Source organism: Platalea leucorodia (genome assembly GCF_965183815.1).
Source record: "Platalea leucorodia genome assembly, chromosome: 1".
NCBI classification, from domain to species: domain Eukaryota; kingdom Metazoa; phylum Chordata; class Aves; order Pelecaniformes; family Threskiornithidae; genus Platalea; species Platalea leucorodia.
In genome coordinates this window covers 26,645,416-26,717,310 of record NC_138823.1, presented here as the reverse complement: position 1 = coordinate 26,717,310, position 71,895 = coordinate 26,645,416, and the positions used below count along the sequence as shown (strand labels likewise).

At 43.4% G+C, this 71,895-nt stretch overlaps 2 protein-coding genes across 7 annotated transcripts in view; both read right to left on the bottom strand.

Moving 5' to 3' along the window:
* Positions 1-21,126: 21,126 nt before the first annotated feature.
* CDH17 (cadherin 17) lies at positions 21,127-48,248 on the bottom strand. 4 transcript variants are annotated; one of them, XM_082306569.1, is made up of 18 exons: positions 48,177-48,248; positions 47,806-47,875; positions 44,943-45,041; positions 44,153-44,290; positions 42,502-42,640; positions 41,151-41,309; positions 40,280-40,479; positions 38,401-38,532; positions 37,384-37,534; positions 36,446-36,661; positions 34,346-34,422; positions 32,691-32,882; positions 31,220-31,464; positions 29,221-29,351; positions 27,840-28,076; positions 25,751-25,867; positions 25,528-25,644; positions 21,127-21,839 (listed from the first exon to the last, which is right to left on the bottom strand). In XM_082306569.1, exons 2-18 carry the CDS (start codon positions 47,848-47,850, stop codon positions 21,730-21,732), a joined length of 2,505 nt encoding a protein of 834 aa, XP_082162695.1. In that variant the 5' UTR covers positions 47,851-47,875; positions 48,177-48,248; the 3' UTR covers positions 21,127-21,729. The 4 variants fall into 4 exon arrangements, with proteins under 4 accessions (XP_082162695.1, XP_082162696.1, XP_082162694.1 ...); XM_082306570.1 differs by lacking the exon at positions 48,177-48,248 and adding an exon at positions 48,070-48,165; XM_082306568.1 differs by lacking the exon at positions 48,177-48,248 and having other exon boundaries at positions 47,806-48,165.
* Positions 48,249-71,032: 22,784 nt separating this feature from the next.
* The window catches only part of GEM (GTP binding protein overexpressed in skeletal muscle), a 9,004-nt gene continuing 8,141 nt past the window's right edge, over positions 71,033-71,895 (bottom strand). For all 3 annotated transcript variants that reach the window (XM_082321600.1, XM_082321602.1, XM_082321601.1), the window contains exon 5: positions 71,033-71,895. This exon is cut by the window's right edge and continues 354 nt beyond it. The gene's annotated coding sequence lies outside the window, so the exon portion shown is untranslated.

The following is a 71,895-nucleotide window of genomic DNA, read 5'->3' as shown; positions in this document are numbered from 1 at the left end:
CCTCCAGAGCAGCAAGCTGGCCACAGGGTTTTGCTATTAGAGATTATTTGCATTTAGAGATTTTCTTCCTATAGTTTTAGGCTTTGCAAGACTGCACAAACTGACTTATATTTCAGAGACTTGGGTGTTTGTCTCTGAGATGGAAGATAAAGTCCCTCACTAGCCTGACTGCCCTTCTGGTCTTTCTTTGGAGGCACACTGTGGTACGAAGTTCTGGAGAGCAGCAAAGGTAACTTGTACTGTCTGATGTTTCTAGCTTGCCTTGTGATTTCTTGCAACATGTGGTCAAGACTTCCCCTAAACAGCATGAAAGGTCTGGCACCCAGTTACGGGATCAGAGGATACACCACTTCCCAAGCTGAATGTCTTCTACTGGCTGAGGCACAGGAAAGGAGGAGCTCTCTGCTTCTTATGGCCCCACCATGGTCCTGGAGAGCCAAGGGAGAAAACTCCTTGTTCCTATTCCACCACAGTCTGGTGCAGGGATAGACGTGACTCTGGCTAATAATGATAAAGCAGTGTCTGCCTTGATTGCTCCTTCTGAAATGTATAGAATTATCAGTCATGTTGTTATAAAACACTTACACACAGCAGCATCCCCAGGCACAGCTGGGGCAGTGTCACAACAGGTACTGCACAAACATGCAGTTAGGCATAGCCTGACCCAGGAGCTCTTGCTTTAAGTAGACCTGCAGAGGTAGAAAGAAAAATAGAGATACACAGGTGACAAGATTTATTTTCCCTTGACCTGCAGTGACCTAAGGTTCAATGCCCTACTAACAGAGTCCCCTTTTTTAAATAATAACTTACATGAAGGAAGATGCTTCTCCCATGCTTTTTCAAGCAACAAAGCACAACAAATTACGCTTGACATTAGTATGTGCATGCAAAGCCTCAAGTAAAGTCCAAAACGCATTTTGTTTACAAAAGCCTTTACATACAACATTTTCTTGGAGTTTTGTTTTCTCTGTTAAAAATCAGCCACACTCAAATATTTTTTTTTCTTTAAGGGAAAATTGTGGAGTCCCAACCCTGGCTGAAGAACTTCTCTAAGCTGCCATGCCCTGTGAACAAAGGCCACAGTGCTGGCCAGTGAGTTGAACTGCTTTGCAGAGGTTTGTGCTAGCAGAAAGGTCTCTGCAACAGTCCCAAAGAAGTGCAGATCTGGTAGATGACACAGGACATTGCAGTCAATGGGGAAGCAGCTGGAATATACTTCTTTTCATGTGTATCTCACACTCACAGAAATCAGTACTCAAAGTGTAGAGCTTCAATGCTGCCCCAACAGTTAGGAGTTCTCCCTAAAACTTAGGACAGCTGGCACAGCACAGCTCACTGTGGTCCTTGCTGCCCTGTTATGCTGTTGCGAGAGCCCGGGGCATGGGTGAGAGGGAGGTGTGGATGGGAGGGAGATGTACTGCAATAACCTGCATGCATCGGCATAGCAGGAGCACATGCAACCATCTGTGTTAGCCCCTGGGAGCTCAGAGCAGGGGCACAAAATGCAGTCTTAGTCCCAATATTAATATGTATATTTCAGCATCAGTGAAGTTTTCTATCCCACTGGCTATTTTCTATTCAGCTTTACAACATTACAGTTCTGGTCAGGCCATCATTACCGCTGTTATTTTTTCACCAGCTGCATGTTACAGATTACTCCTTACTACTACACTGAGCCAAAGAAATTCACAGCTGATACAAGAAGATCCATGAATAAAAAAACAAACTAGAAAGACAGCAGAAATTGCAGTGCGATATCTTAGAAGACTCACACCAGAGGATGAGCTATTTTATGTTCATTTGGTTTATCCCAGCAACAGTTTCCCTTTGTTTGGAGCTCCTGCAGAGAATACTTTCCACTGTACACACTGCACACATGGTGGACGGGTGCAATTTCAGCCTCATTGCGAAGTCTGGGGAGGATCCCTGTTGATCTTGGTGGGCCTGAGGTTCTTTGCTCTTTTTGGGGTTGGTATGGTTAGACAATACAATGGATAACTACACATGCTTTTCATTTTAGTGCATCCTCTGGAGATTTTTGTACGGTGAACACTTAAAGCACCGCACCACTGAGACACAGTCATCTCCTGTTTTGAAGGCAGCTGCTGAGCTGCCTGAGCTGATGCACATTGCAGTGTAGTTTGGGTAGGGTGTACCCAGGTGAACTCACAAAAAAGGCCAGGGAAGCTTTAAACTTGACATTAGACAGACAGGATTGGGCTTAATAAACTTTCCAGAACTGTCTTGCTTTTGCAGAAGGATGAAACAGCAAGTTGGTGATGACAGCATGTGAACTGGATAACAAAGAGGGGTCTGTTTCAAAGGAGCCCATCTACAAAATGGGGCTGGTGCCCTGAAAGTGCTGTGCTGGGCACTGCCTATGGCCTGATGTTAGCTGGCCACAGGCACAGATCAGTATTTCTGTTTTTCCGTGGAAATCATATTCTAAATATCAAAAGGAATGTGAGGACAAGAAAAAGACAAATTAATGTACTCCACTCAAAGCTGGATTTTTGTAATGAAATGAGCAGGGTGTTATAAACCAGAAATGATTTGATGATGCACAGCAATGATTCATCTGCTCAGCAGAGATTACAAACAAAAGAGACCTCTGGCTTTGCTGCTGCTGCTGGCCAGTGCCAGGATGAACGGTGATGAACATTTCCATTGACTCAAGGGAAGAGGCACTTGTGTAAAGAGAAGGATTGGCAAGGCAGGCTTCTTCCCTCTCCTCTGCTGAATGTTCCTGCCAGCAGCTCTGAGTGCAAAGAAACCCCATAGGCTTTACCTCTGTGCTGTGCCACTGCTGCGTCATTGCGAGTGACAGGGACAGGCACGCGTGTTCAGACTTGAAATCAAGCTCGGGCGCTAAAGCCCAGTATTGTCTGCTGAGGGCTCCCTTGCAGTCTGTAGCACCTCGAGCTCTGCCTCCCTGGTGTTGATGTCCTTTTCATGGAGTATGTTTGTCGCCTATCAGGAGTTAGAGGAATACCAACTCTGAAGTAGCCACGTTTAAGTCCTAAAACCAACTCCTCTTTCCATGCCATGAGGATGGTTAAGGAAAACTACTGAGCCGTGTCCCACAGTGCAGATGCCCAACACTTCTTGGAGGAGGCCATCAGTGACAAAGGAAAATCACACTCACTCTCATTGGGTTGTAGCATCCCCGGGGTAGAGATCAAGGACACTCACAGGCCGTACGACCCTGGGAGCTCTGCAGAAATCAAAAACTCTGGTGGGAATGGTACCTCTGGTGCTTGGAGGAGAAACAGCACTGCCCTATCTGAGTGTCTGTGGTGTGGCACTGGTCCTTGAATGGTGGCATGGCTTGGCATGACATGGTGTTTTATGAAGCTTTGCTTTATTCAGATGTGTTTCTTAGATTTCCCTTCAAAACATGGACTCAAGGACAGATGCCACATAAAAGACTCAAATTATGAGGAATAAATATTATAAAGCCTTAAAGATTTCTTTTGCCAAAGATAGCACCTGCTAATTTTAAAATATTTGAGGGATAAGAGATCCTTCAGCTCATATTTTTAGATAGACCCACAAGTGGATTGCTGAACAGCTTTTTTCTTTTTAAGCAGCTACAGACCCATAAATATTTCTGCCAAGGCTTGTCATCTCCACAGCAGTCCCAGCCCCTGTTCAACCGTACCAGCAGTAGTTCCACGAAGGTTTGTGAGGGCAATGTTTACACCTTCCAGCCAAGCTCCAGTGAGGAGCTACACAACGGTGTTTGCTCTTTCCACTCAGTGAGATTTACAGCTTGCTGCTCCTTCCTGCCCCTGCAGAGCAGCCCTGTTGTTGGGGCGGTCACCCGCCATCCATCTCGTGCTGGAGGTGGGGCAGTTCGTGGGACGGCTCGCCAGGCTGAGCTGGGTACCGCGGCGAGACATCCCACCCCAGTCCTGACCCCCCTCTTAACGTCATCATAACCTGAAGCCAAATGGCAGCTGGGCTCCGAGTGATGTTTAGCTGTGTTTAACTTTTCCATAATAGATGTTTTAAAATAAGCACCTGTTTTTAATACAGAGCTGAAGATGGTTCAAGGGTCACATGGAGGCACTCAGCTGGCACGATCCCCCCTCCCTCGCTCATCTCCTCAGGACACACACGACTCGGTGCTATGGACGATTTTTTCACTGCATTTACCGGAACAGCCCCATCCTCGACCAGTGCCTAAGTGCTCTGTTAGCAAACTCGAGTAACAGCAATAAATCTTCCTCAGGCTCTGCACCAGCACTGGTGGAGCTGTGAACTCACCTGTCTTGGGATGATGTGGAAATAATGATGCACTCAGAGTGCTGGAAACCAAGACCTTCTGTGTGCAATACCTCTTTTCCTTGACATACCTGTGTGCAGAGCTTATACTCAACAGCCTTGGCTGTTCCTAGAAATCCTCCTCATGTGGTGCAGAAGCAGTTAAATCATAAATGCCAGCACCCGCCTCAGGCCTGCATTATCAGTGCTGCTTGCACGCAGAACTCCTTCAATTGTCAGTAATCAGCACTTATTCAATATTACTCAACTCTGAGGCAGCTGAGGGAACTGCAGAGCAAAAGTGCAGTGTAAAAAAACATACTGTGTTTATTGAGGACCAGAGCCTGCTGGCCCCATCTGGGGTACTCCCATTGCCCGCAGCGAGGTGTCTCCTCTGGTGGGGTGTTAGGTTGGGGTCTGTGGTTTGAGCCTGCCCCATCGTGCTAGTCCCATGGCGCAAATGCAGAGCAGGAGGCAGTGGTTGCCCTGAAAACCTGCAGCCTGCAGGGTCTCGATGGAGAAAGGGTTGATGTGAAAAAGCCCAGGGTACACACAGCAATGAGCAGAATAGCAGCAAACAAACACGTTTGCTCTGCTCCTTTTTCTAGCAGGCGGAGCTTTTTTCGGCAGGGGACTAGCTGATCAAGGCTGGAAAAAGATATTGAGGGGAAAGAAAAGGGTGTGGATGGCCACACAAGAACTACTCAAATTTTTTCCAGTGGAAGACTGTTTTTTTGGTCAAACAATGCCATTCATGTCAAAACTGAAACTTTCCGTGGAAACATGGGTATGTCAAGAGTGTTTTATTTTGGAAAAGGAAAACCTCCAGAAGCTTTTAAAGAGGATGGAATATTTCAGTCTGTTTTTTTTTTATTATTATTATTTTAAAATTTCAACAGTCAGTTTTAAAAATGCAATGTTTTTCTTTTACTTCAGGATAATATTTTACAAAATATTTGGGTTTTTTTCTTATTAGAAATGCAAAAGTCAACATAAGACATTCTTATGGATAGGAAATGGTGGGTTTTCACCAGTATCATTTGCTTTGTGAAAATTGCATGGTGCTCTGTTCCAATTACAAAAAGAAAGAAATTCCCCAAAACAGATATTCTGGTTCCCACGCTGCTCTAGGACCAGTACCAAAACACAGAGACTGGAAGGAAGGCGGAAATCACGAAATGCAGTAAAGGCATCAGCATGAATTGCATCCTCAGCACGTCTGAAGTGCCTGCGTACCCCCTGGACACCAGGCAGATCTGGGTGCCTTCTCCTGACACTGCTTTTTCCTTCTGAGCTCATGGAAAGGGAAAAGGTGGAGAACTGAGTAAATGAGCTCCCACTCTGAAGACATTTGCTGTTACAAACTCCATTGCAAACCAGGTGGTCATCTGTGTGTTCAAGGTGTAATACCCTTTCCCTGCCTTCTGTTCCAAGATGGCAATCATAAAAGAAATTACATTTGTGCTTAATTTTAACCTATTATCCTGAATGCGTCAAAGTGTGCTTTAAGTTTAGCACCTGCTTTGCACAGTTAGCAAACCACTTCTGAAAATTTCTGTAATTTTCTGCCTTTTGTTTCCCTTCCCATCCAGCTCCTGTGGGTGAGTGTTTTTCTCCTTGAATAACTACACCAGCTTCTCCTGTATTCACATGCCTTTCTCACTCCGCTTCCTCTGTTTCTTTTCCCTTCTTCTCTGTTTCTTCAGCTACTTTTCCTTTAGTTGCTATCCAAGCTTTCCCTGCTAGTTGCAATTCACCTGCTTCCTCTCGTGTCCTATATTCTCTGCCACAAACATTGATTTTCTCTTCTTTTTTTCCTAAATCCTGGGCCCAGTGAATCTCAAGTTATTCACACACTTGCAGTGAACATGAAACATGAACATTTGACTCTTGAGGTCCTATGATCTGGACTGGGCACTAGAGCAAAGCCAAGACTTTGGGGCACATCCATCACTGTGCAAGATGAGGGATATACAGCCACCCAGTTCCTTGCAGCCCAGCAGCCTATTTGCTTAAAAAGGCACAGACTCTAAGGGAGCTGAAATGGAAGAACAGTGACATACAAAGAAAGAAAAACGATTGCTTCCTGTGCAGATTAGCTTCATCCAAGATTAGACTTCAAAAAGATTTTGTAACTTTTAAACAAAGCAGTTCTCATAATCACGTCTATGATAAAATGATGGTAGCACTTAATCCGCTTTACACTTTGTTTCATTTAGACACTAATCGGAGGCTGTTTTTGTTATACTTCACTCACTGTACTACTGAAGACATTTACTGTTAAAAGGAAAATACGTGGTAAAACTATGCACAGTTTATAGCTTTATTATATAATGCATGGCCTGTGGAAATATGATTTTTCTGTAACTTAAAGAGAGATAACCTTCTATTGCAAGAAGTTGGTAGTGTATAGTCTATAAGGGAATACATGTTCCTGGCAGTCAAGAGAACTGGCAGTCCCAAAAAGGGAACACAGTATGTGTTCCTCCACTGTGGAATGGTGTCAGTGGTGCATGTCCGGCAGTGATATAGTATAATCACAGAATATGTACAATAACATATAAAGCTTAACAGCCAGATTGATGTAGAGAGCTTCTCGTTCAAATGGGAGGAATGAATTGTACTGCTAAAGCAGAACAGGAGTGAGAGGGACTGCTGGCTGCAGATGAGCGCTTTTAGATTTCCATGCATACAACGTCTAATTCAAGGACTAGGGAGAGCTGCAGAGCTCTAGCTAAACCAGGCTGACAGCTCAGATTCAGGAACCACGGGTGGTCATGCCACCAGGAACAGGGGCTTGCCTCCTCCAGGAGCACATGGGACCACCAAGTGCAGTCTCCTGCTTCTCAGGCAACCCTGTCAGGCGCAATCCTTCCATGGAGGGATCCTGCTGCATGTTGATACTAGGCAAATTTCTTGTTCCACTGCTTCTGCTGAGAGGATGTGCCACAGTCTTGCTCTTCTGAGTCATAAAAGCCAAATTCTATCATCATCTACACTAATGCTGTTTGTAACTAGTTGAGATTTCCATCTTATGTCACCTTCCCTTATATAGCTATTTTTATTCCCCTGGTGTTTACTCTTCCCTGATGTATTTCTAGAAACCCTTTGCATTCCTTTTTGCTTCCCTGCTAAGCAGGCTCTGGTCCCTCCTGTAGAACAGTGTCCATCAGTCTGATCGCAGTCTGCATCTGCTCCCATTTCAATTAATCCTTCTTGACAGGGGATCACCAGGACTGTCCACAGTGTTTCAGATGAGATCTCACAGTGTCTTGGAGACCAACATTCATAATTTGCTGTCTGCAGAGAAACTTATTTCCTCTGATACACACTACGCGCATATTTGCTCTTCTCATGGCTGTGTCACAACAGTGGTTCATGCTCGTCCGACACCACGCTAGTATACTATGCTTCTCCCCCAGCCGTTCCCTTCTGTTCAGATGTTTCAGATACAGCAGAAATTACTTTTGATCCCCAAGTGATAGTGCTCTTCATATTATTAACTTCAACCCATTTCTATTACTTATTTCTCAAGGTCACCTTTTATTCCTTTGTGATACTCTGGTTCTGCATCGTGTTGACCATTACAGACTACTTGTGTCTCTAGCAAATGTCATTGAAAAAATTAGATTTTTTCCTGACCTCCCAAAGGAAAATATTTAATTAGATGAAACCAAGACTGATCTTTGACAAACTCTAACAACATACTTCAGCCCAGTAGTTTCCTTTTCAACATGGTTTTGTTTTGCCTTCTCTTTGTGAAACCCTGGTATGATTTTTAATCCCACTTCTATCCTCTACCTTCCTCAGTTATATTAACTATTTCCCATTTGACAGTGTATCAAAATATCAGCTGACATTCAGTGGGATTAGATCTGTTGTATTTCTTTTTCAGGGGAAATTCATTCTTCTGTCAGTCTGGGATAATTAAACTTTGTAACCCCATGTGCCTTTTATCTCATTCAGCAATTATTTTCGTGTCTTTAATTATTCTTTCTTTTCAGTGACACTTGTTCTTTAAAGCCATCCTACTCCTGAAGTCAGAGCACCGGTCCTGGCCCAGAACATTATTTTTTCGTTCCTGAAACAGAGGCATCATATTTGCTATTCTCTACTCATAATTGCACCATTTTTAACTTGCTACCAAAACTCTGGCTACCAAAACTGTGGTTGCAGGTAACTAATTCTTCTAGAATTTAGGAGATGGAAGCCCATTATTAGAGTACCTGAGTTTTGTTTATGCCTCAAATGCAATAATTTCCTTTAGTTGTCTTGCTTATTTCCATGCTTTATTTCATTTTTCTTGTTGTAAACTAAGAAAAAGTATGAATTGAATCTTTCAGCTATTTAGTCCTTGCTCTGTTGTGGCTCCACTTCTTCTTTCCGTGTTGTTTGGTCCTCTATTATACTGCTGAAAAAATGTTTTGTTTTTAATTTCCATTGCAGCATCTAAATCTATTCTGATTTTTGGCTTATTCTAACTTCATCTCTGCACATCCTGATGCACAAAACATAGTTTTATTTGCTCATAAGAATTTGTTTGTATTCTTTAAGGACCATAGCTTTATATGCTTGTAAGAATTTGTTTGTATCCTTTAAGGACCATAGCTTTATATGCTTGTAAGAATTTGTTTGTATCCTTTAAGGACCATAGCTTTATATGCTTGTAAGAATTTGTTTGTATTCTTTAAGGACTATTCCTAACATCTTCTTTGAGAGGATACTCAGCCAATTAAGTCCGGAGTGCTTCTCTGTAAGTTCGTCTCTCCCTACAAGCAGTTTTTGTATCTTTGACTTAAAGAAGTACCAAGATTACTCCTCATTCAGTTCTCTGAGTTTTTTCAGTTCAGCCAGCTCATGTTTTAGGACTTGCAATTTTTGTTTACAGACCTATCTTTGGCAGTGTTTCCAGAAAATATAAACTTTTAATATTATTGCTAAAGTTATATTTTATAATCAGACATTCTATAATTTTCTCCCACTTACTGAAGTCAAGTCTAAAATAGCATTGCCTTTGTTTGTTCAGTAACTTTTTGAAAGCATCTTCTGGCTAGTACATCTAGGGACATCTGAGCTCCAGTAGAGTTTTTCCTTCAAACTGAACTTGGAAAGTTAGTGTATATTCACATGATTGCATCCATTTGAGTCACTATGTGTTAAACATTTAGGTTCTGCTTCAGTTTGATGACTAAGACATACACTGATGGTCTGTTACCAGTTCTCAGCTCAATTTCTTGAGATCGTATCTTTTCTATGCTACCTTTTTTTGGTGGAGATAGATAGTTGCTCTTCTATTCTTCGGTGCAACCACATCCTCTTTACTGCTTTATTTCCTCTTTGTACTCCTGTATAAACTTTTTCTTTTACTCTTTCCTCACTCCTTGTTTTCTTCTCTCAATAACATGCTTCTGCTCCTCTTCTCACACAGCACATGCCTTTGTGCGTCTTGTCCATCTTCAGTGCTACTGCTTGCCCTTGGGCGCTCTGTTCCATCAACCACATCAGGTGGGGCTTCATACAGAAATAGCTGCTGTCAGGCAACGCCTCTTGCAACTTCTGTCATCTTTGTCATCATATCCATTCCTGGAGATACCTCCACTCCTGCCTAAAGAACGAATTTAAATTGCCATCATTGAATTTCCTCGTCCTTGACATTTTTCTTCACAGTTGTTGCAGGGAACTCTAAGCTCCCTTTTTTAATTGGTTTCCTCTTTTTTCTGCTATGCCTCATCTAGTCAGCCAAGGAAAATCCTTTCCACTCCCAGTGTACTGCAGTTAAGTGGTGTGATCCTAGAGCTGTCCTCAGTGTCCTCACACGTCCTGCAGGTAGTGACAGATCCCAAAATGTGAGGAGTTTCATCCTTACAGCCTCTCTTGATACAGCTGCTGCTGTTATTGTTTACTGCCATACCATTGCCACAGTCAAGACACCTGATACTGTATCTGGGCTAGGATGCTCCTCGACCTGGATTTAGAAAGTTAGAAACACAAAACAAAACATTATTTTGGGAGGTGGGGAAGCATTGCAAGTATTCTGCCAGATCTCGGACTAGCTGATGCATTGCCACACATAGCATCATGTGGTTCTACTGAGTTGAGAACACTAAAGGCATTTTTTTTTCCCCTCTCTCTATGAACAAGCCCATAACACTTTGGTGGTGTATCCAGGGATGCTCTGGCACTTGATAGTGAACAGTGAAGTTCATACTAAGGGCAAATCCAGGCTTTTGCCATGTATGTAGACAACAGGATTCTGAATCAAGTCAAATCCGGAGATTTATGTCCCCCAGTCCTCAGAAATGAAGTATTTCAAAGACAGCAGGAAACACTGATCTTAAATTTAGGTTGGCTTTCAGGGAACACACCTGTGTCTATCAGAGCAGTGAATGGAAGACCGCATTCTACATCTGATAAGGATGGTTTGGTATCTTGAAATACCCAAATGTCTTTAAATGCTTCAGTGACGTTCCAGAATTTTATCCATAATGTTTTAGCATTAGATTGATGTATGGTGATGTGATAAAATAATCACCTCTTTTCTTGGAAAGCTAGAGTAATCTTTACATTTCCTTTGCCCTGGGACATCTTTGTCAAGGTAATCTGTCTGTCTAATCCAAACAAAGTGACAGTCATGGTATTTCTGCATAATGTCTTCCAAGAGACCATAGATGTTCCTCTTTTGGATCATTGTTTTGACGCTGGGAGCTTGGCTGCTGCTCCAACTAATTAAAAAATGCATGGTTCCTTGTTGGCGTATGTTACAGGTTCATCAAAGGCTTTTCAAGTGAGTGGCCCCTCTAGCTGTACTCTCCAAAATGGAGATTAAATGTTCCAGGGAGGTTCATTTTGCTTTGGAGCAGCCGAAGCAGATGATCACCTCATCCCTACACGTACACATTGAAACCCAGCAGAGCTCCTCTTTGTGGGGGCAGATGCCTCTAACTCTGCAGTTAAGGCTGTGCTATCAAAGCAACAGGCCGCATGGTCCTTGTTCTCCTCAGTGTTTAGATTTCTGTAACTTACTTATCAGCAAAAGTAATCAAAACAGCAAGGCAGACGCCCAGTAAAGGGCAAATGTAAGTTATGCTGTTCTGAGACCTCCCAGTTACAACAGTGAAAAAATGTGCAATTTATAGAGGTCGTTCTGCTGGAATTATCCTAGTAAGATAGTTCCAGTAAAAATCCTAGTACAGATCTGCCCTACCTTGACAGAAAAAAACAGCTGCCTTGGATTTAAATTAAGACTTGAAGGCTGCTCTGTCATAAAAGGTGAGATTTCACCCTGAAGGTACAAATTGGGTTGGAAATACTGGAACATGGACAATTTCTTGTGGCCAGACATATGAATGTGAGATCTGAATATCTATCGACTCATGTAGTACCTAAGATCACACCAATCCACAGAGGCCCACAGCACTTTGTTCCTTCCAGACGTCACTGACCCTGCCTTCAGAAATCATCTTTGAGCTGCCTTGCTCACAAGACTGTATCTGATGACCACCATGCTTGGAGATGGTTGGCTCCATGCAAGGATCCCCCACTGCCCACTGCCCTTTAGAGCATCTGGTTCCCTGCAGTGTCAGTCAGAGTAATTTCAGGCTGAGGCCCACACTCATTTCTTATACCTGGTGGTAAATCCTTAGTCTTCTAAACATCATTTTCAAATCCCTCTACATCACTCTGTCAATTAGTCCCCTGTAATGGAAATCAGTGTTAGGTAACACCACTGCCTTCTTAAACCTCATCAAAGTGATGTGGTGTACACCTAACCCTTGACCACACTTGCTCAGGACAATGCTCAGGATGCTTGCTCAGGAGAATGCCCTCCATGCCTTCACTTTCCAGGGCGCTTCTTTGTCAGCTTGAGGTTTCCTCCCTGCTTTCGCTCCGCACTTAGTGGCTCCACTTGAATCCCCAATGCAGCAAACCTGATCAACCAGCATGCCAAGAAAGGCTGGCAAGAATATCTGCATTGCTTCTCCTTGGAAGCCCTTAATTTTTCAGCTGACAGCTAAGTGTTGGGAGTCCTCAAACCACAGACCTACTTGCCACTGTTAGCTGAACCTGTTTTCAGCTGAAGCACTGAAGCACACTGTGTTTTCTTGCCCAACACTACAAGAGTCGAGGAAAGACTGTCATGTTTCACTGCTTAACCCTTTTCTGTTTGCTCACATCCTCCTCACTTTCCTCCCCCATTAGTCGTTATCCATGGTCATGTCATCAGTCATTATCCATGGTCATGATGCTTTTATAGTTAAACATATCTTGAACGCCAGAGGGTAATGCCACAAGCTCCATATTCATCTGGGCCTTGCAGATATGACCCAGGATCTGTGGGAGACCTGCACCCTCCTGGCCCAGAACCTGTAGGCCAGGCAGGATACCCAAGTGCTCCTCAGCAGCAGACTCGGACATAGGCTTAGAGCTCGTAGGTGTTGGTGACTGCTCCTGATCAGCCTGTTTACCCTGTTCCAGTCACTCTCTTCCCTACCATCCTTGCTTTTTAGGTTTCCTGAGATTTTTGTGGCTCCAGACTGCACCCCTGCATTCTCATTGGATGCACCATGCTCAAGGCTCATTGATGTTTTGAATCATGACCTGGCCCTCAACCATGGACCTGCCTTGTGCACATTTCCACCCTGGCTTTTGTCCCAGCCTGTTTTGACACAAACCCTACTGTCTACTTCCATTGCTTCTGCTTTCCTCCAGTTTCACCTGGTCCACTCTACATCCCTGGTAACACACACCAGTTGCAACATGTTTACCTGTCTTTTCATGTCACCACCTTCAGAAGGCATAGTGGTGCGCCCTGAGAAACAGTAATGCCGCTGGCAGGTTGATTATAGTCATTCATAGCTTAAGAGCATCTTCAGAATATATTTGAGTTGTACCTTATTTTATTCCTCCTGTCATGTGCTCTGGTGGCACCCTTTGATACCTCTTTTGGAGAGGGAAGCCCTGTTTTATACTATAGTGTTAGAAAGTGGGACTGCACAGTGGGTGTTGGCAATAACTCAATTTTCAGGCAAGTATTTTGGGCAGTTGCAGTGGTGATGGTGGGTAATTTCTGAAGAGAAGATGTAGGTCTTACTGTGGGAATTTAAAACTCCCTGGACCATGATAAAACACTGGTATGCAGTATAGCAGAAAACTAGCAGAGTTTGTTTAAGCCTCTCAGTGATATGAAAACTACTGACATTGTTTGAATAGCCACAGGCCTGCCTGAGGGGTCGAGAGGCTTCCTAGCAGCAAATGAAAACACTGCAAAAGGAAATGAATGTGCTTTGTACGTATGCAGGAATGCACATCAAAGGCAGACTGGGTGATAGGCCCTTGCAAACGAAACAGGCTCTGGAGATTGCTAGTATCAATAATATTTAAATGTCCAGGGTATCTTTCACTCCAAATGTTCTGGGAAAGTGGCTATCGTCACAGCTCTGCTGTGATAACACCTCCCTAAGCCCCTGGGAAAACAGCTGTTTCCACATCCCTGCAAACTGAATATCCTTTACATGGCACCCACTGAGTCATTCGGCGTCTCGGTGGCTCTGGCCAAGCTCCCTCCCTCCCCAGCTAAAATGCTTTCCCAGGCAGGGCTCCTCACTGCTCCAGGGTGCTCTGCTGGGGCGGCCACCCCACCTTGGTCCACCACAGTACCACTTTTGCTCGTTGCTGCCTATGTCAGACCTTCTCTTGGTCCGTACAGAGTTGTCTGTGTTGTCGCAGCTGGCTACGTCATCCACGCGAATCATCCACGCGAACAGCGGGAAAGGAGCCGCTTGGTGCCTTCAGCCCTGCAGGTGGGCAGGAGGCAGGGTCTGCCGGAGCCGGCAGCGTTGCAGCAGCACCGGCGCGAGCAAGCCAGCAGCGCAGCAAGGGCTCTCCTGGGGACGCCCACAGCCCTGTGAAGGTGATTAAATTCCACGAGTTGAGTTAAGAGGCATTCCTCAGCAGATCTGGCTTTTGCAGATGAGGTGTGCACCTCACAGAGAAGACATCTACTTCTGTAACTACAGCTTACAGCTTTCAGGAGCTAGGCCTTAAAAAAAAGAGACAAGCACGTGGGCTGATGTCAACAAAGCAAATAAGTGACCAGTGCAGAAGAGATGCAGGGAGGGGACATTGTAACCTGCCCTAACTCAGGGGCATTCAGAGTCCCCAGGGTCACTGTTAAGGGAGCAGCAGCCACCCGAGCATTCGCACACCATCCAGGGAGTCGCACACACACCATCCGAGACTTTAACTGCTCGGACCGGGGTCCCTTCGCAGCGGGCAGCTCCGCTGAGCTGACGGGTGCCCCTTTTCGACTCCTCGCTCACACACACACTCACCCTCGGGTGCTTTCTTTCCCCTCAGACTCAACCCTAGGTTTCCCCGAAGCAGAGTCTCCAACATGACGTACACCAGGCGAATTTATTGAGTGGTACAGCAGTGAAGAGCAGCTCAAGCTGGGTGCATCCGGAGATGGACCCCAAACAAAGCAATTCTTGGGCAATTATACCCTTACAGTCCATGTTCCCCTCCCCTCATGCGACAGTTCGGTCCAATAGTAATATTTGGGTCTGGAGTCTTCTTGTTCCTTATTGGATCCTTTCCCTGTCTCCAGGCAGGACATTCCTTTTCTTATCTTGAATAGCTGCAGCTTCTGCCGATGGTTTTGGCTACCTAATCTTCCTGGTTCGCACCGGTTTCAGGGCCTTCCTTCACGTGGCTAAGTACGAGTTCAGCACACGGTCAGCGTATCTAGGTGAAAATTCACAGCTTGCAGCCTAAGGCTTCATCAGGCCTTTGGATCCTTCTTTGAGCTAGAAAGTGACTTGTACAACGTCACCCTCTCCTGCACAATCACAGAGCTCTGGAAAGGTAAGAGATGTTAGCAGGTGACAAACCTGCAAGCCCAATATCCAGGATGCTCCTAAAATACAAGATATTTATAACTAAATGACTTGTTAGTAAAAAATGGTTTATTAATGCTTGAACCCACATAGCCAGAAGCATGAGCAAACACAGCCACCACCTAGGGCTTCCCAAGTGTCCCCTTCTTATTTCCTTCTTATCTTAACTAACTAGGCATCATTCAGCTTTCTTTTGGCCTCAGTTCCCCTGATGTAAGCATGTAGGAAGATGCCCTGTCTCTTATTCATTCACCCTGTCTGCTAGCCCACACTGACAGCCTAACTTACACAGAAATAACAAACCCCTCTTAGCTCTGCCTCACTTGAAAGAAGTGTACTGTGCATCATGGAAAAAAAAAGGAGCCCAGCAAAACACTTAATGACTGGGACCTAAAACAATAAACGTAAGGCTCTAAAAATTAGACTTGGCAAAAGGCATTGCAGATAAAATCAATAAGGAAAGGATAAGAATACATTAACGTGAAATATTTCCCGAGGAAATGGAAAAAGTTTCATAAGAGTAGATTTAACATCAGCAGAGTTATCCAAAGGGCAAGAAAAAAATCTGTAGCCTTTCAGATGTTGGCCAAAAATGAAAGAAAAACAGGCGCCTTCTCAGTCAGGTCTGGCAGCAGCAGCCACCAGCAAAAGGAGCTCAAGAACGGTGGCAGCTGGAAATCCTCCGGCTTCTGAAGCCACTGGCACTCGCTGCCTCTAACCCTTCTGCGGCCACCAGATCCAGAAGGATGTATGTGCATCCTGAAGTTCAGCGACCTCCTTCCAGGTAGGAAAAACAGTGGTGGTTCAGAGGAGCTGCACAGCCTTCAGGCATGGCCACTTATGCAGGTCTTCAACTGGGGCTCAGAGTACGCTTCTCTCATTTTTTGGCATGTCTTGCTTAGTGCTGCCTTCTTGTTCCTTCTGCCCTCTGATGCTCTCCCACCATCACCTCATCTGGTAACCCTTCACTGTCTAGACTGAATGTGTGAAAGCAGCACAGCACCTGCTATGCCAGTCCCTACCTCTTGTTCGTCTGCTCAGCTGGCTGGGACAAGTTGGTTTTGAAAGTTTTCTTGAGTTCTAACTCAAGTAAATCAAGTCAGTAAATCTTTACTGCCTCCACTCTAGTACTCCTAGTCCTCCACTGCCTTCCCACAATAGCCTTTCACTGCTGGGTGAGGACAGACAAGTCACTTTGCTGGGCAGGGACAAGCAGCCCGGGTGAGCTCGCTGCACTGTGCAGAGGGATGCAATAAACCCTCTGTGAGCCTCACCTGAGGAAATGTCCTGTAGGCTCAGCTATTGTGTCACTTTGGCTTTGCCAAGCAGAAGAAATAATTCAAAGGTAGGAAATGTCGTTCTGAAATGAAGACCTCAGGGTGTGAAATCTTCAAAGAGGCTGTTTCTGGCAGGTGGAGAAATGACAGAAGGTGTGCCTATGCTGACTGTTAGCAACTGGATGCCAAACCCACCTCTTCACCTGGCGATAGGATTATTGCACCAGAGAGCACCCCTAGTCTCTAGCTTCCAGCTTCTATTCTTCCTGCTCAGTTCTGAGAACCAGGAATGATGTGCTAGACCTACATGTCCCTAGAGGACTTGCAAGCTAAATGTTAGTCCTGAGCAGCAGTGCACTGGAAAAGGAGGTTGTGGAAACACATTTCTTGACCATATTCAGCATTAACATATGTGTTACGGAATGGTTCAGGAATGGCAAGATGAGTCCACTTATGATACTGATATCATAACCGGATGAACTTGATGTAAGTATGCATGCAGCTCATGGCGATAATAGTTGTCATCTTCTCAGCTGCAAACGCATGACACTTCTTCCCCTTGAACTCATCTGTGGCATAATATCCTTTTGCAATTGTACTCATCGCCTGTCTCTGGCCCCCAAGCTGTAAACAGAACAGACTCAAGTAGTTCATCTCCCTGCGCTGTACAATCTTTCACTATCATCAGTGAAGGAACATGCTGTTCAGCAACAAGTTCAAAGATTTGATGCTGGTTTGCTTTTAATCTTGTGTTTTCCTTTTGGAATACGCAATTAAAAAACTGGAAGTGTTTTTCCGGGCTTAGGATCCTTGACACAATGACACTGTCCATCTTTCTGAATGTTTCCATGGTATTTTACTGCACTAATGGGTGCTCATGCACATCGTTGTAACCCTTTGGTCACAGGCTGTGGTGTCTCCCTTCTCTAAGCTCCATCCATAGAGGACATTCACTTGCTGTTGCAGTGACCTGTAGCTTTAGGACTTTGTTTTGTAGTTTAAGCCGCAAATTTCTGGGTCCTCTGTTGAAGGCCCAAAGTCAGCCAACAGGGAAGGAGGACTTCTCTGAGGGGGTGAATACCATTGAAATAACGTTTAGAGACTCAGCACAAGATCTCTGGTGTCTTAGGAGTGGTAACTCTATGGATTATGTTGTTCCTTGCTCTAGTTTGCACAAGCAATTAGCTAACTTCAGCTTCCAGTTCTGGCAAATCTGTGGGAAATAACACTAGGAATAAATGTGTTGGGTTTTTTTTTTTTTAGGTAAAGTTTTCTCAGACTCCTAGCGAGGTGCATCTAGGATTAGCTGCTACACAGAGGAAATGAGACAGTATCCATCCTCTTTCAGCCAAAACCAGTTCCCTTTTACAGGTCAGCTTCCTAATCCCACCTAAGTGCCCTCTGTGCTCCTCCATATGATGCTCACCTACCCCAAGAGCACAGCCCCCTACAGAGCAGTTTTATGGGTGAAGACACACTTCTCCCTGCATTCCCCAAGTACAGATGTCTCACACTGTCTGGAGGGAGTCTGTCCCTCTGCTAGTGCCAGTGGCTCCAGCTGGCGGGGCGGCACCGCAGTCCCAGCTGCGCTGCTGGCACGCAGCCCTCCCCACCCATGGCCACGCCACTGGGGGCTGCCTTATCTTCATCCCCATTAACAGGCAAAGCAGTAGCTATGTGTGGTGGATACAGCCTTGTGCATTTGATCATGTGAGCAGAGCTGATGAACTATACTTCAAAACATGGATTAAGGACACATTTTTTCCCCCAAAAGCTGCCATTCTGTGGCATTCATTCTATAAACCCAGATAAAAATCTTGTTCGTACTTTTCAAGTTTGTATTCACAAAAGAGTTGAAAAATAGGCATAATGACAGCTTAATTAATGTATGTCATTAATCCTGGAGATAATCAAACCCCTGATAAGTCTCTAATCTTGTAAAAAAGAATTAGAAACCACTGAAACATCTTTTGCTATCTGTGAACCTTGTAATGAGATGTTGCGTGCTTGGAGGAGGAGCCATGGAAAGGAACAGCGCCAGAGGACATATTCTCAGTAGATTTCATCACTGGACTTCTCGTGTGATATTGCTCTTGGCAGAAAAGTTGTAACTGGAGTCCAAAACCATCAACACTGTTTTCAAAATTTGTCCCTCTGCTATCAATGTATAAAGTTGTTCTAATAATTTGTGGCTATAAAGTAGGAGAACTTTACCTTCTCTACCATTTTCTAAGTACCATGCACTTAAAGCACTAATTCGGTTTTAATGCTTGCAGACCTTACTAGTTTCTTGGTAGTGAATCATGTATGTGTGCAAATCATGCCGGTATGCCATACCTATTATTCAAGCAGAAAAAATGAATATAAGCCAATGTTTCAAAGTGGTTTAAAAAAAATAATGTGGCCAACTTCAGAGAACTATTTTTTGAAGGTTTGTGCTAAATTCTGTTTCAATGCTGTCTGCATCTTTACACTTTCACGTGTAAAGTGCAGTTTATTGTTGGTTCTTACCAAGAAGGGTCAGTGAAACTACTTTGGAGGATGCAGTGACTAACAGACTTGGACAGGAATTTGATGAGCTCAAAAAGAAGTGCTCATCCTTCAAAACTTGAATTCAGAGCAAAATGTAATGTACAAGGGCAAAACATCTTAGAGCAAAATGTAATGTACAAGGGCAAAACGTCCTAGTACCTGCCACTCCTGCGGGGACCTGGGAACAAGCTGAAGCTGGTGGGAAGCGTGGTGGGAAGGAACAATAATAAGTATTGCTTCTCTTCCTCTCCAGAGACCCAAAGAAAACTGAACTTGTCTGCTCAAAAGGAGGCCGGGGGCAGCAGTCTGCTGCGGGGGGAGGGTTAAGGCTGGGTGAGAGCTTTTGTCTGGCTCCCAAAAGAGACTGAACCACTGGAGGAGCCAGAGCAGGACTGGGTTAAATAAACCCCAGAGGGCTACGGGGGAATTCCTGGCAGGCAGGCAGGCAGGAGGAGGGTGAAGAAAATGAGACTATTTGTGGCAGGGTTGGAATTTTTTTTTTTTTTAGGGTAGGACTAATGCACAGTACAAGAAGCACTAAGAATTGCCTGGTGCCCCAGCCACAGGTGGGGGCTGCATTGCTTAGGTAATGCCCATGCAAGCATGAACATGACACATGTCTTGAGTGCAGGGGACTTTGGGCAAGTGGGGCGGGGAAGGGGATGCAGGTCAGCGGTGGGGTGAGGTGGTCAGGGTGCTGCAGGCCCTGGCTGTGCTGGGAGCGCGGGCTGTCAGGGGGTCATTGCAGCAGCAACGGAAAACGTGCTCAGCCTCTAGAGATGCTCGCCCAGGGCAGCCACCGGAGAGGGAGCACCCTGAAGCGGTTTCATTCAGACCTCTCCTACCACACACGAACCACTTTTTGTAGGTTAATGCCTGCAGGAGGCATGACCCTCGATGCACCAAGAATGAAATTCTTCAAGACTGAAGACATGGTCAAGACCCCGAGGAGGGGGGACTTTTTTGTTTGTCCTGGAAGCTCTGCTATCCACCAGTCTAAGGGCAGCTGGGCAGTGAATCACTCCATGAGAAACAAGAAATTGCAGCAATGCCTCTGTAGGCTGAGGAAAGGGATAAGGTCCTGCTATCAAACAAGCCATGAATGTACGTTAATAAGACAATAAATTTTTGACCCATCTCCAGAAAAGAAATTGTTGAAAACAGGAGATGCATTTGGGTAAAATCAGCAAACAGAACGACAGGTCAGGGAGATAAAGCACATTTTCCCCATCTTCAGATAAAGCTGTATTGGTACACACAAGTACAACTCCTGAACTTTGGCTCCTTTATTTATAAAACAATATACTAATCCCAATCCCTGGATACACTGACGTAACTGAATGTCATATTTTCCAAATATAATGGATTGCATTCCCATCATAAAATAAATACATTCCAGCAGTGAGCCCCACAGCAAATAACAGAGCTCCAACAGCTGGGGAAGCTGGGCTAAGAGGTACAACAATTGGGTTGTGTCGCTGAAGCCCAAAAGCGAAGTTTTTGCTGGCAGCATTCTAGGAAAACCTATTATAATGCAATGCTACCAAAAAAGTGCTCTTTTCTTTCTAGTTTTGCGCTGCATGCAAAAGCTATTAAAAAAATCCCACGTACTCTTTTCCATATGACCTTTTCTTCAGTGTTTTCAAAAGTATATTGTCTTTTCAGTTTAACACAATATTTGTCAGCTTTTATTTATAGCTTAAAAGAAAAGCCTCCCTCAAACTGTCACCAAAAATGCCCTTCTATAGGCATGCTGTCAGGAGAAAGGCTTTCCTTCTCTGAGTGTCATCCTGGGCTCAAATACATTTTACTGAAACCAAGATACAAATGCCTCCACCAATCATTCCATCTTGAATCAGCCGGCCATGTATTGCTCTGGCCTGGGAGCCATTTTTAATCTGTATTATGCAAAAGTAAGGGTTAAATACAATAAATAACCAGGCAGTAATGGTTTGCTCTCATGCACTCTCTTTTTTTTTTTTTTTTTTTTAAATAAACAGACACTAAAACCTTTAAAGAACATTTTTATTCTTATCTAATGTGTAGGGGGCAAGAACAATATTTGGAGCAGTATGATAAAACAGCACATTACCCAATTCCACATGACTCAGCATTTATTTTTTAATTTAAAAACTGTAATGAAAGGCCCTGCTGCTTCACAAACTGGTTATACTCTGTGGATATCAAAAATGAAAAACCAAAATGTCACATTGCTAGTGCGTATTGCTAGCACAAATGCAGCAGCATATGTAAGCAGGCATGACCCAGGGCAGGTTACACATTGCAATAAGTTTGAGAGGTCCTTTGCTGAGAGTTGGACTTCACAGGACATCTTCAAACGTAGCACAGGACTATATTCCCTATTCTGCTGTTCAGTATCTTATTGAGATGGAAAGAGCCAAAGACGTGCAGTTAGATAAAATGTAGTCTTCTGCAAAGACCATATTTACTTCAGCTGCAAAACAAAGACGACTGATCCCATGTATTGATCCTTGCAGGAGCTCAGCATTTGGTGTTGTCATGAGTTAATACTCCAGTCAAAGCTGAGATTCTTATTAATGGCTGCTGCTGAAGTGTACGTACATTTTTGGTTTCATGATTGAATTGTATTGCCTACAAAAGGGAGGACAAAACCCTGAGAGCCTGCTTTTGCATGTTTGTATCCTCAGTTTGTGAAAGTACACTTCTAGGCTTTGGGAGCTACAAAGCTCACTCCTTCCAAACCCAGAAGGCATTTTTGTCTCTTGATGAAACAGTCATTAAGCCAGTGTACTGAGTTCAGACTTATCCTTTACATCTTTCTGATGGCTCTTCTTTTCATTTTTCTGTTTGTATTTCATGTGAAAAAACACACCCCCTATAATGACACCTGAAAAACAGAGAGCATTTATCAGTAAAGGGAAGAGAAAACTTTCTGAAAAATTATTTCAGCAAAGGATCTGACACCTGCACTGTAATACCCATACTGCTTTACCTCTTGAACAGAACAAATGGCTTTGGGGAATGACCATGCGGTGTTGGACCAACAGCGTGTTCAGAGACCTGAGGCACTGGTGGGCAGGATCAGATGCCTCAGGGCTCAGGAGACTTCCCCCAAAGAAGAACTACTCCTCTAGGATCTGACCAGATGGCAAAGCAGGCTTTTTAGCCCCTCTTCCTTTGAGCAGCGATTTGTCATGTTTGTCTTAATTTGTAGTCCCTGGGGTTTTTTTCCCCCAATGGAATGGCAATGCTGTCACAGCAAAGCTGAGACTACTGAGAACAAAATTGTTCTTCAGGAGCTCCTTGGTATCTGTTAGGAATGATGGACCCCAGCGATTTGTGCACCAATGGCCGAGAGTGACTGAGATTTTCTTCTGGCCTGGATTAGAAGTGCTTATACCCTTTATCATCACTTGTCATATCCAGTCTAAGTTGTATAGATGTCTTCATATACATACATATATATATATATGTATATGTACACATCAAATATGCATATTATATGTGTGTGTGTATATATATATGTTTCATCTTTTTAAACCATCATGAGCTTGTTACACTGTACGTAAATTTATTTCCCCTTTATCAGTTTTAGATTATCTGTCACATTCAACATCTCTCTGTTGCTTTACTGAAGTATATAGCAGTGCTCAGCTACTTCCCTTCCTCCATTCGTTGCTCTGAATATCCAACATAATTTTCACTTAAATGTGGCACTATTCTAAGTGAGGGATCAGACTAAGGCACTGTGCAGAAATAAGTGATGTGAGAAGCTTGAACAGAGACAATAAAGATGCAGTTTGAGGGGTTTCTCTATCAATCACATGGTCTGAGTATGGTTTCTTCCATTTTAAGTTCTTTGATTTTTTTTTTTCTCTTTTTATCTTCAAAAGACAAACACATATGCATCACATATGCATCGACACTTTTTCTTGCTTTTGGGGTTTGTGTATTACAAAAGAAATTACAGAGCTTTGGTTCTGTCTTTTCAGGTACTGAACTTGTTCTTGGGGGCTCATTCTCTTTTCTTTTGGAATTCAAGTAATGGTAACTTACATAAGTTCTTGGGTTTTTTCACTTTTATCCTCTAATTTAATCCAACTCTTTTGAATATGAGGTCTGTAACGTATTTAATTCCTGTTCTTTGATTTTCTCCATGGGTCTTTCACACTCCCTCCCCTCTCTACAGCTGAGTCACAGTTTCCCAGTCTGGGTCTTGTGACCATCACATTCAAAAATCACACAGGACTGAGAACTGAATTCTTCTTGCTCTTCACTTCCTAGGGGACTGGATCCCATCAACAGTCGTCCTCATTACTTTTGCACTTACATTGATAAAAAGAATACTGAAGGAGCTCAAGGATGTTATGGTAGGACCCCTCTCAATCATCTACCAAAGGTCTTGGGAGTCTGGGGAGGTCCCTGCTGACTGGAAGCTAGCCAATGTTATTCCAATCTGCAAAAAGGGCGTGAGGGAAGACCCAGGAAACAACAGACCTGATAGTTTAACCTCAGTTCCTGGAAAAATTGTGGAGATCATACTGGGTACTACTGAAAGACATTTAAAGAATAATGCAATCATCAGGCACAGTCAACATGGGTTCACAAAGGGAAAGTCCCGTTTAACTCATTTGATATCCTTCTATGATAAGGTCACCCACCTAGTGGATGAAGGGAAGACAGTGGATGTAGTTTTTCTGGATTTTAGTAAGGCTTTTGATACTCTCCCTCACAGCATGCTTCTGGACAAGTTGTCCAACCATGGGATGAGCGGGTGCACTGGGTGAAGAACTGGCTGAAGGGCAGAGCTCAAAGGGTTGTAGTGAATGAGGCTACGTCTGGCTAGTGACTGGTCACCAGTCGTGTTCCTCAAGGTTCAATTCTAGGGCCAGTTCTGTTCAAGATACTTATCAATGATCTGGATGCAGGAATTGAATGCACCATTGGCAAGTTTGCTGATGATACCAAACTGAGAGGTGCTGTTGACTCTCTTGAGGGACAAGAGGCCTTGCAGAGGGATCTAGATAGATTGGAGCATTAGGCTATGATTAATAGGATGAAATTTAACAAGTCCAAATGCCAGATTCTGCACCTAGGGTGGAGTAACACTGGCCACAAGTATAAATTGGGAGAGGAGTGGCTGGAGAGCAGCCCTGCAGAAAGGGATCTGGGGGTGCTGGTCGACAGCAGGCTCAGTATGAGACAGCAGTGTGCCCTGGCAGCCAAGAGGGCAAACCGCATCCTGGGGTGCATCAAACACAGCATAACCAGCCTGTCAGAAGAGGTGATTATCCTGCTGTATTCAGCATTGGTGTGGTCTCACCTTGAGCACTGTGTGCAGTTCTGGGCCTCACAATTTAAGAAGGATGTGAAGGTCCTTGAATGTGTCCAGAGGAGGGCAACAAAGCTGGTGAAAGGGCTGGAAGGCATGTCCTGTGAGGAGTGGCTAAGGACTTTGGGTTTGTCTAGTTTGGAGAAAAGGAGGCTGAGGGGCGACCTCATTGCTCTCTGCAGCTTCCTGAGGAGGGGAAGCAGAGAGGAAGGTGCTGAGCTCTTTTCCCTGGGATCCAGCAACAGGATGCGTGGGAACTGTTCAAAGCTGCACCAGGGGAGGTTTAGACTGGACAGTAGGAAGCCTTTCTTTACCAAGAGGGTGGTTGAACACTGGAACAGGCTTCCTAGAGAGGTGATTGATGCCCCAAACCTGTCAGTGTTTGAGAGGCATTTGGACAATGCCCTTAACAACATGCTTTAACTTTTGGTGAGCCCTGAAGTGGTCAGGCAGTTGGACTAGATGATTGTTATAGGTCACTTCCAACTGAAATATTCTATTCTATTCTATTCTATTCTATTCTGTTCTGTTCTGTTCTGTTCTGTTCTGTTCTGTTCTATCCTATCCTATCCTATCCTATCCTATCCTATCCTATCCTATCCTATCCTATTCTAATACGAAAAATGATTTTGTCTTGTTTTGGAAAAAGTTTTAAGCTACTTGTTGAAGTTGCATCAGCTTATGCTTATAAGAACATAATACTGTTCACTACCCCTTAACAATATAACTGTACTTTGTTCATGTAAAAGCCAGTTTCCCACAGCTCAAAGCAATTCTCCATATGAAAAATGGAAACCTATGAAGCTGAAATACGTGAATAAAATCATAACTGTAAGCTACGGGTACAGACATTGTAAGCATGACATCCCTGGATGCTTCACAATTTTCACTATAATCTGGAAGCCAAAGATGAGGCTCCAATCCCTTCCCTGACAGGAAAAGGGCAGTAGGTAGCAATGAAGTGACAACATGCTACAAGCACAGCATTTTCTTCTGTCATAGCTGCTTGCTGTGCCATTGTATGTGCATGCAGAAGCACAGGCCAAAGGAAGCTATTCCTATGACCAAAAACTTACAAGTTTGCAGCAATCATGATACACAATCATGAGATCTCTCCTCTTTTGCTCATTCTGCAACATTCATGACATCTCTTCACCCAACAAATGAATCAGTGTCAGAAATGCAGCAGCACTATCATATCTTGGAGACCTGGCTTCATATCAACCAAGAAAAAGTGACCTACCAATGATAAGCAGGACCCCAATAAGAATCCCAATTGCCTGGCCGGCGCTTGGCCAGGAGTGCTCACGCTGTACTTCGATAAAACACGACTTTTCACTTGAACATTGGCAGATGTTTACTGCAAAAAGAGATGCCATGAGGTTAATGAGAAGTTTAGTAGTCCAGTTTGATGATTCATAAATGTAACTGTTGTCTTGAAATTAATAGTTCTGTGCATAGCATACCTTCAAGATTCACTTTTCTTTCCAAAGGTGGTTCTCCATTGTCATTAATTATTACTGGAACATTATACACCTTCTCTTCAAAGTTAGCATGTTTCGGAGAGAGGTAAGCATGAGTAGCTGTAAGTAGGAAATGGGACATTCATGTCAGCACGAGAAAGAAATTTAGCTCAACATTCATACCAGCTGCAAATGTTCTTTTTTAAGGCTGCTTTGCACATGATGGTAGTTCCTGTTTTCCCCCATGTCTTCCTAGGTTTCACTGGTTTGCAGACATAAAGTCAAAAGGGACCTTCTGAATGCCTAGTCTGGCTTTCAGCATAATATGGTCAGAGATTTTCCTTCCTAATTTCTACAGCAGGCCAAATCTGATCTGAGGTAGTGCTACACTGATAGCATCACATCTAAACTAAGAATATCCCTTCATACTGAGAGAAGCCGTAACCAACTTAAATTGTTCCCAAGATAACTTAGTTAGTACGACAGACCATACTTCTAGCGCACCTACACTGTCACATCTAAGACTCCTTAAAACTTGGAAAAGTAAGACTATAACAGCCATTGGGATCAGATCAAAGGTCTATCGATATCAGTGTCTTGTCTCTAGAATAAGTGGAGATTTCAATAAAAAAGCAAGCATGTATTTTATTTTCTTGTAATGCTCTCCCAGCCTTCAACCTTTTTCGGCTCAGGGACTTCTTGAGTGAGATGTAATTTCTTGCTTTGAACTTGTAGAAACTTTCTACATACACAACACCCTGCGGCAGCAAGTTCCACAGCCAACTACCTCCTCCTTCTCTCTGCACTGGAAATAACTCCCATAAGCTTCATTTGAGGCTCCCAGGTCTGTGTACTGGAAGAGAGGACAAATGATGAACCTCTGGCCACCCTGACCCTAGCATTCATGATTTTATAGAACTCTATTGTATTTTTTTTTCCCTACTCTCTTCCAAGCTAAAAAGTAGTAGCTTACTTTGCTGCTTCCATACACTTCCTTGTATCGGGCTACTCCGTAACTCTGGTTATCCTTGTCGCCCTGTCTGAACCTGTTTCCAGTTCTACTGCATCTTTTTGGAGATGGAGAGACTGGAGTTCAAGATTTGAACATATCATGGATTTATACAGGGGCGTAATGATGGTCTCTGACTTCTTCTCTGGTCCTTTCCTAGTAACTCCCAATATTTGATCTGCTTTTCTGAACACTACTGATAATTTGATCTCGCATTTTCATGGAACTGCTTACGGGTCTCACTCCTGACTCGTAATAGCCATCTCAGCACCCGTGATTTCAAATGTGAATTTGGGAGTCTGGGGTTCATTTGAATCTGCCATTTTATTGTTCAACCAACTTGGTCTTGCAAGGTTGTTCTGCAATTCTTCACACTTGGTTCCTACTCAAATAACTTCATATAATGAATAAACTTTGCCTCCACATTGCGCACCAATATTTATTGACCTACACAGGTCCTAGCAAAAACCCCTTTGGAAAACCACACATGAACTCCCTTCAGTGCAAGAGCTGACCATTTACTCCAGCTCCTGAATTTTAAATTATTATTTATCCTTTCAAAACTTGTCCCTTTCACATCATGGCAACCCAACTTTCTCTACCGGGACATTTCATCAAACATCTTCTAGGAATTCAGACAGGCTCTATCAGCCAAGCAATTATCCATGTGCTTACTGATCCCCTTCAAAGAACTCCAGTTGGTTTGTGAGGCATGACTTCCCTTTGCACACGAAATGTCAGAAATAGACAGTTTGTGAACTGCTCTGTTTCTTTAGCAGAAGTGATTTGTATTCATTTAAGCACATAGTTCATTTTATTCTTACATGTTTCTTCTCTCGTAAGCCTAGTGAAATTTTAGCTTGCAACATACTAGATGTAATCTCTTGAAAAAAATTATTAATGACTTAGGTGTTCAAATAAATACATGCCAAAATGCATGCAATTTCTCAACAACCTAGTTTTTTTCTACATGGAATACTGGATATGCAATAGTAGGACCGAAAAGGAATTCAATATTTCTTTATATTTTCCAGAGTACTTAGACAGTCCCATATCATTATAAGAATAGCTTTATTAACTTACCATTAACTTTTGAGATTTCCCAATTATTTCTTACATTCATATCATCCGCGAGAGAAAAAGTAAATGCTGAAAAATACCGCTGTTCATCAGCATCAGTAGCTTGAATTAAAGCTCGCTCTCCTCCATTGAGTGGGTGGCAGAAGAAAGGAGGATAATCCATAGCTAACTGTGGAGGGTTGTCATTCACATCATGTAAATGTAGCGTCAAGGTTGCTTTGGATTTCTGAGCTGCATTATCTGTAGAGTTTAACAGAATGCAAAGTTACGTGCACATCTTGGACTTACACGCCGGGTTGTTGCATTTGCAGCTATTGTATAGGTACACCATCAGGCAGGCAGTGGGAGGTGGTATGCTGTCTGCAGGTTGCAGAGGCAAGGTCTCAGGAGGTCCTGAGGGACTTGCGGTAGCTGCCACCACTTTTTAAAAAGTATGGTTTATTTACCCCCAGCTCTTGCTAACTACAGAACACTAGCAAGTGAAAGGAGGCAGATAGACCGTTGTATCTAGGAAGCAGTCACATCCATCGTATCTGATAAGCAGTCACATTCAAGGTGACCAAGGTGACTTGGGGCCAAGACAAGGGACCCAAGAAGAGCTTTCAGAGCCCTGTCATTTCTCCAGCCTGTTCCTGCAGGAACAGCCCCACTCCGTCTTGGTGCTTGAGGAAGCACTCCTTTTTCCTGACATACAGGAGCTGCATCTTTACCCACATGCCCCAAAACAGTGGCCAGCATTATTATTTATCTGTGTTTAATAAGGGAAATCTAGATTTATACCTCATTCAATCAGATAAAGACCAGAGTTTCTAACCCCTATTCAGTGTAAATCATGTAATGAAATCTCCCCAGATGGACTATCTGAAAGATTCTCATGGCTGGAACTAGTAGCCCTAATATATTTCAGACTAACTAGTATAATAGTTTTATTCGTAATAAAATGAAATCCTGTACAAGGTTGCAAGTTACTCTCCAGTTATGTTTTCAGGAAGCCTAAACATACCTACAGGGAAGAATAAAATCTTTATAGCTATAGAGGAAAAAAGTGGCAGAAAATGTTAATGATTCAAATACTGAAGAAATTCTAACCTTCTTAGAATTTCTTCAGTATTTGAATCATTAACATTAACATATGCCATGTGGCTCACACAAATATAACAGGATATGATAGCTAACTTCATGAAAGCTATTTTAATCCTCATTATCTACAATATCAAGATTTTTTTTAAGAAAGTTAAATTCTTAAGAAATATATACTTCTAAGGATACATCACATGCCCCTGTACTTTTCATGGGTTTAGTCATGGGAATTATGATAATTCCTCATAAAGCAGTAAGGGCAGGCGATTCCGCTGTGTGTATATGTAGTTGTTTCATTGCTTACTTAGCTCTGATGCGACAACATCAACTGTGTATATTTCTTGCTGTTCTCGATCCAAAGTGGAAGTAGTGTATATCTGCCCAGTGGTTGAATCAATCCTCAGCCATTTCCTTATGTCACCTTCTAAGGAGTATCTTTGGAAAGAAATAAGAAAAAGTCACATATGCTATTTCAAATCAGGAAAAATTGCTGACAAAGCAAATACTTCTTTATTGATTTTAGGCTAGCAGCTTGATTACAATTGTACTCGAAAAGAGGGTTCTTGGAAGAGTCCCAGTACTACAGCCAACCAGGAGAGGCACACAGAGGAAGGCAGGCCAAAATCATTGAGAATAAAGAGAGCAGAGCCGTGGGAACGCCACTGCTCCTCCAGCCTATGTACCGCAACTCCACCTTCCTCCTAACTGGGAAACCTGGGGTGTTCCTGAGCTTTTGTCCAGGAGTGTGCTCTGTCCCAACCCCATGTCCCTCTCTCCCCATCACATCTCCAATGCCTTGGTTTTGATGGGGGCACAAGCCAAAGGCTGGGGGGCAGAGGGAGCAGTGCAGCCAGGCACCCTTTTTGGATCAGCAAGGGGCCAGGACCCTGAGGCAGACTGCAGTGGTCATCTACTGCCAGTCTGGGGCAACCTGTAATTACCATTGGGGCAGCCTTGGAACAGAGAGTGCTTTAAACATCACCACATAATTGCCTTTATATTATTGTTTTAAATAAACCCAAGGTCTCTGGGTATTTACTTTTACAAATTTAACCATGAACATATGACCCAGTTAAAGCACAGGCATTTGCTTGAGTAGATGTGACCTGACCTTCTCATTCAATGCTTTTGTTCTTTCAGTACCCATTGCATTAAAAACAGCATGCTGACATGCTTGTACATCTTTTACTTTTTATACTTTTTATTTTCTATCCTTTAACTTATTTTTTAGCAGAAATATGGTTTATGTAAATATGAATTCCGGTCATCTGTCTCTGTCATCATCCCCCAGAGCTTCTGGACTATGTGGCTCACTTTCAAACCAGTTTGACAGAAGGCCAAACATGCTAAGTTCCCAAAAGTTAGGGGAAAGTAGAAAGCCAGATGAGACACCTCTGGGAATAAAAATCCACAGGAGGCCTAGCAGTCATATTCTGCAGCTCCATTAACTACTTGATGTTTTGCTGAATTTTAGTTAAATTTCAAGGTTGGTTTGTTTTGGATTGATCCGTTCAGCATCCCAGCTGGGAATTGTACAGCAAGAGCCACAAATAATTCTTCTATCCAACTCTACTGTGTAAGGTACATTTACACCATGCAACACAGCACTGTGCATAGGTCTATGAGCTGGCAGAGACTCAAGGTGACTTGACCATATGACCATACAACATGGCATTGGGCTACCAAATGAGCCAATTTTGAGGTTTTGCATCCCACTCACAAGCATAGGAGCTGTGATGCACAGACTTTTGCATCCGCAGTGGAAGCAGGCATATCGTCTTTGGCAGTTGGAAAATGAAATGAATTAATTGTCAATTATAGACTTGAGCTTCACTACAGGTTGTGTGTTTTGGTGGAGAAAAAGCTCTTTGCAGTTTCCTGTGTGACACGAAAAGCAGCTACTGTCCTACTGGTTCCCTAGGGGTACGCAGTATATGCTTCATCCATTTGTTAAAGGCATTATGGATATGGAAACGCTGTCATTCTCAGACCGTCTCTGCCTTTTTCCTGGAGACATATATCGGCCTTCTTCCTTTTTAGTTTCCTGGTTCAAAGGCCCCACTGCCTGCTGCTTGTCACAGCACAGAGGGAAAGCTGGTTAGAAAAGCACTGCTCAGCAGTCTGTTGCAGGTGAGTCACCGGCCACCACCCCACCACACCTCCACCTTCTACTAGGAGATGAGACTTTTGTAAAAATGTCTTTTCCTGCATGCAAAATATGGGACGTGTTTTCTTTGTACCTCTTTTAGAACAATTTTCTAAATCCTAAATTCAATAAATAAATCATGGTCACTCTTTTTTACCGTACAGAATCCCCCTCAGGATCATAGGCCTTCACTGTCATGACCAGGGTATTGACAGAAATGCCTTCAGACACTTCTTCTTTGTAAACTGTCTTGTGGAAAACAGGTGGCTCGTCCACATTTGTTACAAAAACTTTAAACAAGGTCAGGGAGCTTGAGTTGTACTGCACGCCTTGCACCAACGGTTCGGGGTTTGTGGCACTGATCACCAGGTTGTACACTGGAGCTGCTTCAAAATCAAGAGCCTGGATAAATTAGAAAAAAAAGGTGCTTTAAGCAATGGCCCCACTGCTGCAGGGAGCTCCCATGGGAAACCACAAAGTGCCCCTCTTCTCATGGAAGAGTTTGCATCCCAGATACCAGCAAAATAAGGGAGAGCTGTCAGGAGCAAAACGACACTGGGAACAGTCCATTTAAATGAAACCGTATGCCTGTTTGGAGGCCCCCTCAGCAATTGCATTTCCTAATAATGTTGCCACCTGCCTGACTAAGTTTAATAACTGTATCCTGTTTACAGCAATAGTATTTATAGCTCTGTACGAGAAGGCCTTGAGTGACCTTCGGGTGACAAAAGCCTTACGAGGGCTGTTACACCACGGAGTTTCTCACAATTGCCTCCTCGGGAAAAAATGACGCTCAGATTGAGCCTGAAGATGATCCACCAAATGCTGCATCTGCCTGCCCTTGGCCTGGCCAGTGGCAGTTGTACTGGATGCAAACAACATGTCACCCCTTGAAAAATGAGTAATATGTTTTCTGGACCTAGGCTAATTTCAGAGGGAGAGCACTTTTGCTATTGAAATTCATGGATGCAGCAGAAAGTGTTCCTTACATTCCTGTCTCCAGCATTCAACATATGGGATGTGTCACCCACTGCGGCATGTGCTGACCTTGGCTTTGTCGTGGTTAATGTTTGCCTCAGCAGGAACAAGTTGCCTCTTCAATCTGACATTGAGACATGCTGGTCTCACTTTTTGCACCTTCCATTGCAAAAGCCACCAATGGTCCAGAGCACCAGCAAGGAGGAGGATCTGCCCCGTGACAGCCCACCATGATGACCACAGCCCATGGAAGCATTTAGCTGGCTTTCTCTTTTCCAGGAACACTGCTGCAAAGTCATTCAAAAAATGCCATTTTTTTTCTTTATGGTGTATAAAGACCGACTTCATCAGCCAGAGCCTGCTCTGCTGGAGAAGGGGCCAGCAGCAGAGCCAGCGGAGGGAGCTGCTGGTGCCAGTGGGTGGGTAGGAGACAGCAAAGGCAGGAGGATAGGTGTGCCTGAGCACTGCACAAGCACAGCACCTGAGCCCAAGAGTGGGGCCTGCTGCAGTCTGCACCATGCCTAGGGTGTCCTCACCCCACCACCAGCCAACCCTCCCGCTCTGCAAATCATCACCAGGGCAGTTACTGTTTATGACAAATATATATACATATATATATATAAAGGAGAAGAATAAACCCATCTATTCACCTTGTTAATCTTGACAAACCCTCGGTTTGTTTCAGGATCTGTGTCTATGATGAATGTGTTGTTTGGATCCCCTTCCTTCACTTGGTAAATGATGTAGGAGCTCCCTGTGGCAGGCTCATCTCCATCAGTAGCTTGAATTTCTAATATCACTGTTCCTAGTGGGAGACTTTCTGCAACAGTCACATTGTGATACTGAGGAGAGAGAGATCGTTGAAACATGACACACTGAGCACCATCTGCGGATAAAAACTTGAGCGCTACAACAAGCTTGTGACCTACAAGTATGGATGTATTTTAACCCACAGCATCCATCTGAGGGAGGGAAGCGGTGGGTGCACTTTACAGCAACGGCATAATGAGGTTAGAGATGTACAAAAGCATTAGTGAGGTGCCTTGCAGCAGTACAGGTGAGCTACCTCGCTGCCCAGGGGAACCCAGAGCTGCAAGACGGCCACTAGAGCCTCTGCAAAGTTGCTATATCCCCCATTTTTAGCCATACATTTATCAAAGGTGACGGGATCTCTGTCAGTGGGTAAGCTACTAGTATAGCAACAGTCCCAAACCTCTGCCTTCTCTGTTGAAACCACTCCATGTTCATGCAATGCTCACAGCAGTAGGTACTGTACAGCTCCTCTGTACCCAGTAAGCACCCTAGCCACTGACTTAAATATTTAGTTGCTCCATGCACCATAAGCTGTTGCCACATTAGCAGCCCAGCTCCATTTACTCTGTTTGATGTGTGTCCTGACCCAGCAGTCATATCTTGAGACCAGGTCCTGGGCTGAGACCTTGAGGTGAGAAAGTCAACAGCTTGGTATGTAGGAACCTAGTCTTCATGTATCTAAGTTGCCTTTATCATCAACAGAGAGCTGGACAATGCAGTCAGCAAAGCCCAAAAACCAACACAGCTTCCCCAAGAGGAGACCTACACTTGATGGGCCAGACAGCTCTCCTGAGCCCACCGCCTACATTGCCTACAAGTATGGTGGGAGCTTAGACACCTAGATGTAGACACTCCAGCCACTGCAGTGTCTGCAGGGAGGCTTGGGCCAGCAGGCAGAAGTCATGGAAGATCTGCAGGTTTCTCTGCCAGATGCCAGCAACTCCACCAGAGCAAGAGGCAAGAGCCTGACGCCCGTTCTGGAACGAAGGGCCAGCAAGTATGCATTTGGGCATGGGTCACTGGACCACTGTTTCTGGTTAAAGCAAATAGAGCCTTTGATTTCCATTCACCTTCTGGCTTTTCTGGATACATTAATATTGTGCATGGAGAGGAACTTGGGAGATGTTAGCTTTTTTCCATTTAGCTATTTTAATTAATTTTAAAGCCTTTTCTTCCCCCTTTCTCTCCAGAACTTACATTTCTGAATAAACTGCTTTAATAGAATCATTTCTTTCTGTACACATAGTTTTCCACTAGCAAATTACCTTATATTTCAGAATTAACTATGAGTCAGTCCCACTGTTCACTGTCTAGACAGAGCCTATATGCAGGCTTTGCAGCAATACCTTGCCTCTATTTTCACTAGTGGATTGCTCTGTTACTTGTGCTGTAAATGGTTAGTTTCCTATTGACATTCTATAGGCATTGAACCTATGCTCAAACATTTGTCAAAAGTTATTGGGACATCAAAAATGGTGTTAAAAATACTCACATCTGATTTTTCAAAGATGGGAATCCGATCATTGATGTCGATGACATGTATCTGCACGTCACAGATTGTTTGGAATACTGCATGGAAAGAGAACAAACTGTTACGGCAGCTCTTCTGCCGAAAATAACTTTCCTCCAAAAGGGATCACTGTGAGCAAAAGTGAGCGCTGCCAAATTGCCCAATCCAAGCAAAGTCCTGCTGTTGTAAGAAGCACTTGATCTCCAATATCTCTTAGTCAGTGACAACCTCACTCTCTATCTTACTATTCACCTTCCCAATTTCTTCAGCATTGTCTCATCTTGTTTCATTTAATTTCCCTCACTTTTTTTAACCATATCCCTTTACCAGGAAGATGATAGCTATGAATTGTACTAGCTTTCTCAATATCACTTTTGCATGTCAAAAAGTAAGCGCCAGGTTGTTATGCTACCTTGCCCTTTTGGTGGGCCATCAGGCAGCACCCTCATTTTCATTACAGCCAGACTTAAACTTCAGATCTACATAAATCCAAGCGCTACCTGAGCAGGGGCACCCATAGGGACGGGGGCTTCTGATTTTAAAGTCATACTCTGCCTGATCATGTGCTATTCATATGTAGCTGGATTTCAGTGTTTTATGGATGTGCTTCATGAGCTGAAAGTTAAGGAATATTCTAAACAAAATTGTTTGGATGGAGTTCAAATAAGCATGCCAAAAAAATCACCAGCTTCTCCCTCTGCAAGTTTTTCATATTATCTGCCTAAATGATGCTATTTCATTTACAGACATGTCACACTGCTTTCTTTACATGCCAGTTCCTCCATCCACAAGTTTTGCCTGACTGTAAAGACTCCAGGACAAAGCTTTAGTAGAGAGTTTGATTCCCTTTCCATTCAGTGTACCACAAAGGACTCCTGGGAACTTACATAATGGACAAGATTCTTTTTGAAGACTAATTTCAGCTCTTGATCTTTTAAAATACATTATCTGGACTCTCTGAGCAGCTGTGTTTTATTTCTTGACTTTTTTTCAATGAGTCTGTTTGAAAGATTTTGGGGGAAAGCCACAATCATGATCCCTTCATTTTTTTTTTCCCCTGTGGAAGGAAATCTCTTACTGGAGTACTTGTTAACAAGCTTCTCAGTTTATCCGTCCTCTGCCCTAGAGCTGGTTTACTTCCATACTTGCATTATCATCGAGTCCAACTGTTAACCTAACACTTCCAAGTCCACCACTAAACCATGTCCTCAAGCACCACGTTTACCCTTCTTTTAAATACCTCCAGGGATGGAGACTCAACCACTTCCCTGGGCAGCCTGTTCCAGTGCCTGAATACCCTTTTGGTGAAGAAGTTTTTCCTAATATCCAACCTAAACCTCCCCTGGCACAGCTTGAGGCCGTTCCCTCTCGTCCTATTACTTGTTACTTGGGAGAAGAGACCAACCCCCACCTCTCTACAACCTCCTTTCAGGCAGCTGTAGAGAGCAATCAGGTCTCCCCTCAGCCTCCTCTTCTCCAAACTAAACAACCCCAGCTCCCTCAATCGCTCCTCTCACCAACCTCGTTGCCCTCCTCTGGACACGCTCCAGCACCTCGATGTCTTTCTTGTAGTGAGGGGCCCAAAACTGAACACAGTACTCAAGGTGTGGCCTCACCAGTGCCGAGTACAGGGGCACGATCACCTCCCCGGTCCTGCTGGCCACACTATTCCTGATACAAGCCAGGATGCCATTGGCCCTCTTGGCCACCTGAGCACACTGCTGGCTCATGTTCAGGTGGCTGTCGACCAACACCCCCAGGTCCTTTTCTGCCAGGCAGCTCTCCAGCCACTCTTCCCCAAGCCTGTAGCGTTGCATGGGGTTGTTGTGACCCAAGTGCAGGACTCAGCACTTAAGGGTCTTTTCCAATCTTAATGATTCTATGATTCTATGATTCTATGAATCATGATTAACCTCCCTGCATCTCGAGAACAAGCCAGTAGCACACCAGAGCAAGCCAGGTCTCAGTGCTGCTGCCTGTCCAGTGAATCCTCCAGGTCTCCTCTCATCCCTTGGACATTGAGCACAGGGGATGCCAGTGTGAACAAAATTATTCAGATATATAACAGCAGGAGTTACATACCTGCATCTGTCACCACCACCTTCAAGGAATAGTTGGCTGCAATGCGCTTGTTTAAAGAACGGCTAGTTAACTGCAAAACTCCAGTGTCTTGCTGAATAAAGAACAGATTACTTGTAGGAACAGTAGGAACCTGACTTTGGATTTTGAACTGCACACGAGAGTTAAGGGTGCCCGCCTCATCCATGTCCGTAGCAACCAGGGTGCCAATGTTACTTCCTGTGGCAGAGGAGAGACTAGAGTCAGTCAAATAACGCAGAGGTCCTGTTCCTCCACAGAGGTACACACTGACAACAGTGATACCAATGCAAAGAGTAAAGGGGCAATAAAAATTTGTCTGTGTGGAAAACACTGCAATGGACACAATCATTTGACTTCTGGGAGTTTTTCCTTTAGCATCGCAACCAGCTGTTTTGGGCTTGGGGTTGTCCAAAAGGACTGGGCTATGTGTTTTGATCAGAAGAAGTGACTGTAACAACAAACACTTCAACCTTGAAATCAAATAGCTGATGTGAAGACTTAGGGACAGATTTCGGTAATGGTCCATTGAAGTGAAAGGCATTATGCAGGAGGAGCATCTGGATGAGGGAAAATGGGCTCATGCCACTTTTAGAGCAGTATTTATTGTATTAGTTATAAAAGGGGTGGTGTTCTTTTTACATTCCAAGCAGTTATCCAAAAATGTGGTTGTGGGAAAATGCAATTTTATATTTTAAATCGAACAGCATCTTTTAAGTAGGGGTCTTGGGTCCGTCCTTCTCAGGTTATTGAAATCCTTTACTGAAGTAATAACAACAGGGCTATTTGCACAGGAAAACATTTCTCTAGGAGAGCTACATTTTACTCTTTGGGATCAGAATTTCTAGCTTTATTTGCACCCAGCTGGAAAAAATAACAGGACAAGAATGCTGTGTATAAATGAGTAGAAGCTGTTTTCTTACCTCCACTTTCATTTTCTTGAACTTCAATTACAGTGAGGGCCTGCTGGCACACAGGGGGATTGTCATTAATGTCTTCCACAATAACATGAATCTGCAGAGGCTTGTCCACCAGTTCTCCCTCGCTATCTCTTGTGACCACAAAGAAAGTATACTGCAATAAGAAAATTGAGACTAGATGTGTTGAATGTCCACTGTGACAATATTTTTCATTTAAATGTGTAACTGTGGGAGCGTTCCATGCAAATGAAATATCCTCTCATATGTTTGTTCAGTATTTTCACTCTGTTTAATTCAGAACTGTTCCATCACCCCTTAGTGCCTGAGGTCTGAGTTCTCAAACAAATTTAAAAGTCCTGAATACTTCACTGCACTGTGAACTTGCTCTCGCAAAAAATCAAGAAAAGCAGGAATAGCTCATTTTTGTCACTTTGCAAATTCATCTGTCACATACAGAGATAGGATTCCTCCAGCATATTTGATCTCCACCCTATTCCGTGCCCAAGTTTCCTCCAAGAACAAAAGGGGACAGAGGGTTTTCTGTCTAAAAGACCCCCAGATGGAGAACTTCAGGGTAACTTTACAGTTGCAACTGCAAGTTGAACTCTGCTTCTGCTGTGGAGAGATCCCTGAGGCCCCTGGGATCTGCAGTAGGTCTGAAACATCCAAATCTCCTGCACTCCACAAATGCCACTGCCTACTTCTTGCTCATGCACCTACAATCCTGCCATGGTTGGTACGTGTTGTACATCATACAAACGCTGTGGGCAGTGATTGCTACTGCCAGACCCACGGAGAAATGTTGTAGGGTACCAAACTGAAGGCTGTTTACAGTGTTGTAGATGATGTGCTTTCATATCTACCAAGTCATTCCCAAACAGAAATGACAAGAGAAAAAGCTTTTATTTCTTTTTTCCCCCTCTGTCCTTTCTAGTGAGCTTTCTTGTATTTACTCCCACACCAATAATCAGCTTCCTGCTATGGTCTCTCCCATCGGTGAGGTTTTATGTGTTTACTTACAGTATCCTTTTCTTCCCTGTCCAATGGTTTGGTCACATAAATAACCCCATTCTGATCAATGGAAAATGGGAGCCTGGGCAGCTTTTCTTTTTCAAAAAGCTCATAAATCACATCTGGCTCATTTGAGTGCACCTAAAAACGCAAAAATAAGTCAGGATAGCAAGTCAGAAGTGTAGACTGAGATTTAACAGGGATCTTTTCTGAACCACAAACAGAAAAGATTGCATTCCTCTTAGCTTCACAAACCAGAAAATTAACAGTTTGGCAGGCTCTTGGGACAAGCTGCAGAAAACCAGACTGATAATCCACCTCTGCTCTCTGAATTGTTGTGGTGAAGCCATTTTACCTCAGTTTCTCCAGCTGTCCAGACGGGCTACACCACTTATCATTTTATGGAAGGGTTTTGGGATGTGGAGCTAAATGGTGATACGTGAGAAGAAAGCATTATATGTATTTGAATGTCTTGACACTAATTTATTCCATCTCCTTACACTGTCTATTCCTGCCTGTTGTTTTGGTTTATCTAATTCAGAGATGTGGAACAACAAAACAAATACCCATTACCTATCTGCATGTGTGTATGTGCATGCTCTTTACATGCATCAAAGTCTGTGATGAAGGATCTTTAGTGGAGTGCTTCAGGTTTAAAATGAAATGCAGTAAACAGACTGCCAAATTAATGAAAGAGTCAGTATTACTGTTTATGTTTTATATCATATAGCAGCAACTGCATTTCATTTTCCCCTAGGCAGAATCAACATGTCATTGGCTGCCACGTGAAATTTATATACAAGTGACCCCAGAATGGGAGCACCGTTGTATATTAGTTTTTCTTCCACCTATTCTCACTCTGGACTTCCTTGGGCTGTCAATGAGGCCAGTGGGAATAGCACCGAGTCTGTTACTCTTGCAAACAGGATCCGAGGAATCCTGCCATGTCCAAGGGATGACGGCATTGGGGGTGTCGGTGCCAAGGCATTTTTCAAAGAAGTCAAACATTTCTGAAAGGCTGCTGGCCTGTTAGTTAATATTTACTGGTGTATACATCGCTATCGGTCTGCAGTTATCGGCAAAATATTTTGCATTTGCACTGTGAAAAGAGGAATACTGTGGGAATGCAGGATGCTGAACGAGGGCATTTCAGTCCTTCCTAAGTACTTTTGATATAGCAGGTGTACTGCATCACACAAAACTGGTCACAGCAGATGTCCCTGAGTGCTGGAGACTGCCCACAGCAGAGTTGCAGTGGAGCTGGTCCCCTGCCAGGATCTTCTGCAGATGGAAGAAGCTAACCTCAAAATAACCTTCAACAGGTTAGCTCTTGGTTTGCCCAAAGCCTGGAGGGCCCGTGATGTTAGAGCGAGGCTGGAAGTGCTCAAAGAAACTCATCAGGAGACAAGAGCGGCACCTCTGCAGAGACTCCCAACTGCCACATGTCTATCTGGGAGCTCCCTCGGGGTGTCTCAAGAGCTTTATCTTTCATATTGTGCCAAATAGCCTTGTAAAACACCGTTTTTCTTCCAGTCATTTCACTGTAACAAAATTCTCCAAATGTTTCCTCTATTTATGGGATATTCTCACACACAGACGGTGCTAACAGCCTCTCCAAACTGAAGGGCAAAGTCCAGTCACTCTAATGTTTGTATTGACTGTATCTCAGTCACCTTCAAACCATTAACTTTCATACTAACAATAAGTTAATGAAACCCGCACTAAAGATCATTTCCAAAGGATACCATACAAAAAATAACTGGGAGGTGCCAAAGTCCTTCTGAAGAGCCTGGTGTTGAATGCAGTGGGGACACCTTCACAGATAGCTGGGAGAAAATGACTCTGTGGCACCAAGGAGAGGTGCAGGGAGTGCAGCCAAGGGCCCTACCTGGCTGATGTTGACAGGGTGGACCTGCGTTGAGTTTTCTTGGATGCGGATGGTGGAGGGAGCTTTCCACAGGCTCTCCTTCACAGTGATGATCACATCTGTGCTGCTGGTGAAAGCATTCATTGTCATCCCTGCCATGTCCTTCACGGTGACGACAAGCGTGAAGGTGTCCTGCTTTTGAGGATCTAAGTAATAAGAGCCTAGGGACAGAGCAAAGAGCCAAGTGAAATGAAGCAGAGGCTGTGGAGATGGTTCATATCCCCTTTGCCTCCTACATGCACCATACTACTTCATCTACTCCATGCTTACTCCTTAGATGGGCCTCTGTGCCAAATCTCAACAAGCCATTTCCTCTGGCTTCTCTGAATGATGCAGCACAACATCATGTGGATGTAATCGTATGAGACCTCTCTGCTGTGGTCTCATGTTGTGCAGATGCATCACTGGACAGCCCTCACTCCAGTTAGGCACTTGTTCAGCCCAGCAGAAGAGAGGGTTTTTAAATCATTGCAGTTTAGTTGGGATCATGTGGCTGGCTGAATTTTCTCTGTATTTTTTATGTTACTAATTTTGGTTTTCTAGATTTCAAGGAAGAGAATTAATCCCAAGATATGACTTAACGTAGTCCTGAGGGCCAAAGGATCTACCTCTCTTCTCAATGTACTTTTAGATCCCAATCTCTATTTCCGCTAACTTCCCTTGAATTTGGTGGGACACAGAGAAAGTTCCCCAAAACCAGGGCCTCAATGGAGTGTGTCCCACTGACTACGTTTATTCAGAATTTAACATCAGAGCTGTGTTGTTGTTTTGTTCCTAGGTGCACCCAAGAACTCATGCTGGCTTTTTGACAAACAAGAATCTTTTTACATACCCATCTTACTCGGTGAGATCGCTCCAGTTACACTATCAATCTGGAAAAGCATTTCTTTATAAGGGTTGGGAAAATGATGGAGAATGCTGTACGTCAGCTGCGCATGGGGAGTTGCAGGATCATCGCGGTCAGTGGCGTGGACGTACATGAAGGGCTTGCCTGTTCAGATTAGAGAAGAAACAGTGGTAACAGGAAACTGAAACCTCAACACATAGTCCATTTGAGCAGAGCTCTCAAGCCAGGAAGGCAACTTATGGGGAGCTGATGTTGTTTCATAATACATGAATGGTAATCATGATAAGACATGCTTGTGTGTGGAGGTTACATTGCCTGTGTACCATCCCACAGGTCCCGCCTCCACCAGCTCTGCTTAGTAGGATCACAATAGGTGTGAAGACCAGTTGATGAAGAAGGTGACAGAGCTAACTCAGAGAGCTATCGACCATCCGAGAGTGCCTGCACCCAGAATGTAGCTCACTGGTATCTCTCTTTAAGGCCCCTTTGCAGTCCTTATACAAATCAGTTCAACCCAAAGCAGCTTGAGAAAAATGCCCTACAGCTGTGACACAGTTATAATTAGAGGAACAATCATATAGTGAATAAAAAATATGGAAATGCATGATAACATAAGTGAATTTTTACCTTTTGATCACCAATGCAACATTCAAAATCTTTTTGACTTGGATGCAGTTGAAGAATACAGTAAAATATTGCAGAATGGTTTTCTGACCCCATGGAGTTTTATACGCATATTCTTTAGCAAAAGTTTGTTCTTGAGTCCATAGTCAGAGTGATAACAGCTGGCTGAGTCTTTTGTTTTATTTCCAAGATGTGGGTCTCGAACTGCTCTTCGATATTTTCCCTATTTCTGGACTGGATCACTGCAATCCTAAATACTAAGGTTCAGCCCACGTTCTGAGAAGCATCAGTCACAGTAAACACATACCCCATATCTACATTGGCATTTTATTTCACTGATGTGCAAAGACTTACATATTCTTCGCATTCTCTTTCTGTATAGTCTTTGGCAACCTTTCAACTTTAAACTCCTTCTAGCATAGGGGTTTTTTTCAGTGCAATGGTGAGGGCAGCAATATTTGCCTCTTAAGTGATACTTGCAAAGCAACAAGTACTATGAAATATTTCTGATTACACTCATCCCTTTACACCACATAGTGGTCACTTCTTTGCCCTTTCATTATGTTATACATGCTTGTATCATTTTGTACAATCCTGTGGGAAGGAAAACTGATCTTTTTTCAGCTTGTTGAAGTATAGCACCCACTTTATCTTTCTGTTTAACTAATTTAGCTTCCTGTTAACTATAATATTTAATTATTATGACGATTACCTGGACGGGAATTCTGCCTTACTACTCCAGTGTATTTTATCTGGTCAAATTCTGGTGGGTTGTCATTGATATCCTCCACACGTATTGTAACAGCATGTGGACCTTTCACTATGCTTCCCTTTTCATCCAGACTTTCCACCTTGATTTGGAAAAAGAAGGAACAGCAAAGAAATATTTTCTTGTAGATAAATTACAAGACATAAATGAACATCAGGATGTCAAATGCCAAGTCATTCTTACTGTGACGCAAATCTGGTGGGACCCATCACTGGGTGGCTCCATCTACAAGGACAAATTTACTGCGGTAACTCACTGACAACAATTCACCACAGTATATAATGCCAACAAAACAAAATAAACTACTCCTGCTTCCAATGACACTTTTCAGAGTGCAACTTCCCACTTCCAGTCTCAGCAGAGACTACTTGTATTCTTGCACAGTTTAGACCTTATGCGTTTTTTTAAATAGAAATAGATAGTTTCTAAAGAACAAGGAGAAAACCCAATATGATATAGCAGACTGAAGTGTGCTATTGTAAACATCAAGCAGAAGAACAGGCTGATCTAAAGGTTTATAAAGAAAACTTAATTCTTAGTTCTGAACAGTTCTTGGTTCCAAACAATTTGGCTTCTTATTTTTCAGCCTTCTTTGACTTTAAAGCACCAAGCATGTATCATGTTTGTCAGACTTTATTTTGTTTGCACATAATAGATCAAATCATGATTATTTATGCCTAACCAAATATTACTTTTCAGTTCTGTCATCACTTCTTGTCTGTAAAGGATTCCCATGTTTAAGGTTAATAACTTTTAGGGCTAGAAAACTGTACTCTCTAATATCAATCCAAGGGTGCTTTAGAGCTGAGAACATGAAACCATAAAACCTGAAGTGCTAGACATTAGAAAGGTAGCTAAGCCTAGCTAAAACATCATTTTGTACTTTGTCTGTTTAGATATTGATCCTCTCACGATCATCTCCTCCTCAGTTGCTAGTGCCTCAGAAAAAGACAATACCATTTTTGACACAGAATAAAAGCACAAGGCTATACTGAGACCAAAAGGTCACCTACCCACTGTCCCACTCCCAACAGTGTTTACGATGAAATCCTTACGAAAATAATATAATAGCAGGACAAGCACACAATGCTCCTTCCTCTAAAGCCGCTGACATCTGCCAAACAGCTTTCTGCTGTTACCTAACAGAGGTTAGATCTGTGCTTCTGTGCCTACATGTCATTTACACCATTTGTCACTAAATAGATTATAATCTTCCTAAGTAGATTACAATAGTTTATTTTCCCATTCCAGCCATGGAATTCATCCTATCAGTCTTCAGGGATAACAAGAGAATCTTCCAGTCAAGTGTCCTCCTCATATTAGGAGAATTAAAGGATTGGTGTTGGCATCAGGGTAATTTTTGTTTTCTCAACATAATCTTCCTGTGCTAAAGAGCATTTTCCTGTGCAAAGTCTTTCAGAACTATAAAATCATGCATCTTTCAACAAAACTCAATATTAAAGATGAAAAGCTTTCTGTAAACATAGACAAAACAAAAAATTTGAAATTTCAACAGTTTTCCATTCATTTCAAGTTTACCAAAAAAGGGTGAATATGAATAACCCTCCCTTCCTATTTTTCGTTGAGTTTTTACCTGCAGCTTGTGCACTGCTCTGGTCTCCCAGTCCAGAGACCCATTGAGATACAGGATGCCTGTCTTTGGCACAATGTCTATTATTCCATCTTTTTCACCAGTCAGTCTGAAACTTGCAGCAGGTGGCTCAGATGTGAACTAGAATGGGGAAAAATCAGAGGGAAAATCATCCTTTTTTCAGCATTTTCACCATAATCAAAACAATTTCATGCTTTTTTGTCTTTTAAAATCTATTGCCAACAGTGTGCTTGGCTGGGGGAATGATATTCCAAGAGTCTGCTCAAATAAATCTGGTCTTTTCTGATCCTCAACAGAGGAGTTTTCACACTATTTCCTGAATGCTGCAGGAAATTCCAACTGTGGTTTCTTTCCAAAGCAAACGTCTGCTTAGGACAGGGCTTTGTCTGAGCACGGGAATGGAAAAAAATTACACACATCCTCCATTTGCCTGGGAGCTGGATCTGTCCTTCTGTGGTTATGGCCTTGGGAAGAAAACCTCAGAGCTGAAGGAAAATGATGACACAAGTTACATGGAAACCCATTCTCCAGGAATGCTGATTTTATTAATCCTTGTCTTAGGATATCCTCTTAAAATGTGAGAGAAAGGGTTTTCTTCTTCTTTTTGCATGCAGACTGTTGAATTCTCAGATGGAGGAAGTCAAAGTTAATTTCAGATCCTCTCAGGGGACTGCTCTTCCCACCAGCACAGATGACAACACTGCCTGTGAGGTCAGTGTGTGCAAACTATGGGGTTTTTGACCAGAGTGGACATCAAGAGGCACTTGATTACCTGGTAAATGAAGCGCAGTCCTCCTCCTTCTGGAATGGTGAACTCCATGTCCTTCAGAGGCCCAGTTACATGCAGGTCCCCCAAATTCTGGCACATAGCCTGTGAGAGAGGGAGAAAGGGATGGAGGAAAGCAGCTGAGGGATGTCTGCTGTCACCGCGCACAAACAGCAGCTCTCCATCACTGGGCCTCTCACAAGTTATTTTGCTGTAGTGTAATGGAGGAGACTCTTGCTGGTTTGTACGGAACAACTCTGCATTCTTTAATGCACGTCCATTTTTAAAAGCAGTGTTATTTATTAATTAATTTGAAAACAAACATTTGGGCCCTGCCCTTTTCTAACCACTACATAATTAAATGAGATTTGATCTACCTTCAAGAGCAAACAGAAGCACTGAAGAGCTGAGAGCAAACTGAGAGCAAGAGGAAATTCATAAAAGCATTTCTGGATCACCCCTGTGTCCCCAGCAGGACCAGCCACGTCCCACCCAGGAGCCGCACAGTCCTGTGGCCACAAGTGTGTCAGTAGACCCAACGCCACACCTGGCGATGGGGAGGAATTGGGTCTGCACCCCTTGTAATTCCCCCAGTAAATCCAAACATTTTTTGTAAGGAAGAAAGGCAGACCTCCCCAGGTCCCCTACCCCACCACCCTCAGCGCCCTGGCCATCTGGGCAAGCCACTCGGGCCCTGTGCCTTCACATCAGTTGCATGTGAGTGCAAACCACAGCCAGAGCAAACATGTCATGCTGATCTTTGGCTTCTACCTCATGGCAAAAATGCCATGCAAATCTGTCTCAGCCTCTGTTTTCTTCCTAATGGTTGGCAATGCCTTCATATGGTGTTTTTTCTCGCAATTTTTTAATGAGTTTTATATGAGGTTTATAACCACCCCCGCCCTAGTGCCCAAAGACCTACAGACACACTCCTGCCCTAATGTTTCAGGGCTGTTCTTGCTTTCAAACAAAAAAAACGAAGCAAGAAACAGCCTCCCAGAGCAGTTCTTGCACACAAGACAATTCAGCCTATGGTTCAGATAATCTACCTGTTTCTCCAAAGCCAAGACCAAACTCGAATGTCTACCCTTCTCTCCCTGTCACCAAGGTCTTGCCAATGCTGAGGAGCTGCCTGCCAGAATTAGGGCTCTGTCATTTGGCTGCACAGGTAAAACTCCCTGTCTTCTGGTGTAAAAATGACTTTATTCTGCTTTATAGATTCACAGTGCCATTGCCACTCTGTCCCTCAGCCTATGGAGTCAGGCTCCGGTAGTGCATGTTCTCTGCTGCATGACTTTTCCCCTGGATTTGGTCCTGTTGCTGCTGGGACAGCTATTTGGCCTCTCACAGAAAAGCACAGCTTACATATTACCAAGGGAAAACTTAATTCTGGCTATGACAAAAACATAGCTAAGTTCAGTGCAATTTACCCTAAAGCGCTGCTCTGTGTGTGTGTCACAAGTGGTGTTTGAGTAACACCAGATTCTGCTTAATAACAGCCAGAGATGCTGCCCTCCTCACCTACAAGGGTTTGTGACTCTTTTTGCAAGCAGGAAAACTAGAATATTGTGAGAACTGGGGAAGGAGGGGAAGGGATGCTAGTGAACAATAGTGACGGTGGAAAAATATCCCAAAAAGCCATATAATAGGTATACATACCAGGAAAGAGTACTTTACAGCTACCCTTTTCTATTTTTGCTAAATGCTGACTGCTGGCCTCTGCGAGGGACAAGATAGCAGGACCCTGAATCTGACCTGCTACAACTGTTCCTGTGTCACACTGGTGGGCACAACATGTCTCCTGGAGGTTTTTTCCAGGGCCGTTTTGTGGAGGGGATTTGCTTGGTCATGTTCCTCACCGTGGAGGAACAAAGGCTGATGCTATAAAACCCAACAGGTTCAAAGTGCAGGCTGTGAAGCAAGGAAGAGATATCTCTTCCTATCGATTAAAACTGCTTTATGTGGACCATAAATATATCTAAACATGTGTCTACAGCATGAATCACTACTCATGGGCCTGAAGGGGAAATGGGGCTTGCTCCTTGGTCCGTATCCGGCTGGCATCCCTTTTGAAGGCGGCTGTAATGGCTGCGGAGTGGCTTCACTGGGGTCGGCACTGCCACGGGCAGCAACTCTTGAAATGGGAAGGAAAAAGGAGGTACTCACTACTGCACATCAACCCCACCCCCAGGGTCTCCGTATTCTGAGGAGGTTATTTGGTAGATTTGAATTTGACTCATTTTTTATCTTTTCTGTTAATTTCAGTTGTAAAGTAGAAGCCACCACCGTAGCCTTTATAGACATCAGTAAATCTATTGAATTTAATAGATGAGGTCCATAAATAGCATAATTAATACATTCCAGTTCCAGAAAATCCTCTCAAAAGGGATTCACATAGATGGAATAATGAAGATAAGTAATTAATATGCATGTTTTAAACTATGTGCCATTATATGTCTTAGAATACATTTAATATGTCAGCACATGTATGGATTATAGTATACCTGAACACATCATACAGATGTCTTCACTGTTTGGTGATTTGTTGCAGTATTTTTAAATCTTTTCTAGCATGAAATCCACTTACTGGAAGAAGTAATATCTAAGGAGAAACTACAAGAGGCAAAATAGGCAAATTGGTTTCTTCTAGGTTTTTTTAAGTTTTTTTTCCTAATGATTGACATGTCTTCTTAACTTTTGGCCATGGGGTCACATACGTGTCGGGGCCACACTCCCACACCCAGAGTTACAGCCACTCTGCCAGCACACGCTGCCAGCCTGACCTGCAGACTGGGACGCCCCGTGGGTTAGAGCTCAGGCAACCTTTGCCATTTGCTCCCAGATAAACAAAGGAAAAGCTGTAACTCACCAAGTGAATGATGAGGAGAAATTGAAGTCCACACAGCTTAAACATACTGGAATATGCTTTGCTTCAGCTCCTGCAAAGAAGAAGCGACAGTCACATTAACCCTATGGAGTTGGCAAAATCTATTTGTGAATAAAGGCTACAGCTAAGCTTTCCCGAAGCTGTAGGGAGAGAGCAGACAAGGAGTGATCTCTGAAGGACCAGGAGCAGCTCTGCCCATAAGAGGTGAGACCACTGGTGTCGCCGGGCTGGCTGGGAAGGTTGTACCCATCAGGTCTGTCCCCAGTGGTGCAGGAGGTCTCACATGCCGAGAGCGCCTCAAACAGCTGTCAGAGGTTGAAACGGGCACAAAACTTCAAGCCGTGCAACCTCACCCTTGCAATGATTCCATGTCACGCAAGCCCCGTTCTCATTTCTGCTTTACTGAAGGCAACAACACGTTCACAGGAAACACTGTACCGCAAGAAGATGAAGATCTTGCAGGTACCATCCTGAGGCCTCCATCTTCCGGTTACAAAACGCAACTGTTCAGTGCAGCTTGCAGAGGCACAGGAAGCCGGAGGTGTCTGCACCCTTTAAAACAACATGGCTACTGGAAACGAAATTTCCAAGTCCAAAGAGCACTGCCTGCCTTGAATTTCAAAAAAATATTGAGAACATGCTGCAGTGACTTGTGTTACATCGAATGTTACATCATTTTAGGGACATGGTTTAGTGTTGGACTTGGCAGTGTTTGTTAGGTTAAAGGTTGGACTTGATGATCTTAAAGGTCTTTTCCAACCTAACCGATTCTGTGATTCTATCCTGGAAACTAGATGGGTTCCTCAAAAATGAAATCTTGCTTTCTCACTACTTCTGGATTTTAACAAAAAAGACGAGGCCCATTCTGGAGAGAGGTGAAGCTGGCGTACAGTGCTGCCATCTTCAGTGGTGCTCCATGTTACTTGGCTCACACCTACGGGTATCCTTCAGCCACTACAGCTCTGTAGCTGCCTGCAGCCAGAGGAGCTGGGGCCTGGAACAGACAAGACAGAGCGGTAGAGAAGACACTTTGAACCCCCTGAGAAGACACTTTGAAGCAAGACCATTGCTGATATTTCAGTTAGATAGTCGATGGAAATTCATTCAGTTCCTCCATCTGTCTGACAGCCTCTCCGCTCCCCTCCTCCCTGTCTCTTCTAAATATATCTGCCAGGCTCAGCTGCACTTAATAGCAGGATGGGAACTTCAAAAAACTAATTCCTTATTAATTTGGGGTGGCAGGTGGGACAGTGGACCCAAAGGTATGCCCCCCCGAGGGTAAGGCTGCAGTGTATGCCCAGCAGCTGCTGGCCTGGTTTCATCTGCCCCTCTGGGGGAGGCACGGCCGTATGTGCCCCTTGGCCAGCCAGTGGTGGAGGGACACCAGGGAGCTAAAAGTCCTGGGGGGAGGCCAGCAAGAGGTGAGGAAAAAGGGTGCGGGGTGGTCTGGGGATACCACGGTCTGGATTCAGGGAAAAGAGAGGGAGCAGACCTACTGTGGTGAGGAGAAAATTTAAGGTAGGGACACGTCCAGCCTTAGTGCAGGGGACAGAAAATGCACTCCTTTATGTGCTGTCCAACTGCGCTTTGCCTCGGCCAGGTGTCTCTGTTCAGATCCAACTACGAAACACAGCAGTAGAAATACAGCCATTTCGTAGGTTACAGATTTGCATGATAAGTGCCTTTGCTGTTCCCTTCTCTCTGAATATAAATATCATTCCCTAATGTCATGCCATTTGTGGTGCCTGTTGCAAGGCCAGGATGAGTGGTTTGATCAGCCCTCGAACATTCATTTTTGCCTGGAAGCTGCTACCCAGTCTCATGAAGCATCGCACTGCCAAGGACCAAAGCCCCAAAATACATACTCCTCTGTCACTCAGAATAGAGTTTCAGTATATATAAACTCATTCAAAAGTTTTCAATAATAGACAGTTTCAGGATTAGAATAGGATCAGCTTAACTAAAAGCAGCCTGAGATCTCGCTGAGCACTGGAGCCATATTTTCCCCTTATTTCTTAGTTTCATCTCAGTGCTTAATAATCCCTTATGGTTCCCCTGCTTGAACAGAAATCTCTAGGATAACCAACATACAAATATCCCAGCGACTTTCAATAATAAACATTCAGAGAACAAAGAATATTCCCGGAGGTTAAAGATCAGTAACAATCACAAGTATTCGGTTCCGTGAACAAAAAAACATTGATTTTCTTTAAATGATTGATTTCAGATGTTCGAATTCAGTAAAGAGAAAACAGAGGAAATTGATCCAAATCAAATACAAACCAGACTAAGCCTTAGCACAGCAGTCATCCATTTTACAAGGACAGATGAGTTCCTAACACTGCCAGAAAAGCCTTCGGCAAAACCCTTGCTTCAGCTTTTAAATCTTTCAATGAAATGACCATTAGACCATCCCTTACCTGTAACATGAAAAGCTTATTTTGCTCTAAAAATGCCTCTTTCTTTCAGCTGCGGGAATCACCTTTGTGCAGGTTGGTATTGTCCGTTTGTGCTTCTCCACACAGTTTATAGTTCCTCAGACTCACCCTAGAGGTTCAGTGGCTCAAACATTAACAGCATGGAGAATTATTGATTCTTAATGACTAGGTGTGGTATGAAACGGCAGCCATGTAAGGAAGCAATGTAGCTCTGAGATAATTTACAGCCTTCTATATTTTTATCTCCTTTGGGATTTTCTTTCTGAATTCAGGTTTTTTGGTGGGTCTGCGAGAAATGAAGACGTGGGGTGTGGGTTGGAGCTGCAGGGGGAAAGTTGTTCTTTCTGTAGGAGAGGAGGTGGAAAGAAGGCATGGGCCTCGGGCGGAGATAACACTTACTACTTGCCTAGTCACGGGGATAATTCTCATCCAGAAGGCAAGAATTTGGACATAAAGGTGGCTTGTTTTCACAGCAGATCTGTGCATGGGAAGGACCCAGCCTAGTTATGAGAATAATTCATCAGTCATCAACTCAGAAAGTTCAAATTCTGTCTGAGGTCAACAAATTTACTTCGAGTAACTTTGAGCAAATCACTCTATTTGCCCATTTCCAGATACTCATCTCATAATGGATGTAATCATTCCTTTCCCTCCTGTGTCATCTTTCATGTCTGTTTGCGTTTTCAGCCCTTCAAGGGAACCAGTCTCTTCTAGTCTCTGCATTATAGCACCCGTAGTAAGGGGAACTGAAATCAACTGGACTGTGAAGGACTATGGTAAAATAAATAATAAACAAAACATATTTGGAAAAAACAGGAGTTTTTAAAAAATCATAATCCTTAAAATGTTATGCTTTCTGCTAACTCACTTTTTAATATCATGCTTATTTCAGAAGTTTTGAACAGGCTTATTTTATTCTCTCATGAAATGTTACTTTTCATCCAGGTTTTAACTTCTGCTTTCAGTTTCCTCAGTATGTTAGATTGCTCATTAACACTGCTAAATTATTTGTACAGCGCATTAAGTATTTTGCATCCAAAGACAGAAGCGTTTAGAATCTATTACAGCTGGAAGGCATACAGTTCCAGGAAAGGTGAGCTTTCTGTTTTGTGCTTCAGATCACACTTTTCCCTCGAAATCAGCATTTGTTTCTCCAAGAAAAAACCTCTCTAGACTCTGCTTACAACATGCTTTCAAACACAACTGTTCTCCATTTGCCTATGCACTCTGAATGATTCAGGCTTTCTCAAAGCTGCCTGCTAGCAGCGAGTTATCTTTAGAGCACAACTCAAAACCAACAGTTTCCATTAAAGCATTAGAACTCATTGTTCATGATTTCAAAGTAAATATAATAAAAGGGAGAGAACTGAACTTTCTTGGAAATATGTTGACTTTAAGTAACTTGCATGCAGATTAATCGTGTACTAGCTGGATATGAATGAGAAGTACTTCCAGCATGAAGTATAAATTTCAAAACAGCCAGAATTCATGCTGCAATAACAAATTCACATAAACAAATTCCTAATGTCATTTTTAGCCCACCTGTAAATGACAAGTGCAGAATAATTCGAGTCATAATGTCAGAAGTCAGAGGCTCATAAACAAGTTAGGCATTCGTCTTTCAAATGCTAGAGTTTCTGCTTGGAAGTCCAGTTATTAGGAAGTGCAGTGGGGTACTTGAAATACAAATTTAAGGTACCTAATATGCTTAATTGAATGCCTATATTTTTTAAAGTCACTGGAAGAGGTGAGCCTGCTCATCCCTAATGTCTTTCTCTGACTGAAATAATTTCCCAGCCACAGAGCAACTGCTTACAGGTTGTAACCACACAGGAAAAAAAAATCTCCCATGTCAAATACATTACAAAGTCCAGAGGCACTTAAGGCTTTACAACAGCCATAACATGGTGCCACAGATAAAATCACAAGAAGAAACTCAGCAGTGAGACTGGTGCCTTGAGCCAGCTGTTTCTTTGAGTAAATCTGATGAAAAAAAGGCAAATGTCCAGGTGTTTATTGTGTGAATCATTGTCAATGAGTCAGGTTTTCCAGAAACAACTCTTCTTATATCATTAGTCACATACTTTTCACTCTTCCCATTTATCAACTTTGTCATTCCTCCCTCGCTCCTTTTTCTTTTTTTCTCTTTGTCTTTTTACTTTTACTCCTTTTTTCAATTCACTGGATGTCTCTCCATGTACCTCTTCCATTTCCAAAACTAACCGGACCTGCCTGACCTCAGCTTCTTTCCCTTTCTGCTTGTTTAGAAAATATTTCTTTTATGGGTCTCCTAGGGCATGATAATTTCACAACATCATCAATATGTGTCAAAATGAGCTAGCACCAGTGGAGGAAAAAGAAGCATAGAAAAAATAATGCTTAAAAGAAACTCAAGTTTCTGGTTATCTAGTTCCTTTTATTCTCCTGAGGCAGAATCAGCTACACCTGCAACCTCCCTGATTGTAAAAAATGCAAATAATGGCCACTCCCAGTCTCCATAGGTAATCCATTGTGGTACTTCCAGACATCTGCTTATTCACATTGCTGTCTTCTGGATGCCGCTCAGTCGCTCTCTACCTTTGCTGATGAGCTGTGCCCCAGATGCTTCCAGGTGAGACTTCCCTGTGCTGCTGAGGACAGGCTCTTATAAACAATATTTCCTGAGCCCTGTAACTCTTACCAATGCACTTATAAAGTATTTTCATGTTATCCTCATTGCATTGGTAGTTGCACTTCCATAATTCTGATTTTGTCTGTATTTGCCTGTGCTACATACTCACCTGTAGTGTTGTAACCTACTTATGACTGTCTTTGTGCTTCCTTTGTGAGTTTGAAGACACTGAAGAGCTCTGATTTAACAAAGTTATTCTTACTACCCTTCCTAATACTACTTCTGCATTGGGACATATTATGCCCTTCATTTCATTTATACAGATACCTAGTCGTTCCTACTAATGCTTTTCTTCAGTTTGTTTCTTATGAAATTCTTCTTACTGATAAACTTATTTTATAGAAATCTGCTTTTTTCGTGTCCATTGTATTTTTTTTTCCTTTTCCCTCTTTCCCTTTGCAAGGACTGTGGGTTCTCATCATAGTATAATTACCAGGCACTTAATTCACCCCTATCTCCTGTACTCTGCACTTCAAAATAAATATATTCATCCCCATCAACATTTCACTTTTTTCCTGACAGTTCTTGCTGAAGCACTTTACCCTTCTATACAAACAGTCCAGTCTCAAATTATTCAGCCAAATCTCTGTGGTTCTCATAATCTTGAGAACATATCAAGTGTAACAGGGCCCCATATTACTTGCATTTAAGATGTTCTTCAGACCTTCCTTTTACATGTCTCACTCTATTTTGATAGCCTTGCCCTTTCTACTGTTTATACCCCTGTTCACATTGAGATAATTTATGTTTATACAACGGTGCAAGATGTGGCATTAAGGAGAGGGAACTTGGACAAAAAAGCACAAACCAAGAAGATCAGACGGACACAGCTTTGTGAGCAATCATCCAAAACAAGAGGCACCGCAGTAAAGGGGATAAGGGGGGTGAACTATGTAGGCAAGTGTTGGGATAGGAACAAAGCATGACACTGACTGTTCAGCAAGTTCCCTGAATAATTTTTGTACTGTGGGGCTTCACCATCAACACCCTTTGATCCTCATTTAAACCCTTCTTGCTAGCGTAGCCAACAGGAGTACAAAAAGGGTAAGCAGATGTATCCAGCCGTTCACACTACTAATGCTCGATGGCCAGGGTCAATGAAGCTACATGACTTGTGCAACCCTGTTCCCTTCCCAGGAGATATGGCCCTTGAATGCCTTTGCCTTGGATGAGGAAAATTTTACCTGAATCATCCCTGTTCCCAGAACCTGATACTCAGTTTTGACACGTTAATTCTTTGCCAGATTCTTAGTGCCTGTCTGGGGGAGCAGGTAACAGCACCAGGAGCTCAGGTGAGCTCCCTGAAATGGACACTGCCTTGGAAGCAGAGACACTCTGCTTTCTTTCTTCCTTGGAGCTGTCATTGTGAATTGCTCATCTGCGGTAAGACATGGGCTCTGTCCTTCCACAGGGAAGTTCCCAGGCCATTTCCACCCCACTGAGGGGCCTGCTCCTTCCCTGCTGTTGCTGCTCTGTCTCAAGCATCTTTGTTTGGCTATCCTTGGAGGACTCCATGTCCATTATATTGATGAAATTCTCTCAGTCACTGATGCATCTCAGCCTAGCCATCTCCTTCGACCGCACTTCACCCATATAGTACCTTGTTCCCGGCTCACATTGACACAGATGCTACCCCACAGTTCAATAAATCCCCATCGGGACGTGGGCAGAGATATCCCAAGCTGGTTTCATTTGCAGGTTCCTCAAAGCAGGAGGAAGCTGAATCAGCAGCATGCCTGGCTCTGATGAGGCAGCGTATCCCCACCTTTGTTCCCAGAGGGTCTCCTTGGGGGCCTCGATCAGCCCCAGCCCCGCAGAAGTTGCCCCACACATGTCGTGCTCGCAGCCACGGCATCCATCTCCCCCAGGCACAGACATCTGACCTCTCCCACCGCACACAAACAGACCATACTGGCTTGCCGCCTTCATCCCTGGCAGAAGCAGCCCTTTGAGAAGTCCCCCCATTTGCTGCTGTCAGGTCCTGACCCCTGTTAGGTGCTGAGCTAATGCTGTTCAACTCCTGGGCTGTTAAACTTGCCCAGGTCAAGATGATAGATTTTAGTTTCCCTTTTTCTTCTTGCAAGCAATGACATAATGGAACCAAATGGCTCTTCTGGAATAAACGATGCATATTCTAGAGATTACTTGTGTTTACACTACTTATTGCAAGACCGCCAAAGGAGATTAAAACTTGAGCTCCGTACTGAAGCACAGGGAAATTCACTTTCTTTCGGCATGCTGGTGTCTTCTAGTCAATTCTCATGATGTCTTAGGGTGGCATATGCATTAGAAGTTATGAACTGCATGTTTCAAAATCACATTTTTTTCCTTATAAATGCAGAAGTAGTAATTTTTTTACCTCTTTCATTCATTACTCAATACATATAAAGATATGTCCACAATTTGTACAGCTCAAAATATATAACACTCTGTCAAAACAAAACAGGAAACCCAAGTCTTTTCTCAGCTATAGCCTGTTTAGAAATCGTCATAGTATTATGACATGAAATAACCATCAAGCTGGCAGGCTGACACTATTTTTTGTTTATTCACACACATATGTAAATGCAGATGGCCTTAGGACCTGTGAAGCAGATAGTCTTGTAGCACTCTATCATCTGTATGTACATGCCCACCTGTAGGACACTGAAATAGGCATGATAAAACAAACTAGTCTCTAGGGCTTTGTTTATCACTGTGATCACAGATTCTGCTGCCTGGACTGTTATGTATAGCAGTCACTCGATAAAAATCAGAAATAAGCCTGGGAGCAAAGCACAGATGCCAAGATTCCCCCTTCAGACTGAAGCAGGACTCAGGTGCTCTTCATTTCCCTTCTCCGCTCATCAGAAATCAGGGCCAGGCAATCCCCAAAGACCCTGGGGGGAGATCTGGGGCTCTGGGTCCCACGTGTAGGGCCAAACACTTTCCTGCAGGCCTCCAAGCCCCAGAGCAGGGGCGGGTGCTCATGTACAGCCCTGTGCTTACCCTCCCCTGGTCCCCAGCACTGTGCAGCTCACTGCTTCGCCTCCTCGCCTCCGGGGTTTGCCCTCGCGAGGTGCTTCACTGTCCCTATGAGCTGGGTCAGGAATAAGGTCTTGGAGGTTTGGGGTTGGATTTTACTCCACGTGCTTGAGCCCACCAGTGTTTAAGCTTTTTCTTATATTTGGTTCTCAACCTTTTTATCAAAACTACTCTTACAATGCTGTTACAATCACAGGTTGGACTCGATGATCTCAGAGGTCCTTTCCAACCTTAACGATTCTATGATTCTATTCTATAATATGCAATATGCATATGGTGCATATGCATATATGCAGTATGTATGTGGTGACTGACTTACAAAGTAAAGCCAAACCGAAAATCACTGCACCATACACGCAAATCTGCAGTGTCTGGGCAGCTCCGTGTCCCACAGCTTGGCTGGGAACCTAGAAAACTTGCCTTCGAATGAAAACATCTTCCAAAAACCAGCACAGGTGACTGGAAGCTGATGCCTCTTTCCCTCCCACCTGCCCAGCTTTGAATACAAAATGAGTTTCTGCTGCTCAGGCTTTCCTGACTCTCACTTTGCCCTGGCTGTGTAAAACCAGCAACAGGGCATCAGTCCAAGACCCTTGTCTCAATTTTGATGAGTCCTCTAAATGGCGGGATTTATTGTTGCTGTGTTAATATAAACCTAAGAAATGCAGAGCTTGACCAGTGAAGACAAAACTACTTCAGCTTTATAGTTTATAACCAGCTTGTTCTGCTGGGATGGATTAAAAGAAATCACGCTCTTTCCCTAAGCAGGGATCAGACAATCCTGGCTCATTTTCTCCTGGTTTTAGCCCTTCTCTTCCCCACATAGCCAATGTTCAGACTGCCACTGCTTTACATCACAGGGTGGAACTTTTACAGCCTGATTAGATACCAAGTGGCTCCCTTGAGCACAGTACCTCTCATAAATATTTGTCCCAGGAACTATAACAGCAAGAAGAGCAGCAAACTTCAGCTCATCAGGAATTCTTACTGATAGCTGCATTCCCAGAGTACGTTTCCCTAAACAATGTCTGCATTTCCAACACTGAATTGGCTTCTTTAAAGCCTTTGACAAGGGTAGGAATTGGTAGCAGGGGACTGAATATTTGCATTGATTTTTACTAACAATGAAGGTATCTTATGTCTAAATATCAAATTCCAGGGTTCCTGTTAGTGCACATTCTTTTCAGAAGAACTGCCAGATGGCCATAAATGTAATTCCTGCTGGAAAAATTGTCACAAATCAGTTCTATTACGTCTCATCTCAGCAGGACCACGAGGTCTGGTTGCAGCCGTGCCTTCCACTGGAAGTATTATGAACTCCCAGAGAAGTGCTAGAAGTGGACTTGTGCCTTCTAGGGACCTGGCTATTTAATTTTAGAGTCAAGATATATGGCTCACATCATAAACCTGAATCAATGCTGAGACTGACCTTTATCTATTGGAAGGAATTTTACATGCATTAGAGGCCAAGCCAAACATAAATAATCTTATTTATTTCAATTACCTACTTTGGCAATCAAGACCTAGTCACATGGATGAGCCATCAGAAGATAAGGCCTATGGTCTGCAAGAGAGGATTGTGTACATTTTGTGTTGCAGCCACCTACAATGAACATTATTTAAAGTACTAATTCCTGTGCTTAGAATAGAAAATGCCAGAAATACCGCATAATTTTAACTTCTGCCAGCAGTGGATAACCAGCTTTCATTGGCACACCATACACAAGCTGGGACTATTTGGACTATATGCACTCAAGGGACTATTTCTGTGACTAAATAGCTGTGGTATTGGGCTATCAGTGTATGCACTTCATGTCTACTTCTCTACTTCCAAAGATTGCAGAGCAACCATTTTAGCTCTTTCCCTGCCTCGTTTGTGACTTATATGGAAATGCCTTCCTAAACGTACACCTCTGTTTGCTTGACATTAATGGAAACTGCATGACTTAATGCCCTCCCTCATCTGCCACCTTAAAGTCTCAAACTTGCATTTCAAATTAAAAGGGCAGTCAGTAGGATAAATTCATCAATTCAGAGCTACCTCTGCCTTTTTGCATCTCAAGGTCAGTGCAGCCAGAGGATGAACCACTGCTTTTAACATCGCAGTGCCCGTGAGCAGAGGTGCAGCGGTGCTGGCCTGGGCTGCTGGTACCAATGTCCATCTTAGCCCACAGGGATCCAGGACCAGCAAAGCTGAAACTAAATGCTGTGCATTCAGGGGTTCATTTCATGGTCGAAGACATTTACATTTACATTTAGATAATGCATTATAGGAGTTCCAACTATTTTGCAGACTTGGATTAATCCTATTCTGCAAGATCTCTGTAAGAAAAATTATCTCCTTTCCACAACGGTAGCGCTGCTGCCAATTCCAGGAATTCAAAACCAATAATTTAAGCCCCAAAATACCATGATAGGCTTAAAAAGGTCTTAATAAGAACACTAAGATGAATGAATGTCTTTTTATTCACCTTTTGATGTGTGATTCATTGACTCAATGTTTCTCTATAGTTATGAAGATTAGACTTTTTTTGAACAAAAGGAAACTTTTCACATTCATACAACTGTAGAAGCTGTCAAACAAAAAATGAGATTGTTTCAACACAGTGTGCTGAGAAAACAAAAATATAACCTTGTCTGAACTTTTTATGCATTCTTCAAATGAATTAGTATGCTGTTTGGAACTACAGAGATATTTAGGTCCTATCTTTAACTGATATAAAGGATAAAGAGGTGGTTATCAGCCTAAGGACTTTGAGTTATATTTGTGAAACAGTAGTGCTGGTAGTAAATTTTTGTGAATTACTTTTGCCGGGAAGTTAAACAGCGCCATGAGCAGCTAATGTAGAAAGAGAAGCGATACACGTCCAACACCTTTGATGTTCGTGCAATCTACTGTGACAAGATCACAGAGAGGAGAGATGGGATGAGGACAGGGTGTTGCTCTTTGTGGTAGCTGGTTGGGGTTTTTTTATAAAACTGGAGGGGTTTTTTTGTCCTTTGTTGCCCAAAACATGTTTAGCTACATTCTTGTTTATTCTGGAAACATTTTAATTTTTAATTCAGTCTTCAGATTTCTGCCTTTGATAGGTTTTTGCCGAATTTCTCTTAGCCTTAATCTATTTGCATCTTTTGTTTACGGTGCTGCATTACTTGTGCAAAAGTGTCTAATACTGGGGTTTTTTTACTTCTCATATTTAGAAACAGAGAAAATCTGGTCAGGAAGTGTGTCCATCACTTTTACTCTTGTGGCAGTGGTTTAGGGGGGCAGCTGTTCACCCGCCTGAACACCACACAGGCACTCCCACGTAGGAGCTGGACATCTTCCCTCTACTCTGCTGCAAAGTCAGAGGTTTCCAGTGGAGTGGGCAGCAAAGGAGGAATCATTTCATCCTTTGGGGGAAAGACCACCTTTATCAGACATCGACACTTTTATTAATTCTCTCTTAAATGACAGTTTTATTTTAAAGGTCTTTTTTTAATAAGAATTGAATTATGTTTACTTAAAAAATGCAAATCACGTTATTTTATTAATCCCCATTAAGTAAGAGTCCTTTTGCTTCCAGTAACATCTTAACTCCAAAAGAAATAAGGAAACACAAGGCGATTATTGCATCTGTTATTCTAGTTATTTTTAAAAGCAGGCATAAGAGAAGTAGCAGTTTTTGACAATTGTATAGCTTTTCAGGTAAAAATAAAAGCTGGACTTGTGTGTATATAGTTTGACTATAACTGGATTTTTATGGCTAATTCCTACAAAGTACTACTTACTCTTACAGTTGGTAACTTCATGTCACTGCAAGTTTTTACTAAATTAAACTTGGTGAGTATGACAAGCAAATTTATTTTCCTTATTTTGTTTTTGTTCTTTATTTTTTGGCTGCTTATGGAATCCAGTTTTAAATATGCCACATTTGCAGACTTTCTGCTACATTTTAAGAGTCAATGTCAGTTTTGATGGTTTGGGGTTTGTTTTTCTTTGCTTTTAATATCTAGCTACTATGGAAGTTATGTGTGTATATTTTTATGTAGATATTTTCTAGGTTACTTGCAGAAAGGAATGCAGTTTGTTGAGTAAGCACAAGCATTTGACATAGTAGAAATGCTGCGAAGGACACACAGAAGGGAATGTCACATAAATGTTAAGTAAGTTCTATTCAAATAGCATGCCATTATTGTCTATTATAAATAATAAAGATTTTATTCATATAACATATAAATACATATATTCTTAATTTATTTGTAAGCATTAGTTCTTTCTCTCTTATATGGCTAATATAAACACTTTACTTTGTATCTTCAATATTCCATGTATCATCTGTAGCACTGTTCTAAATTTTTGTTACTAATTTTTACCCAATCTAAAAAAACCCCACTTAGTAAAGATTTTATTAGAGGTCATAGAATCATAGAATCATTAAGGTTGGAAAAGACCCTTAAGATCATCAAGTCCAACTGTTAACCTATCACTGCCAAGTCCACCACTAAACCATGTCCTCAAGCACCACGTCTACCCGTCTTTTAAATACCCCCAGGGATGGGGACTCAATCACTTCCCTGGGCAGCCTGTTCCAGTGTCTGAATACCCTTTTGGTGAAGAATTTTCTCCTAATATCCAACCTAAACTTCCCCTGGCGCAGCTTGAGGCCGTTTCTTCTCATCCTATTGCTTGTTACTAGGGAGAAGAGACCGACCCCCACCTCTCTACAACCTCCTTTCAGGCAGTTGGAGAGAGCAATAAGGTCTCCCCTCAGCCTCCTCTTCTCCAAACTAAACAACCCCAGCTCCCTCAACCACTCCTCATAAGACTTGTGCTCTAGACCCTTCACCAACTTCGTTGCCCTTCTCTGGACACGCTCCAGCACCTCAATGTCCTTCTTGTAGTGAGGGGCCCAAAACTGAACACAGTACTCGAGGTGCGGCCTCACCAGTGCCAAGTACAGGGGCACGATCATCTCCCTGGTCCTGCTGGCCACACTATTCCTGATACAAGCCAGGATGCCATTGGCCCTCTTGGCCACCTGGGCACACTGCTGGCTCATGTTCAGGCAGCTGTCAACCAACACCCCCAGGTTCTTTTCTGCCAGGCAGCTCTCCAGCCACTCCTCCCCCAGCCTGTAGCATTGCATGGGGTTGTTGTGACCCAAGTGCAGGACCCGGCACTGAGCCTTGTTGAACCTCATACAGTTGGCCCCAGACCAACGATCCAGCCTGTCCAGGTCCCTCTGTAGGGCCTTCCTACCCTCCAGCAGATCGACACTTCCACCCAACTTGGTGTCATCTGCAAACTTACTGAGGGTGCACTCGATCCCCTCATCCAGATCATCAATGAAGATATTGAACAGGACCAGCCCCAACACTGAGCTCTGGGGAACGCCACTTGTGACTGGCCGCCAACTAATTTCTGGTCTTCCAGAAATATATTTTCACACCATTGGGGATTTCTGTAGGTGACTTTCGCTTCTGTACTTAGACAACAGTGACTATTGTGAGATGATCTACACAAGATGCAGATTATGACTGCAATCAAGACTTGCATTTACGGTGATTTCTACTGATTGTTGAAAGCTGGAGTTCAGTTGACCACTGGGGAAGTTCTGTTGGCCACTGCCACAAAGCACGCAGCTGGCTTTTTGTTGGAAGAGTAAGGCTATTTAGGACAAGGAACAAAATTTCTGGATGCATGATAGATGTATTATTTTATGAGAAAGAGAACTTAGTTCGGAGGACAAGAGCTGCGATTATCCTGTGCCCCCAGTAGGGCTCCCAAGAGGAATGTGTGGGATCAGCCGTACTGGTGGCCACCCAGGCACAGCTGTTGCCCACAGGAGCCATCACAGCAGAGCTAAGCGGGCATCTGGCACAGAGCAAGCCTGATCTCCCCTTCTGCTGTTCCTGTCTCACCACTTCCAAGTCAGATGCTCGCCCTGTGCGTTGCTACCAATACAAATAATAATTTATCTCACTTCTGCCATTGCCCTACTGTCTTTATAAGCAGAAAGGAAGCTTTCTGGCTGGCTCTGTTATGGTTCCAAGCCACATCTAACTCTCATTTACATTCACGTTGAAAGGGAAGACTCACAAGAGGAAGGCAAGAAAAAGCAAACCCAAAAGACAGAAAAGAAAATGCAGCCTTCCTAAGGGCCTTAATTATATTGGCTTGGGAGAATTCAAAGCCAACAGGTCGCTGGCTCACTCCTTTATTTTTCTTTCCAAACAGAGCAGTACTTCTCACATGCCTCTTGCACCTCCACAGTCCTTGCTTCCTTGCCAGTTTGACAAGGAGACTGTAGTCGTTATTTGTATATGCCCTGTTCGCTGAGCAGCCATGGACTGGCAGGGGTCAGCTCCAGCTGAGCTGTTAGAGCCAAGGGGCTGTCGTCAGACCAGCTAGATGGTAGCCAGGCAGCTGGGCAGCACCTCTGGCTACGTGTTTTTTGCTGATCACTTTTGATGCAAAAAGTCCTGTTGCAAAATGGCAAAGATCACAAGGGAGAGAGAAGCCGTATGAAGTGAGCAGCATTAGTGTTACTTACACAGTCCGGGATGGCAGGACCTAAGTGGGCAGGGCAGGGGTATAGCAGTACGGGGTCTTCCAGAGGATTTTCAGAAGTGCTGCATAGGGAGGCTTCTGCTATGCTAAAATCCTTGCAGAGATGGAGAGTCACACTAGAAATGCTCATGTTTTTTGTTATTTAAAGTAGTTTCATTTTCTTTAGCTAGATAGTTATTTATGATAGACTTTAGCATATGTGTCAATAGCTGACTATGGTCTTCTATTTCTGTAAATGTGGTTAATATTTCCATTAACTCCCTTGAATACGTATTGCATGCAGAAAATAATGTGGCTTCTGAAGACATGCAGTTTTTAATCTTGTGGCTCAAGGTCAAAATCCCAACATGCTATATCTATATATCTTACGTACACTGGCCTGCCATCATGCTAAGCTCATTTTTTAATTAGAGAGGGAAGAGTTTGTTAGTTTACTTGTATGTCAGTAAACTTTGACAACGACTTTGCCAAGTATAGCCAGAAGCACTGTGGTAAATGCACAGTGACAGAGCCTGCACAGTATCTGAGGCTACAATTCTGTGGAAGGGTTTCCTCTGTCGCATAGCATATGTCAGTCTAGACTGTTGTAACTGAGATCTTCTGACTCTCACAGCAGGATGGGGAACTAGCATTTTTCCCCTCCAAGTTACCACTCTGGAAACCAAAACTGTCATTGGGCAACAGACACAAACTGAAACACAGGAAGTTTCAACAGAATATGAGGAAAAACTTCTTTCCTTTGAGGGTGGCAGAGCACTGGAACAGGCTGCCCAGAGAGGCTGTAGAGTCTCCTTCTCTGGAGATACTCAAAACCCACCTGGACACGATCCTGTGCAACCTGCTCTAGGTGAATCTGCTTTAGCAGGGGGGTTGGACTGGATGATCTCCAGAGGTCCCTTCCAACCCCAACCGTTCTGTGATTCTGTCATTGGCAGCTTGTACTTCAGCAGTCTTGCAGCAGGTGCCGCCTGCCAGGGATGCAGGTGTTCTGCACAGTCCCTATGGTACTCACACCAAGTCCTGCCTTCCAGAGCCAAGTATTTAAACCCAAAAAGAATTCTTTTGTGGATCTGAAGCAGTCTGGTCATTTCTTCCTTTTATTTAAATAGAAGCACTCAATCATCATGCTGATGAAATACTGCAGGTAGGAACTATTAAAGTAGTGGCCTTCAGAGCTGGACCATGGGCAAGGTTTGCCTGGACATCTCCCAGCTGGTAGGCTCAGAAGTCCTCAGAGCCCATGTTTCTTATCATCCTCGGGTCCCTGGGGAGCAGATGCACTGTGCTGCACATGGGGACTGGCAGGGCTGGAGGTCAGCTACTGCTTCCCGAGGAACGTGCTTCCCAAAAATGCAGCAGGCAGCGTTGAGTCCTGTGAAGGTATTCAAAATGACATCTTCCAACCACATATGGTGGAAAAGGAGGCAGTACTGCTCTCAGTATGCTGAGGGCAAACTAAGATATGTGTTTGTTGAGTAGCCTGGCTATAAACAGACCTGAAGTCAAGAAAGGGATCAGGAATAAAATTAACGTCATCCTTAACCCTGAGGTGGCTGTAAGCTGAGAGAGGCCTCTTTCCAACCAAATTCTATGCACAAAATTACTTTTTCAGAGCAAATGTGAGTCAACTAGCAGTTCTACATGCTATTTCATGGCTAGTAGCCATTTTTAATGGCTTTTGGTAATGTGGACAGCAAGTTACGGAGGAGGTTGCCTGTACAACCCAAATGGAAAATTATACTTACACAGAAATTTAATATTTCTCCATCCAGCATGCCTCCAGCTCTGAGCAGTTTAGAGAAAAGTCTGTATTTAGTCTCAATACTATATCTTGTTTCAGTATGTGCCAAAGTGCAGAACGTTTCCAGGCCCCACCCATCGGAGATAAGAACACACCTTAAAGAAAGTATCAGATGGACCAGATGAAACCATGACGTATTTCCTTTTCATGCAGGAGAATGACATAACTTCTTACTCACAAACAAACCAACAGATCCTTGTTTGGCACATAGGCCACTGTCTAGTCCTCAAAACACCACTAGGGTGAGTACCATCATCTGGACTTCTTGCTTGAGCAAACATCTGCAAGCACTGGCTACAAGTGTCCCTCTTCATGCTCATTGCATGATGCAACCCCAAACACTGGCAGGGTTGACAGAGCTGCCATTTACTAACTAGTCACCTCTTTTCAGGCTCCCATATATGATTTTTATCTGCAAGAAGGCCTTGATCTGATAATCCTTATGAAGGAAAGCTTTGTTGCATTCAGAATATAGGAGTTGTATTCTGCAACCAAACATATGTATTTAAATCCCTAATTAGGACAAGAGCTCTGCAATACAAATTGTCTGGTTGTTTTCAAGGTAATGCATGAAAGAGATGTTCAATGCATTTAAATGGAGCATAGTTTACACAAAAACTATTTTTAGAGATGAAGGATCTTGTAAAACCAAATAAGTGGGTAAGAGGATGGCAGGTATCCTGTCACTGTTGGCTGTGGTCTGAAATCAGTGTGTAATGGCAGCCAAACATGCCAACAAATGTTGAAGGGTACTGAAAGCAGGAAAGAAAATGATGGTTTATCACTCTCTAAAACATAGCATCTTGAGTAGTATGTGCTGCAGCCTCTGCCTCTCAGGTAGGAGAGCATTAGAGAAGGAACAGAGAAGGTCAACAAACACAGTTCAGTGGTTGGACCAGCCGTTTTAGGGGAAACACTGAAACATTTGGGACTTTTCGGTGCGGACAGGAGAAGGCTGAGGGGGAAATGAGTGATAATTTCAGTTTCACAAAGCTGGTGGAGAAAGTGAGTGAAAAACTGATGTTCTTAAGGTCCCATAGGTGATATCCCTAAACAGCATCTCCTCTTGCCACTTCGCCTCCCCCTCCCAGAAACAGCACGGGGCTGGAAGCACCACTGGTCCAAAACAGTAGGGCATTTCTTCTCACTGGGTCCTTAGATTCCTTTTTGATAATTCTTCAGGGGTAGTCTGAAGTATATAAACCAAGGAATATCAATTTGCTTTGCCAAAAATACCAGAGTAGGGATTTCTGTATGGGTAGAGCACTTACTTATGCGGGACGTGAGGGGGGCGTATTTATTCCAACACCTCTCTAACCCACAGGCTTATTTACTGCAAGCTCTTTCCACACTCTCAACAGTCTAAGGGGTACCTGGAACATGGACAGGAGCCCAGCATGCTCCTGCCAAGGTGCTTTTGGATTTATTGATGGATTGTGTCAATACAGCTGCACTGGGCAGCTCTGTTCCCAGGGCTTCATCAGCTGGGCACAACATCCCAGCCACAGCACAGATGCCAGGGGAACTTCTCCAGCGGAAGCCCACATGCCAAAGGATTTTAGGCATGTCCTGGTGGGGCTGGGTGGCTCCCAAGTACAACTGCTGGCAAAAATCCTACCATGGGTGCTAAGGGAGCATCCCAGCCCCAGTTACTTACTTCCAAATGGAGCAAGTCAAGGAGGACCAAACACAGCATTCATGCTACAAGATTTCATGAAGGGGAAGGGGAAAATCTTAAAGCACAGAAGACTGAAAATATAACTTAAAAGCAATTAAAACGATATTATGGTGACAAAGCTTGAGAACATCCTGCCAGGCATCACTCAGTGATTCAACAGTATCTAGAGAAGAAATACATCCTGAGCAACTTCAGAGCAAAGCTGTGAATTTAAGAAATACACACACACTTGTGAAAGCCACAGGCAGACACAGAAAATAGCATCCTGGCCACATAAAAATTATTGAGGTCCAGTCTGAGTTCAGTGTAAGTTAAACCGTTAAGCAATCCAGTGAAACCCACGCAGAGTCAGCGGAGAAAGGGAGCAAAACTCAGTGGAGAATGGGTGCAAAACTCAGGGGAGTTGGAGGTCCTTCCCCCAGAGGGGCAGTGGCTGTGCTCCCCCTCACCCCTGCCTGGAGCACTGCCTGCCCAGTGCCTGCCCCCTGCCCTTCCCCAGCTCCCCCCCAGCTCCCCTTCCCTCGGGTGGGCAGTGTCAGGTCCGGTGGGGGATCTGGCACCCTGGGGCTGGCCATACCCTCCAAGAGAGCAGGGCAAGCAGGGAAGAAACGCTAGTCCCTGTATGCAGTACAGATGCAGCAGTTGAAGTCAGATAACATTCGGTGAATCCATGTGATGATAGTCTGAATTTTCTCATTGAAAATTCCCACCTCCCTTTCTCCTGTTGGCCAAAGAGCACTCAGAGTTTGGCTCTGGGCAACCCGTGTCTAACTGGAGGCTTTTGAGTACACACATGCAGTCTCTGCTTAGAAATGACTGCCCCTTAGAAAATAATTCGATTTTAAAATTACTTGGGCATCAGTTTCAAAACTTGGAGGAAATATGTTACACTAATCATTTTCTTAGTAAATTATTAACCAGGTGATGAGACAGCGCTGGCACTGCAAAGGGAGCCACACAGGATTAGTGTGCTCTGACATGGGCGCGTTGTCCTCGCTGTCTGACAGCAGGGAACCAGTTGCAGCAAAATTACTAAAATCACAAGTAATTTGTACACTCAATTTCAGTGTCTCTAGGCAAAAAGCCACTACTTTGATGATCTTACCTATGTGATCGCAGAGGATAAATGCAGAAATATTGCAGGCCCCTGTGTGAGGTGGTCACTGAGAGAGGAGGTCCTGCTCACCACGACGTCTGTGGGAGATTTCTGGGGTGAGAGCACCACGAGGAGGGGGCAGGTGGAGGGGTTGTCAGGCTGCACACTACCATCACGCGTTCTCTGGTTGTGGCAGATGCTGGGATTCACCCTATTTCCTGCAGCTGTCCCTACCCGATGTTAGGTCCCTACACCTGCAGGTCACTGGCCCGTGGTCCCTTCTGGAAGCAACGGCAGGAGCAAGGCTTCTCCACAGCCTTTCTGGAGCATAGTGAAGAGCATAACATGGTGTTCCCTTTTTTAACTGGAGTGGGCTACATTTAGGGACCTAGAGGTCACTGTATAAATCTCCCACAGAGTCTGCCACATTTAAAAGTGCTGGTGGAATATGACCAGCAGTGTGACATTTAGCATAATTTTAACACAGGACGCCACATATGCCTTGGGTGCTACCGCACATAGCGTTTCATGGGTCCTACAAGTGGACAAGCATCAAAGAAACCACGTTTTGTCCTGCCCTGTCAGTCCTGTGCTACCCCACTGAACCAGAACTGACAGGGACTGCAGGCAAAGTGGACAGTTCTCATTAACTATCATTTTGTGCACCTGGAAGGCACATCTGTTAAACACCAGCAGTGTGTTAAACACCACCACAGCCCGCAGCATTTGCCCTCCTAACTGCACAACAGTCTCTAGTGAGTCCAGAAAAGAGAGTCAGAGGACAACCAGCCCCACAGCTCTCACCAGCTTTTACCTCCTGCGCTTGTGGGTCAGACACAGGAATGATTTATGCAATACGTTCAGCTCCACAGCCTTCAGAGGTGTTGCAAGGAATGAGTCGCAGGGTTCACTTTTGGAGATTCAAGAATTTATTAGTCCAGGGATCTCGCCAGTAAAACACCATTAGTACTCCTTAACATCTTGTCTCTTCTCTGGGTGCCACAACTTTCTCTAAAAAGCATTCCCAGAGAGAAAGAAGAGCTGTAGCTGATCGTAGAGGCAATACTGCACAGAAATCAGCTGCTTCCTTCCTCTGCTGCAGCCCTCTGTAGATCACGTTATCAATCTCCTCTTGTCGGGAGCCCTTCCTCCTGTTTATATCTGCACTCCAAACAGCCCAAGAGGCAGAACTCTGGTCCATGGTCTTTAAAGCTTTCCAGGGGGCTGACGTTAAAAGGTTTGTATTTGTGGTGTTGGAAGTTTAACCACACAGAGGCTTAAATCCCCAGTGCATGCATTGATTTTATTGAAAATGTCTTTCTTTTACTTGACTGAATTTTATCAATAATTCTCCCAAATCCAAAAGCACGTAGCACCCTGAAAATCCACATAGTGCCGTAACAATTAATAATTCCTTAGTGTAGTTTTGTCCCAAAGCATAAGTAAACCTTTCTTCTTGCAGTTAATCTGTCATGATTAAATTAATTAAAGCTGGACATGCCCCCTAATTCCTCTTGCTGATCTGATCTATCTTCCTAAAAAGAGTTTTTTGTAACAGCTATTACACTATAACTGGCATTTTGTGTGTTCTTTGACTTTTTTTTTTTTTCTGTATTTATTTTATTTTATTTGGACTCCATGAGTTTTGCCATTTTGGCCTTGGTGCGCTCACTGCGGTGACTCATGTATTCCACAGCTACTGCCAGATCTCTGGGGCCGACGTTGTAATTATCGCATTAGGATCTGTCATTGTAGCCCTGACTTTAATAACTAGCCAGAGCAGTGATTAGAATCACTGATTGATCTGTTCCATGGTTTTGGATGCTCACATCTGAGATGAACAGAGGGATTGTGGCTATTAAGGGTTTGAAATGTCAGCATTCCAGATTAAATTAGTATTAATTAGTCATTCCAAGTACACTAGCTGTTATGTATAGTAAGCATTTCTGCATTTGATAATCTGGTGATGATCAGCTAAAACCGTGACTCAGATTCATTTCATAAGATACAGAAGAAAGCCCTGGCCTTTCCTCTGTGCCCACAACTCGCTGGAGCCATGCAGATCACAGCAGATGACCAGGGTCACTTCCAGGTGAAACTCACGGTGCCCTTCAGCAGTGCAACTCGGGCATTGCAGTCCCAGGGGAGCATTCGGTCCACGGGACTGGGCTAGACCTGGTCCAAAGCAACAAAAGCCCTGAAACATACAGAGTGTGGACCCTCAGCACCAGCTCTCTCACTCCACATCCAGAGGTTGGACAGTAACACACCCTGACGGTGTCTGAGCAAACTGAAGCAACAGCTTCACAGAGGGGATGCTGTTGCTGGTGGTTCTTCACCCCACAGCTTCCTCCATGCTCTCCCTGAAAACTCAGAGCAAGGCAGGAGCCTGCAGGGTGGACCAAGAGGGCCAGTGAGAGGTTGACTGGGATGTGCAAGGTGGAGGTATCTTTAAATTGTTTTGGTCCAAAGGCAGTGCTGAGCTCTTCAGAGGGACCAGCAGCAGCCCCAGAAGACAGACTTGCAGAGATGTCTGTTCCTTGTGGCCATGGGAAATATATGGTGATAGAGCACGCTGGGCATGACCACCACATGGCTCTTTGTGGCAGCTCGTGGGAATGGGCCTACCACATTGTTTTTTTCTTTAAAAAATCATATATTTTAGAAGGAAATTTTGTTATCCTGGGAAGGAGTAGGAGGAGATGAGTGAGGGCATGAAAACTTACTAGGTAACTCCAAATTTTTATGATACCATCTATGCATCCAGTGATGCTGTGAACATGGATGGCTTTTACCCCTAAAGGGTATATGATCAACATGGACATTTTATATTTCTTCAAAACCTGCTTGGTTTAGGTTTGTTGGATCCATAGCTTGACAGATATAGAACAGACTAAGGAAACATGCTAGTTGTGTTCAGCTATATTTTCAAGTTTTAAAAATAATCTTAAAAATTCTTTTAATTTGTGCGATTTTGTCTCTGTTTTTGAATGGGGAAAAGGTTCTGAGAGTTTAAAAGTTCTGAAAACTGCTATCGGAGTGAGTATCATTCTCTAGACTGCTCTGGGTCAACCTGCTGACAACTCAAAAGCATTCATTCAAAATCCAGTGACAGGGATCTTGTCTGTACTCTATTCAAAACATTGTTTTCTGTTCTTGCCAATGGTTTATTCTAGATAATGCATTCCCGTCCAGGGAGATCTGAATACCCCACAAGTGCAGAGTCATCCTGCAATGAGATATTTTACCCCTAACTGCTAAAAGTCACCCCCTCAGCAGAGGCAATTTTGGCTAAATACTCAGCAAACTCACTCCTTTCCAGAGTGTTTGGTGCATGAAAGCTGCACAGCGCAAGATGGGGAACCCAGTTCTCAGCTTCTTAGTGTTGCATTTTGTTGCCTTCATCATCGGGGAAGATGAGTTGCCAGGCTGGAGATTTGGCTTTTCTGAGCCATCTGCAGGGAAAATGTAATGACTGCACCTCTACCTTGAACTCTGCAATGTGCCCACAAAAACCAGCATAGTCATGAGGAAAATAACACAACTATGCCCAGCAGTAACTGAGGATTAGGGCACACCATGCCAGCTACCTGCTTTCTGTCCCTGAATATACCATTTCACTTCTTTTCATCTCCAAAATTGGGGTAACGGTACTCATCTACACTTCTAAAGTGTTTTCAGGCTTAGGGCCAAATAGCTTTTTTAAGAATGATTTATTTTTATCTCTGTCACCACAACCACATTTGCGCATGAGGGATACCATGCACTCATAGCCTTGGGCTGCTGGTAGTTCGTGCTTTGTGATCCTAGGTTGCCAAGTAGACTGTGTTCAGAGATGTAAGGAATCCTTGCTGTACTTGTCATGTAGCAATCTTGCCCAGCATTCAAAATATTTTCTCAACTTAAAAAAATTCTTAGGGATTTCCCACTGAAACTCAAAGGCAGCCATATATTTTATTTATTTTATTACAAGGCATGTAAGTAAAAACTTGCATATCTGAAAAAAGATATTAGATAGAAAACAGTAATAAAATTAACATTATTCTTTTAAGAAACTTGGTAATAAATACATTTCCCCTCAACATTAAAATGCTTGTTATTTTGCACAACAATAAATACAGCATAGCTCTGGCATAGAGAAAGACCAAGGCTGGATACAAGTCCATGTGGTTTCTTAAAAAAGCTTAGGTGATTTATAAAGGTTTGGCATCCTGCACTTGATGCATTTTGATACAACTTGCACTTTAATTTTAATTTTACTATGATTTTTAAACAGTCCCATAATATGAAAATATGAGAGGAAAATTTGTTTGATTATAGGATTTTTCTTTTAAATGTTTTCAAAGTGAGAGATGTGTAAATTCATTAAAACCAATCCTTGAAAAAAAAAAAAAAAAGGTGTCTTGGTGGCTATTCTACAAAAATGCAGATTTTTCAGCTGTGGGTGCTCAAGCCTGACCAGCCAACTGGCAAAGGACCAATCCCCAGTCAGTTCATCAATTCTTTACACAGTTTTAAAACAGAAATAATAATAACAAGGAGAAAGAGTAAAGACTGTAGTATTCACTTCCCAAGTCATGACGGTTTGAGGTTCTTACACTACTATCCAAAGGTGAGAGGAGAAACAACAGGTATATTCCAGAACACTTCCCAGCATAACTTTGGGTCATTCTGGTCTATACTTTTCTTTTAAAACTACCAACAAGAAAAGAAAGAGAGATATTTCCATGCACTGTGCTGTTCTTATGCCAGCACGTATCATTACAATCACAACTGTGAACCTAAGTCACTTTGATAGTCCAATCTAATAT

What these genes read in the sequence shown, in the direction of transcription:
- CDH17 (XM_082306569.1), bottom strand. Translation starts at nt 47,850, where the DNA reads ATGTTTAAGCTGTGTGGACTTCAATTTCTCCTCATCATTCACTTG. An exon ending in TGTTGTCGCATCAGAGCTAA is followed by an intron (nt 28,077 to 29,220) that starts GTAAGCAATGAA and finishes TAAACTCTACAG; the next exon opens with ATAATGCAGCTCAGAAATCC. An exon ending in AAGAAAAGTGAATCTTGAAG is followed by an intron (nt 25,645 to 25,750) that starts GTATGCTATGCA and finishes CTCTTTTTGCAG; the next exon opens with TAAACATCTGCCAATGTTCA.